The sequence below is a fragment of the Benincasa hispida genome, chromosome 11, assembly GCF_027475165.1.
Source record: "Benincasa hispida cultivar pf3 chromosome 11, pf3_genome.v1.1, whole genome shotgun sequence".
In the NCBI taxonomy this organism is placed as follows: domain Eukaryota; kingdom Viridiplantae; phylum Streptophyta; class Magnoliopsida; order Cucurbitales; family Cucurbitaceae; genus Benincasa; species Benincasa hispida.
The window spans coordinates 52,704,107-52,776,195 of record NC_143488.1 but is presented as its reverse complement, the minus strand read 5'-3'; the positions used below and the strand labels follow the sequence as shown (position 1 = coordinate 52,776,195).

General features: G+C 35.9%; 2 protein-coding genes across 4 annotated transcripts; one reads left to right on the top strand and one right to left on the bottom strand.

The window, feature by feature from the left end:
• The first annotated feature begins 1,752 nt into the window (after window positions 1–1,752).
• On the top strand, window positions 1,753–8,940 carry LOC120090252 (PH, RCC1 and FYVE domains-containing protein 1-like). 2 transcript variants are annotated; one of them, XM_090306626.1, is made up of 10 exons: window positions 1,753–1,929; window positions 2,132–2,349; window positions 2,464–2,550; window positions 3,135–3,224; window positions 3,627–3,713; window positions 3,818–3,919; window positions 4,808–6,883; window positions 7,018–7,164; window positions 7,522–7,967; window positions 8,235–8,940. In XM_090306626.1, exons 2-10 carry the CDS (start codon window positions 2,302–2,304, stop codon window positions 8,419–8,421), a joined length of 3,270 nt encoding a protein of 1,089 aa, XP_090162752.1. In that variant the 5' UTR covers window positions 1,753–1,929; window positions 2,132–2,301; the 3' UTR covers window positions 8,422–8,940. The 2 variants fall into 2 exon arrangements, with proteins under 2 accessions (XP_090162752.1, XP_038903739.1); XM_039047811.2 differs by having other exon boundaries at window positions 2,105–2,349.
• Window positions 8,941–28,547: 19,607 nt separating this feature from the next.
• Window positions 28,548–48,146, bottom strand: LOC120090524 (rhomboid-like protein 20). Of its 2 annotated transcripts, none has more exons than XM_039048242.2 (8): window positions 47,928–48,146; window positions 47,727–47,827; window positions 45,004–45,144; window positions 44,757–44,823; window positions 32,050–32,201; window positions 31,862–31,963; window positions 30,276–30,398; window positions 28,548–29,036 (listed from the first exon to the last, which is right to left on the bottom strand). In XM_039048242.2, exons 1-8 carry the CDS (start codon window positions 47,950–47,952, stop codon window positions 28,872–28,874), a joined length of 876 nt encoding a protein of 291 aa, XP_038904170.2. In that variant the 5' UTR covers window positions 47,953–48,146; the 3' UTR covers window positions 28,548–28,871. The 2 variants fall into 2 exon arrangements, with proteins under 2 accessions (XP_038904170.2, XP_038904172.1); XM_039048244.2 differs by having other exon boundaries at window positions 45,004–45,186; window positions 47,928–48,117.
• Between the last annotated feature and the right edge of the window lie 23,943 nt (window positions 48,147–72,089).

Genomic DNA, 72,089 nt, shown 5'->3' with positions numbered 1-72,089 from the left:
ATCAGTGAAACAACTACTTCATCAAATTATGTTGAAATTCTTGCAATTCATAAGGCAAGTCGAGAATGTGTATGACGAAGATCAAAAGCTCAACATATTCGTGGAGCATATGGTTTGTCTTCTAGTAAAAATATTTCAACGATATTATAGAAAGACAACACAACATGCATCGCTTAAATCAAAGGAGGATATATTAAAAGGAATAGAACAAAACACATTTCACCAAAGTTTTTCTACACTCATGATCTTGAAGAAAATGCCGACATTATAGTACAACAAATTTTTCGAAAAATAATCTGGCAAACTTATTTACAAAATCATTATCAATCGTAACATTTAAAATATTGGTGCATAACATTGAAATGCAACAACTCAGAGATAAGTGATGTTTCATGAGGGTGAGCAAATATATTGTATTATTTTAGGAGTATTAGATTATAAGAAATATGTACTTTTTTCCTTCACTAAGATTTTTTCATTGGTTTTTTCTTAGTAAGGTTTTAACGAGACATATTTCATATATAATGGGTATCTAAGGGAAATATTATAAATACTATAATATGGATATGGATGTTAAATAGATGCCTAGGCTTAGTGTCATAAACGACCATTTGTCACTTTCCCATCACCCTATGTGTCATTTTACATGTTGTCTATGTGTCTTCTAATTAGACATCCTTAATGTCCATGTAATTCCACTTTCTACTTGCTAAATTGTTTATAAATAGTGACCTTTGGTGGATTTTAAGATGACACACATTGGTGAAAAATTAATGTGCATTTTGTGATAAATCAAAGAGAGTTTCTATATTTTCCTATTTTCCATATATTTCCTATTTTGCAATTATATTATTATCATATTTACTTATTTTATTATATTTTATTTATTTATTATAATTATCATGATTTCTTTGTTATCGTGTTTTCGTAATGCCTCATTTTGCTCTTCGATTTCACAACATAATATATTTTTTCAAAATTTTTTTTTTTTTTAACGAAGATTGTCGCTTTTTAACATACTAATTCGTAACACGTGTGATTACATAAAATTTATACTTTATCTTAGCATATGAGAAAAGTTGGTTTTAAAAATTTTTAATTAATATATCAAATTGGTTTTCACATTGTTTAACTCGAATAGTTGTAACTATTAGAAGAGAAAAGATAAAATATGAATTTAACAAGTTTTAAAAGGCAAAAGTTGTGATTGTTTGTTCATACATACCTCTACTGTTAGATATTGGCATTTCATATCTAGGATCTAAATCATAACCATACATGAGATATACAACTTCAACATGAGCAGTTGTAATGTGATAAATGACAAGTATTCAAACATATCTCGTTAGATTGTGATTTTTCATATATAGACTCTATCACACCCAGACAAGAAAAGATATATCACTTAGACTCAAATAGTTGTAACAGAAAAATAACGTGACTATCTGTTTAAACGTGTCTCCACCTTTAGATTATGTTTCATATTTATGGTCTAGATTGCCCCCACATAAAAGAATACATCAACGTATGTATAATCACCTCAATCCGAATAGTTGTAATGGAGGAGAAAATAAGAATTATGAAAAGTTGTAAGGGCAAAAATACGTATACATATATATGTATGACATGAATTACATGGAACCAATATAATGTTTTCTTTGTTGGGTACTACAAAAATTTTGAAGTTGATGAATTAACGGCCAGAAAATACAATAGTTATAATCCAACGATTGTTAGTTATGTTGTTGTTTAATGGCTTCCATGACAACGCCACGACTTGAGAAACCACTTTTTCTTTTCTTTCCAAAGCGAAAAAATAGTGAAACGATTAATCCACATGCATTCTATTGCATTGCAAATTCTTCTTCCTTTGTTCTCCGATTTCTTTTCTCAATTCCATTTTCTGGTTTCCATTTCGCATGATTACAGGTAATAATAATATTACGTTTTTCCCCCGATTTTTCTCGTTTCCTTTTCCGGATTTCTTCTTTTGCATTTGCCGCCATTGATGGATTTGATCCGCCAGTTTTTGTTAAATTCTTATTTGATTGCATTTCTTGAGGTTTTCTGATGATCTATGAATGTTGATTTTCATTTGAATTAGTGATCGTGTTGTGGTTGTGGAAAATAGAGCTTTAAATCGCATTTTGATGAGAGGTCACAAGCGAAGGAAGCAGCACATGCATCTATGAAGAAGACTGGGGTACGCAGGTCGCCACCGCACTCCCTGATGCAATTGTCGCTTGTCGACATTGTTGTGCTTCTTCTTCATGCGGTTTCCCCACGATTTTCTCAGATGGAATGGCAGATCCTGCTAGTTATGGGAATCACGAGCGTGACTTTGAGCAAGTCAGTTTTTCTCTCATCAATTTCTCCCTTTCTTTATCTCTAGCCATGCTCTGTTTTTGTTCTTTCGTTTCTCCTAACAGCCATTTCCTTTGTTTGTTTTGTCATCTTCTCAAGGCACTTATCGCTTTGAAAAAAGGAACTCAGCTGATTAAGTATAGCCGAAAAGGAAAGCCCAAGCTCTGCCCATTCAGAATCTCTACCGTGAGTCATAATTTCCTTTGTTCAGACACAACATATTTATTGCTTAATTCCTTAGTAACGAGTTTGTTATTTTCTGGTGTTAATTACATGTATAATGCAATGTCTTGATATAATTTGTAATTCACTCGGTTCTATTATAAATGATGAACAACTAGATTTAATATAATTTTCAAAATCATGAACATATTTGTGGTTAGGCATTACACAAACTAGCTTCTCACTTTTTGGATTTCTTTTACTGGAACAATTTTTAGTTTTCAGAAATTACACCATAAGGTTGGTGTGTTCAGTACAAATTGTGAATAACTTTCCATGTACATTCCACAAATTTGTCTTCATTTCTCCAAAGATTTTCATTTGGTAACTTCATCAATAGTTGAAGATATGTATTTCAGATTTTGGGTCATAGCAGGCTCGACGTATCTGTGGCTACATATGACAGAGTTGATGGAGCATCGACAAAAATAACTAAACTAATACATTGCTGATCATTTTGTCGGTTTGATGGTCTTTTCCACAGGGATTATGATGTCATAGATTATGTACGACTTCAAAATTTTAATTTTACTACAACTAATTTTCAGGACGAAACCACGCTGATCTGGTATTCGCATGGAGAAGAAAGAACCTTGAAACTATCTAGTATCTCACGAATTATCCCAGGACAAAGAACTGTGAGTTAAAACTGCACCAAAAAAGCTAAGTAATAGAATATGTATTATAATGTAGGATCTTCTTGAGGCAAGGCTATATTCTTCTCTTGGAATATATATTGTATTTAAGTTATGTTTTATTTGGAATTTCATTTTTGTTAGAACCTTTTTCAGTTCTAGGCTTACAGAATTTTAGAATTGCGTTTAGTTTTATTATTATTAAATAAGGTTTTTTACTATATTTAGTTTTTTATTGTTTTCTCGTACCATTATTTAAGTTGTAACCTTAAATGGCTTCATCAACTTCTCCTCTTGTTCTATTATCTTTTGTCCATATTACTACAATTTACGTTTTAAACTTGAAAGTAATAATGATATTTCTTCTACATTTTTCCTCCTCTTTTCTTTTTTTTTCCTTTACAGGCCGTATTCAGAAGGTATTTGAGGCCTGAAAAAGATTACTTATCATTTTCATTGTTGTATAGAAACGGGGAACGGTCACTCGATTTGGTTAGTGAAACTCAAGGAAATATTCAAATTCCATCTTCCTATCTGTAGTATCACTGTTTGGAGAGTAATTTCAATGATTTTTATCTTCTGTATTCCGTTTATAGATCTGCAAGGACAAAGGTGAAGCTGAAGTTTGGTTTGTTGGCCTTAAGAATTTGATTTCTTCAAGACCACAACATGGACGTTCTAGGAGTGATTTTTCAGATGTGAGTTTTTTCATTGCATTCCCTCCTATAATGAGCATGGTCTTGTTGTTTTGTTTTTGTTTGTTTGTTTGGTTTTTTTTTTTTTTTTTTTCTTTTCTGCTTTTTACCTTGGCAGCTAGATTTATTGTTTTTTTTTTCATTATTCTTGCGTCAATGTTGAATTCACGTGAAAGACAGCATTAAGGAGCTGTGAAATTATTTAGGTTCATATAATAGCACAATGATTTCGCAGAGATAATCTTCATGCAGAAAGTTATGTGATACTTGCGGTATAGATGTATCTCAATGCACCATACCATGGATGATCCTCTAATGCGCTCAAGGATGAGTTCAATATTTTCCCATACTTTATCTGTATGTTTGGAGAGTTGAAAAGGGGTCTCTTTCCCATTCCATTTCTAGCCCATAAATTATGAATAAAAACTCATGAGCCATAGAATAGAAGTGTCTATTGAAACAAATCTACAATGTATTCTATTCCTTAGTATTATAATTGAAAATAGTGTCATAATTTTAGATTTAATTCGTAATTTGTAACTCATCGTTCTCAAAATCAAACTACTTTAAAACTATATACAGCCCTTACATTTCTGATCGTATATGAGTTGATCTTTAATTAATTAATTATTTATTTATTTATTTATTTATTATGATTATTATTATTATTATTATTCCAGTTATGGAGTAAGTATATGCTTAACCCAAGTTGTTGAATTTGATTTAGAATCCACCAAATTGGCCATGTATTTTTTTGCAATCTTGATTCCTTATTATATAACCATAGATCACCTAGGTTGGGCAGTTACACTTTTTAGCTATCATGTACCTAATTTTCTAAGCGACCCTATCAAAAAAAATTATAATTTACTATTGATAATTATTTTCAAGGTACAAGATGCTAGCGACTTCTTTCAAAGTAGTCGACCTTTTGGTGCAACTTTAGAATTTAGTAACAGCATAGCTCGTGGAAGGGATTCTATTGATTTAAATTCTCGCGAATCTTCTTTGCATCTGGCAAGTTCAGATGTTGGTTCGGAACGTGCAAATATGCAACTAAGAACAAGTGGTGGAGATGGTTTTCGCAGCAGTGTATCAAGCACTCCTAGTTGTTCAAGTGGAGGATCTGGACCAGATGATATAGAATCATTAGGTGATGTTTACGTATGGGGAGAGATTTGGTCTGATTTAGTTTTACCAGATGGAACTTCAAGTCCAATACCAGTTAAAAATGATGTGCTCACTCCAAAGCCATTGGAGACGAATGTTGTTCTTGACGTTCATCAGATTGCTTGTGGTGTCCGACATGTTGCTCTTGTAACGAGGCAAGGTGAGGTTTTCACTTGGGGTGAAGAATGTGGGGGACGGCTCGGTCATGGGATTGATAGAGACTTTAGTCGACCCCATCTTGTTGAGTTTCTAGCAGTTAGTAATGTAGACTTTGTAGCTTGTGGTGAGTATCATACATGTGCGGTAACCTCTTCGAATGATTTATTCACTTGGGGTGATGGTATCTTTAATTCTGGAATTCTTGGTCATGGTACTGATGTTAGTCACTGGATACCCAAGAGAGTTGTCGGTCCATTGGAAGGGCTTCAAGTTTTATCTGTTGCATGTGGCACGTGGCATTCAGCATTGGCAACTTCCAATGGAAAACTATACACATTTGGTGATGGAACATATGGTGTATTAGGCCATGGCGATAGGGAGAGCGTGGTATATCCAAGAGAGGTGCAACTATTGAGTGGACTTAGGACCATAAAAGTTGCTTGTGGAGTTTGGCATACTGCTGCTATTGTTGAGGTTATGAGTCAGACTGGTTCAAATATGTCATCTAGGAAGTTGTTCACATGGGGTGATGGTGATAAATATCGTTTGGGTCATGGAAACAAGGAAACTTATCTTCTTCCTACTTGTGTTTCTTCGCTCATAGACTACAATTTCCACCAGTTGGCTTGTGGACACAACATGACTGTGGCTCTTACCACATCAGGTCACGTGTTTACCATGGGTGGTACTGCATATGGTCAGCTAGGCAATCCAAGTTCAGATGGAGTTATTCCTTGCTTAGTGCAGGATAGATTAGTTGGTGAATTTGTTGAAGAAATTTCTTGTGGTGCATATCACACAGTTGTTCTAACATCAAGAAATGAAGTATTCTCTTGGGGCAGGGGTTCCAATGGAAGATTAGGACATGGAGATGTAGAGGACAGGAAGGCCCCTACACTCATAGAAGCTTTGAAGGACAGGCATGTTAAAAGTATATCTTGTGGGTCAAATTTTACTGCAAGTATATGTATTCATAAGTGGGTTAGTGGAGCAGATCAGTCAGTTTGCACGGGTTGCCGTCAGGCATTTGGTTTCACAAGGAAGAGGCACAATTGTTATAACTGTGGGCTGGTGCATTGTCATTCATGCAGCTCCAAGAAAGCTTTGAAAGCAGCACTGGCACCTACCCCAGGCAAACCACATCGTGTATGTGATTCTTGTTATGCAAAACTTAAAGCTGCTGAGGCTGGCAACAATTATGCTGTGAATAGAAAATTGACGGCCAATCGTCGTTCAACAGATTACAAGGAAAGATTTGATAGAGGGGACGTGAGACCCTCTCGCATTCTATTGTCCCCCACCACAGAACCTGTTAAATATCATGAGATTAAATCAGTAAGACCAGGGAGTAGACCAACTTCTCCTTCTATGGTCAGAGCTTCTCAGGTGCCATCTCTTCAACAACTGAAAGACATTGCATTTCCAAGTTCGTTGAGTGCTATTCAAAATGCTTTGAGGCCTGCAATTGCGACTCCGCCATCACCACCACCAATGGCCAATTCAAGACCTGCATCACCATATTCAAGGAGGCCAAGCCCTCCACGTTCAACTACTCCGGTATTTTCAAAGAGTGTTATTGACTCTCTTAAGAAATCAAATGAGACGTTGATTCAAGACAAATCAAAACTTCAAAGAGAGGTATTAACTTGTTTCCTTGTAAATCCATATTTTTGCTTGGTCACTGCAATATTCTTATGTTTTTTTTTAAAGAAACCTACACCCGAAGAAACTTGATTTCATTCATATAAATTACATCCTCCCTTGTTTATCAGGTTAAGAGTTTGAAGCAGAAATGTGATATTCAAGGTGCAGAAATTCAAACTTTGCAAAAGAATGCAACTGAAGCAGCTTCATTAGTTGAAAAAGAATCCTCCAAGTGCAAAATAGCAAAGAAATTAGTTACAACAATAACAGAGCAGGTAATCCAAGTATATTTGCATTTGAGTTGCTTCATTTTGTTCAATAGCTTGTTTAAATAAGTGGAACGAGTGGTTTTGATCTCATTGGTAGCCTCACCAAGTTTATTTGAAGGTTTGTGAAAAGTTGTCATTGTATTAGATAAATTAACAATCTTCTTAGCTCTTAATATATCAAATTATTAATTTTGTATCCTTCAGTTGGAAAAAGTCAAAATATGTTGTTTGCCCCGCAAGAGAATGAATCAGTTATCTTAAGTTTTTTCATGGCACAACCACATGAGATGTATTGCTAACCAATGATTCAAATATTAGTGATGCATGATGATTAATGTAAATTTCTTCCACTTTGTTTTTCAGTTGAAGGAAATGAAAGACAAACTGCCACCTGAGATATCGGATGGTGAAAATTTTAAATCCATGTATGCCCAAGCTGAAGCTTTCTTAAATATGGTTGAGACATCAAAAACTTCATCTTTGCCTACGGGTTATGAAAAAGCTAACAATCTAACTGCACTCAATAATGGATCTACTCCCTCATTTGATGATTCTTCAAAGAGGATAGAAGACAATTTAGATGCTTCAGGAAGGAAGGACTTAATGCAGGAGAATGTAAATAGTCTCCTCGAAAGTAAGAAAACTTCTGCAATTTCTCAGAGTTCCGAAAATGGCTCAAGATCTCCACTATCTTCAACAACACCAACTGAAGGCGAAAAGCAAGTTATTGAGCAGTTTGAACCTGGTGTTTATGCAACTTTGGTTGTGCTTTCAAATGGTACCAAGATTTTCAAACGCGTTAGATTCAGGTATGTAACTCTAAAAACAATTGCATTTGAAATATATCCCTCTCAGGTGCCTCTAGAACACGCTACAATATCTCATCTGTGAGCAACACATCGTTTAAATCTATATAGGTTTGGATATGTGAAAACCATTCTGCAATACATGTCATCTAATTATGTCTTGGTCATCATATTGGAAAAATGTGGGACATGAACTTGCACATTACTTTAATGCCATTTATTATCCTTGCTTGTTTCTGCTTCTTGGTTGAAAATGAGAATCCATTGCAGCAAGAGAAGGTTTGATGAGCAGCAAGCAGAAGATTGGTGGAGTAAAAACAAAGACAGACTTCTTAAAAGATACAACCCATCATCAAGCACAAGCAGCTCTACGCCAACGGGTTCGCCTAAAACTCCAGCTGTATCGACTACAGAGGAAAGCAATGAAGTTCCATTGGCTCCAAAATTGGATGTATAGTAATCCAAAGGATTGCTTTAGAATAGCAGCATCAGGTTTGTAATAGATCTTGATGAATCCGTAGATTTTATTAGCGACAGAAGCAAAGAAATTGAGAAGATTCAAGTCCAGAATAAGGCAAGGTAAACGTCACTTCCAAGTGCATTTTGAGCGCACAAAAGAAAACCACAGAGTGAACCGTTTCTCCATTCATTTACTCTTTATTCATTCATTTGATTTTCAGCATCTCCTTTTTGGATGCAACAACCACTTTCTTACAGTTTCTGATGATGTTATTAGAATAGAAAAAAAAAAAAAAAAAAAAAAAAAAAGGCTCTAATTTTAGTTTGTACTGATTCCTTGTGAAGCTCCATTTCGTATATCCTTAAAAAATTTTCAATGGGGTCATTATGGCCTTTCCCTTTTAATTTGATGAACTGCCATTTTTAAGCCCATTATTATAGCTTTAACTTCACTGTTCTGGAATGGATTGGAACTTCTTGGATTGCAATCCACAAACTGTAATTCAGAATGAAGTTTGAATTAAAGTTGATATATTTTATCCACACCAATATTATACTTGAAATTTAATTTAGAACAGATGTAATTGATATATTAATATTCCACTTCAAATGGATTTAGAATGAGTGGATATACTATTGATACACCAATAATAGATCTGAAATGGATTTTTACGATTTTTACGAATGTGATAAACATAAGAAAAATGCTATATTAATACAAACACAATCTAACCTATTGCTTAACAAATAACTAGAGCATACACATGAGCAATCTACACTATTAATGAGTGTAGCTAAGAAACTCATATGCATTTAGTTCAAAATCTCACAAAACCCATAAGTTAAAGCCCAGAAAACCTCTAAACTGGTATTTTGGGTCTAGTCGAGCATCAAATTTTGATCTCCAACACCAAAATCATCAATTACAAGCCAAAATCAAGTAAAACTCAACAACTTTGGCCAAAACCGAAATTAAAAGTCCCTAAAACCTCCCTACCACCCCCACACCCCCCAATTGTCCCGACACAATAGGATATTTGACCAACAAAATTAGGAAGCAAAACCTGCAACCAATTAGCTAGAATCTTCGTAATGCAATTATACAGAATATTACAACACAAAGTAGGCCGAAACTCCCCAAGTCTCTCCGTATTAGCCATGTTCGGGACCAACTTAATAGAGGTAGCATTCACCCCTGATGAAAGAAAAGTTAGCCCCCACGGCCCCACCACACCTCATTCGACCTAGGAGTCTTACTATTGGGATTTTTGTACGGATGACCTTTTTTCAATTGCGCATTTGATTTTTAACCCACCCCCTGCAAAAATATGTTTTATAACCTTCTGTTGACGTATATGGCCTTTTCCGCATTGAAGATGACCTCGCGTTCAGGCTGATATACCTAGCTCGACGTTGGATCGTTCCTAGCCCAATGACACTTCCAATTGCAAACTTCATATTTTAGCAGATGTTGCCATCAACTGTCACTCGCGATAGGGATGATTACGCGAGCCCGACTCATTTAGTGAAGCCTTAGCTTGATTCTCTAATGCAGTCGATGTTTAAATTTATTCATTGTTGAAGTTTAAAGCTTCTTCCAATTGCGATAGGGATACTCCACTTAGTCCGATGACACCTGTAAGGCCCTAAATCGAATTCAAAAAGATATCGCGACATGGGATTTTGAGCCCTATATAATAAGATACATTCAAATAATGATTGGTAACCCTTCACCTTCTAGTCGTGATAGGACCCAATCCAACCCGATCAAATCTACAATCTCTACCCCAATTCTAAGCAAAAGCATGATTTTAAGAAATTTGGAGAAAGCCAATTCAACCTTTTTCGTGGATTTCGATCATTGTAGAGGCAAACATTTGTAAGAAGCTCTTCTTCTACCCGCATCTTCCTGTTGTGTTAACCATCTCACGCATCCAAACAAATAAGTTGCGTTCTTCTCCCATTCTCGAAAAAATCACCTTTAAATTGAGATGCACATCCATCTATTTATAGAAGTAGGGCCCATGTAGATAATCAATCCCATTCAATAATCTATTAGTTGCTCATGTACGATCTATGTTTTTTGATGAAATGTAGGTAATACATGGCATCAATTTTGAAATATAGTCTAGAAGTAGATGATTTACCTGCACAAATTATAAATCTGTCTCACGTTAGGCAAGAGAATTAGGTTTTGAAGAAGAAGATTTTTGTAACACGGTTGGACATGTTTAGGCGAACTATATTTGGTCATTTCATAGATCTAGATGTGGTGTTCAATAGTCCGTTTGTGCATTACATTCTTAGAAGAGAGGTTTTTGATGATTGACCGGATGTTATGAGTTTTCTTATAAATATTTGGTCAAGTTTCACAGATAAGGAAGATGTGGTGTTCAATAGTCCGTTTGTGCATTACATTCTTAGAAGAGAGGTTTTTGATGATTGACCGGATGTTATGAGTTTTCTTATAAATGGCAAGGTTGTCACATTTTGTAAGGAAAACTTCCTACTAATTACTAGACTGTGGCCATCCCAGAATGTTGTTAAATACATTCCATTGAATCGAAGCACCAGTGTTCTATGAGACAAATACTTTAAAAACACAGAGACCATGTGTCCTACAGATATGGAAGCAGAATACGAAAGTTGGACTCTGAAAACGATGGAGGATGTTGTTAAGGTTACTTTTGTGTATTACTTCAAGGTCGCGATAGTTGGGAAGAATCGTGTGAACATGAAGTTGGATACCTATTTATTTGCAGCAGTTGAAGATCTCAACCATTTCAATCAATTAAGTTGGGGCGGGCTACTATTCGATAGAACCGTGAAAGTCTACAAATTGCATTAGTTAGGAAATTTGAACATTATAAGATGCATTGCTACGAAGAAACGGTATAGAGTTAAGTATAGTCTAACCAGTTTTGCGCCTGCTTTTTTGGTGCGTTGTCTATGTATTTCGGTTATTTGGTTTCTATTTTTATTGTATGTATAAGTGATTATGAATGTTGATGTAGGTGTGGTTATATGAGACCGTCCCGATGTTGGCTAGACTGGTTGCTAAGCGGTTGAGCTCTGAGGTAGTACTTAGAATGTTTAGGTGGACGTCCACTCGGTTAGTCCCAATGAAGAAACGAATCAAAGAGGTATTCGAGTCAACTGAGGTAACGTTGAAGTGTGTTATATAGTTATTTGGTTATGAGCGTCTATATTTAGACTTAGATGAACTAAATTTTGTTTGTCTCATTTGTTTTCTTTTTCTTTGTCTTCATAGTTGGACGTTGTGATTTCATTTCATGAGTCTGAATCGGAGCAAACCTTTTAGGAAGCGCTTGTACAAGAAAAACATGTGCACAATGTAGCTATTGATCTACTTTTTCATGGGTCATCAACTGATGACAACGTTCATGACATTTTAAATGAGAACCCGGGTGGATTCATGGTTGTTGTCTTTGAGGACCATACAGGGAGTGGATTCCATATAGATGAAAGAATCCAACAACTACCAAATGACATGGGCATTGACGGTGATTTTCGTCATAATACATCAAACTCGACTGATCATAGTGGATGTGCTTCATTACGAGATTACAATGAAATCGTACGGGAGTTAACGTTGGTCAAAGATCAAGTTGCGAGGTTGGATAATGAGTTAGATGTATGAAGCTTGATTTAACAAATGTGATATCATTGATTCGGGAAATCCATAAGGTAGAATGCCTGAACATAAGTGATGGTCTTGTATGTTAGTTTGGTGCGAGGTTGGATAGTGAGTTTAGTGTCACGAACATAAGTGATGATCAAGACGTCAGTCTATCCATGAGGATGAATGCCAGTCGCTTGATGTGTGTAATTTCGAATTAGATGACGGGAGTGAAGGACAAGAGGAAGTATTGGTTGCTTATAGTCAAGATGAGATTGTGACTTTAACACTAAATATCCAACCTTCTGATCATACTAATGACATGGTTCATAAGGTAGATGGTGACATCGTGAAGAAGGTGACAAAGATGTTGAACACCAGTGAAGAACCTATTGCTCATAAGGATGTTGTTGTAAAAAAAAAAACTTGATGGTGGTAATGACTGTTGGATTTTATGTCCAAAAACTCGTGGTTTGTAAACAATAAACTTATTATGTGATCAACAAATATGTTATTGAGGTTTTAGTTAATAAAGTTGTTATTTGCAACGGAAGTCTAAATCCTTTGAAAAATTCAGAGAGCTCAAGGCTGAAGTTGAATGCATTGGATAGACGGATTAAGACACTTTGATCGGATCGAGATGGGGAGTTTTTGGATTTGGGGTTCCAGGACTATTTGATAGAACATAGAATCATTTCTCAGCTCTCAGCACCAGGTACACCTCAGTAGAATAGTGTAGCGAAGTGGAAAAACAAAACCTTGTTGGACATGGTTCGTTCGATGATGAGTTACGCTTTCTTACCAAACTCGTTTTGGGGTTTTTCAGTGGAGACTGCAATATATATACTTAATTGTGTTCCTTCCAAGAGTGTTGCGAGAACACCTCTAGAGTTGTGGAACAGGCGTAAAACTAGTTTACATCACTTCCGTATATGGGGTTGCCAAACACATGTGCTTGATGTTGGGATTGGTATCCTAATTCTCCCGGAGTCTCGTTGTTTTGTAAAGATACACATTGTTCAATGAATAAAATAAATGTTATTTAATTCTGGCATTTCCTCATATCCAATAAACAAAGCTCCTTGGTTATCTTATGTGAACTTAAGCATGTATATGTGATATACAAGTAGATCATGCCTTAAGTGATAACCTAAATCGGTATGTAGTATAAGGATTAAGGTGGAATACCTGATCCTAGTGACACTAAGGATACGGCCTGCTTTGTAGAGGTTTGCAAGTGTTGTAAACTACTACAGATGGTAGATCCTAACCATTCATGTGGAGACGTGGAGCGGGGGTGTCATATACAAAAAGTTTGTATAAGACCTGGACCTCGAGATGACTAGACTCTGTATATAACGCCATTGATACTATAGACTTGCATCTCACCTAAACGACCATAGGTGACACGACCTCAACCCTAAGTGTTTTGGGAACTCCTGCCTTTAAGGGCGGTTTTTTAATTAGTATGGGTGAGAGTGGCCAGATTTCCAACTCAACATGCCTACCTTTTCGCAGACTTGTCTGATCTAGGAGTTGGGAACTCAATCCACAAAATGGAATTCACTCCTTTCCCGAAGTAGGGATAAGTAGAGAGATTGCTCCCTTAAGGGCTGATTCCGGGGCTTGAACATAGTGGCCACAGCTCCTCTTTGGAAGAGAAGACTCGATCATAGTAGGACTATGACTTATGTTCATTAGAAGGATCAGTGGTACTTAAAGAGACAGATGTAACTACAAGGACATAACGGCTATTGGCCCAATTGTACTTACGAGCGATTTGTGAAGGGTTGTTACACTGATGATTTGTTAAGATGGACACATAATATATCTGTGGTAAGGAGAGTTCAGCTGTCAATCTTTAGTGAAGTGTCCGGCAGTTAATGGATGGTGGATCCCATGACTAAAGAGTTTAGTCAGTTATTCACCTACCATTGGAGCTTCAAGCTACAGGTCTATGAGGTCCCTTTGGTAGCTCAATGGATTCAATTGAGGATCAGTTCTTGGTGTTGATTTGAAATATTCAAATTGATAAGAGGTATTTTGATTATATATGATATAATCGGTTTGATGTATGAGATGCATCAAGTGGAGGATTGATATAAATGAGATTTACATTAAGTACCATGGAATAGAGAAAGAACTATGGTTTATATGTTTCATGAGATGAAATATTAAAAATATAGGTTATAAATATAGTATGATAAGTTGGTTATCATTTATGTTTATAATAATATTAATTATTGGATAATTAATTCTTTTTCTTTTAAATAACCAAAGTAGTGGGTGGTTATTGGATCATGGTAACTGTGAGTTTAAAAGGAAAATGGTTTTCCTATTTTGAAAAGAATTATTTGCAAAACAGTTGAAAGAAGTTTTGAGTTTTTTCTCCGCGCAAAAGAAACTCACGAAGTCGTTAAGTAAATTCGGATTTACTAAACGATGACTGGGCGAGCTAAACGATCGTGCAGACTAGAGCTAAACGATCGTGCAGTATTTACTAAACGATCGCATAGTTTTGCTAGACGATCATTGGCCCAAGGTAAACAATCGTGTAGTGTCTGTAGGCGACAGACCGAGCTAAACGATAAGCTAAACGATCACATAGCTTTTGCTAGACGATCGCATAGCTTTATCTAAACGATTGGGCATCGACATATACAATAGGTCGCCATCTCTCACTTGCCCAGTCGTGTACACAATCAGTGTTTCCTCCTTTGTCTACCTCATACCAAGTTCGAACAGAGCCTACCCTCTGGATTCTCACACCAAGAATACTAAGGTCGCCTTGTTGGTTGTGTCAGACTCAACTCGATATCGTCGAGGTTTTCTGGAGGCCATTCGTGGTATTGTGGAGGTCGTTCGTGTTGCGGAAGAAATCGTGACCGAGGAGTTCGTTGAGAACGAGCGTGAAGTGTTCATACAATGTTCGTGCTGTGTTACGATTGTGTAGATCGAGTGCTCGTGGTTGCTATTGTTCGATCAGAGTCACACAATGGAGCGTGGAGATGCATCCTCATATTGTGCATAGAGTTTGATCTCTTTATGCATTTGTTGTTCATGCTGTAATTTCTTTGTATGAATTATATAATCGTTTGTTTGAAGTTGACTATAAATTGTTCATTCATGATTATGATTTGGAATAATCTTGTTCCGCTGCTCATGGAAATCTCAGATCTGATTTCCTTCACTTGAGGCTAATCAAAAGAAATTGGAACCACGGTCGATGTTGTGCCTCTTTGTACGCTACCCCAAAGGTACACGGGGGGGTTATTTTTATGATCCGTCAGAAAACAAAGTATTTATTTCTACGAACGCTACCTTCCTAGAGGAGGATCATGTTAAGGAGCACAATCCACGTAGTAAGGTCGTGTTATGTAAGCTTTCCAATAAAACTACTGAAACTTCAACAAGAGTTGTTTAAGGGTCTGCTTCATCAATAAGAGTAATTGATGATAGTTCATCTAGTTGGTCGGTTCCACTTCAAGAGTTGAAGAAGCCTCGACGCAGTGGGAGGGTTGCGAACCCATCTATTCGCCATATGGGTTTCACGGAAATCCTAGCTATGGTAGCCAATGGCGACGTTGAGGATCCGTTGTCTTATCAGAAGGCAACGGAAGATGGATCAAAGCAATGGATCTTGAGATGGAGTCGATGTACTTCAAATCAATATGAGATCTTGTAGATCAGCCTAATAAGGTAAGACCTATAGGTTACAAATGGATCTACAAAAGGAAACGAGGTGTTGATGGGAAGGTGCAAACCTTCAAGGCTCGACTTGTGGCGAAGGGTCATACCCAGGTGGAGGGAGTTGACTATGAGGAGACTTTCTTGCCTATTGCCATGTTGAAGTTGATCTGCATCCTCTTGTCCATTGCCACTTATTATGATTATGAGATTTGGCAAATAGAAGTCAAGATGGCCTTTCTGATTGGCAATCTTGAGGAGACCATTTATATGGTGCAGGGATTCATTGCCCAAGGTCAAAAGCAAAAAGTTTGCAAACTGAATCAGTCTATTTACAGTTGAAACAGGCATCTCGATCTTAGAACATTCGGTTTGATACTACGATCAAATCGTACGGCTTTGACCAAAATGTTGATGAGCCTTGTGTCTACAAGAAGATCATCATCAACAGTTCAATAGTTTTCCTAGTATTGTATGTAAACGATACCCTACTCATTAGGAATCATGTAGGACTACTGACTACAATTAAGAACTGGATAGCAACCCAATTCCAAATGAAACATTTGGGTATACAGATCTTTCGGGATTGTAAGAACAAAGTGCTAGCACTATCTCAGACATCGTACATTGATAAGATGTTGCTCAAGTACTCGATGCAGAACTCCAAAAGCGTCTTACTGCCATTCAAGCGGGAGTTACTTTGTCTAAGGAAATGTGCCCTAAGACACCTCAAGAGGTTGAGAAGATGAGACGAGTTCCATATGCATCTGTCGTTGGCAGTTTGATGTATGCGATGCTCTGTACTAAACCAGACATCTGCTATGTTGTGGAAATAGTCAATAGGTATCAATCTGACCCAGGCAAGGGTCACTGGAACGCAGTTAAGAACATCCTCAAGTATCTTCGTAGAACGAGGGACTACATGCTCGTGTATGGAACTAGGGATTTTATCCTTACTAGATACGGATTCTCATACTGATAAGAACTCTCAGAAGTCCACTTCAGGGTCAGTTTTTACTCTTAACGAAGGAGGAGTAGTATGGTGAATCACTAAGTAGGAGTGCATCATCGACTCCATGATGAAGGTCGAGTATGTAACGGCTTGTGAAGCTGCTAAGGAAGTCATCTAGCTCAGAAAGTTCCTGACAGATCTGGAAGTTGTTCCAGACATGTCTAGACCCATCACCCTCTATTGTGACAATAGTGGTGCTATGGCGAACTCCAAGGAGCCCGGAGTCATAGGCACAGCAAACACATAGAGCGGAAGTATCATCTCATCCGCGAGATAGTGAATCGAGGGGACGTGATAGTCACGAAGATCGCTTTGGAGCATAATGTTGTTGACCCGTTTGTTTGAAGGTCACCTTCAGAGCATGAGTCTACGGGACCGCCCACGGCTGGACTAGGGCAAGTAGGAGATATTTTTGTACAGGGTCTAGTGTCCTAGTTTATGATTTTGTATTAATTGTATGTATACCCCACTCGCTTTAGGACAAGTGGGGGATTGTTGGGGATTGTTGGGGATGATGCCCTAAACTCTCACATCTTGTAACGTGTAAACACAGTTTTGAACAAATGCTTGTGATGTATAATATATGATATTTTATTCACATTTTTGTCTATGAACATTGGATGTTTTATTTGTTTTACCACAAACCAATAAACTAAGATCCCTGATTGTCATTTGTAACTTAAGCATATATGTGGAGACATACAAGTGGATCATGTCTTAAGTGATAACCAAAATGGTCTATAGTATATGGATATAGGAGGGAAACCTTATCCTGGTAACGCTATGGATGTGGCCCGCTTTGTAGAATAGTTACAAGTGTTGTGACTTGCTACAGATGGTCTAATCCTAATCATTCATGTGGGGACATACGAGTGGAGGCGTCCTATACAAAGAGTTTGTATAAGATCAGATCACGAAGTGTTATAGTCTCATTATATAACGTCATTCATGACAAAGACTTCACTTCACTAGGATGACCATAAGTAACATGACCTCAATCCAGATCGCTGACTCAAACCTACCACTTTGGGGATTCGTCTGATTTTGGAGTTGGGAACTCAGCTATACAAGATGAAATTCACTCCTTCCTCGAAGCAGAGGTAAGTAGATAGATTGCTCCCTTAAGGGTTGATCCCAGGGCTTGAATGATGTGGCGCCACACACCTTCTCATGACCCGAGAGGTGTCCACACATAGTGAGACTATGTTGTATTGTTCATTAGAGGGATCAATAGTACTTAAGAAATTAGATGTAACTATAGGGGCAAAACAGTAAATTGACCCAGCTATACTTACAAGCATTTGTGAAGGGTTATCGTACTGTTGATTGGTTATATCCGATGAACACATAAATATATATATATGGTGAGAAGAGTGTAGCTGTTGGTCTTTAGTGGAATGCATGACAGTTAACGGATGGTGGATCTCGTGGCTAAAGAGTTTAGTCGGCTATTCATGTATCGTTGGAGCTTCAAGCCATAAGTCCATAAGGTCCCCTTGGTAGCTCAATGGATTCAAGTTGAGTATCAGTTTTTGGGTCAGTTTGAAGTGTTCAAATTGACAAGAGGGAGTTCTATTTTATATGATAAGATTGAACTAGTTAATTATATATGATATGATTGACATTACGTATGAGATACATTATTTGGAAGAAAATTGATATAAATATGATTTATATCTAGTGGAGGAGAAAAGACTATGGTTAATGTATTACATATGATGTGATATTAAACCATAGGTTAATGAATATAATATGATTATATTTATTATTTATTTTTGGACAATTATGGGATAATTGTGCCGGCATTTTCTCCGTAACCGTGTGATAGTAGAAGGTTTCTTGTAGTTTTCGTAACTGAAGAATAAAATGAAAATCGTTTTCATTTTGCAAGATATCGGTCATTCGCTCACGTTTGGTGTATATAGCCTATCACATAGCAAATCGAGAGCCTACACAATAGCTCAACATTTCTACACGATCTTATACATGCGCGCAGCTTACTAAACGTTCGCATAGGATTTGCTAAACAATCCTCTAGCTTTTTCCTAAACGATCATGCGCCCGAACATTTATTAAACAATCGTCTATACGATCGCGGCCTATTTACTAAACGATTGTGTATGGCATCCTAAACGATCAAGCATCATTTATACGATAGGCATCAGACTTCTCCCACTTGTTTGGTCGTTGTATACGATCTTCTCTTCTTCCTTCCCTCTGCCAAATCCAACAGAGCCTACACATCTTGGATTCTCACACCGATAATATATAAGGTTCTAAGTGGTGGTGTCCTCCCTGTTGCTGTGTTTGTGTGGATGTCATTCGTGGGTAAACGACCTTGATTTGGTGAATGACTGGGGTGGGCGTTCTCAGCGAGAGCGAGAGGAGCAGTTCGTTTGGAGAGAACAAGTTCTAAGGCGAAGAATTGTTCTTCAACTGGTACGTATTTCTTGTTCTCTTGTTGTTTAGTTTTGAATGCATGCCGGTAATTTGTTGAATATTACATATCTATTCTGTTTGATTGTGAATGCGTTAATTCTGTCACAATGAGTTTGGAACAATCTCGCTTCCGCTCAAAGGTACTCTTATATAAAAGATCCTTCAAGACAAAGGTCCCTTATGGGCTATTATTTTATAAATATAATCTCTTATTGAAATTCATTTTAATCTTATTAAAACGAACTAAAAGATTAACCTATTTCTAATCTCATTAGAAACATGTTTAAAATAAGTCTAAGTAAATTAATTTTAAACCATTTAAAGTTAAATTGGACCTACTTTTGCATGCAACTCTTTATTATAAATTTTAATTTTTATTTCATTATACTTATAACCATTATCAAATAATGAAAAATAAAATATATAATTGCATTCAAAGACATTGATTAAATATAACAATTATATTTATCTAAGTACTGTCATGCTCAATGAAAAATTTATTTTAATTGAAAAATATAATACTAATATCTAACAATTATTAAGCACACATATCCATCATGTCATCATATATTATAACAATTATAACCTAGTATGATGCATGAACATGCTCAATGTACTATACATCTAAAATAAATAACACTTATAATAAGATGCATGAGCATGCTAATTTAATCATGCATCCAAAAAATATAACAATTACATTTTGACATGATCCATGAACGTGTTTATCCTAAGGTGAGATTTTAAATCTAAATAGCATACTTTATGCACCATTTAAAAATAATTTAAATCATACATCTCATGCATAATTAAATTAACAAAATAGCAAAATTGACCAACTATTAGCATTGCTAAAAAATAAAATAAAATCTAAAACCCTAGATTTTAGAAAATCCTAAAAGAAAACGAAAAAAGACAAAAAAAAAAAAAAAATTGCTTCTGTTCAACGACGGTAGCAGATAAACCAGGCTCAAAACGAGAATCCAACTATTCAAAACGAGACCCTAGGTGACTTGTGAAGGATCTCATACCGAGAGTTCCATGAGTGTGTTTAGATCGCTCCGATCTCACCGTGACCGAAATACAAATATTATACATTCAACACATACAGTTATGCAAATACATCTCATTATCGGTATGCTTAGAACAAGATAAATAATAGGAAAAGAGTTCCATACCAGTTGAAGACTATCTTCGAACTTCAGAACCCCAACACAGCGGAACCCTCCAACAGATCTACCAACACCCGGCGGGAAAGTCGACTGCAACAGCACGATCAACGCGAACACGAACGCCGCAATGGGGACAAGACCACCATTAATGAGCCCTGGGTATTCTCGGAGTGAAAACCGAAAAGGTGGGCTTTGGTGAATTTGGTAGAGGATGGAAGACAAATGATCGTATAGACGATAAGCAAGTGGGATAGAAAACAGTGCTATCGTATAGCAGAAGTGTTTATCGCATAGAGGAGCTACACGATTGTGTAGGAAAAGCTAAACGATCATTTAGGAAAAAAGTATACGATCGTTTAGATAAATCATGAGGTAGACGATCGTTTAGACGGAGAAGCAACTATCGTATAGGCTCTCGGGCGATTGATTCACGAAATTTTTTTAGGCGGTCGAAGAAATATTGAATGCACACTTCAAAATGAAATCTCTTTTCATTTTTAACCCATCGGTTACCATAATCAACACCCATTACCCACGTCCGAATGTGGAAAAAAATTATTAATTATCATATAATTAATCAATTAATTAATTAATAAATATAACCATATTATATTTATATCCTATAGTTTGATATCACATATCTACTATAGTATTTTCTCCTCTACTTGATATAAATATATTTATATCTAATTTCCTCCATAATAATGTATCTCATACTTTTTCCAATTATATCATATATAATTAACTAGTCCAATTATATCATATATAATCGAACTTCCTCTTGTCAATTTGAACATTTCAAATTAACCCAAACATTGGTTCTCGACTTTATCCAAGCTACCTAGGGGACCTAATGGACCTGTGGCTCGAACCTCCAATGGTACTTGAATAGCTGAATGAACTCTTTAGTCACAAGATCCACCATCCGTTAACTGTCAGTGATTCCACTAAAGACCAACAGCTAAACTCTTCTTACCACAGATATATTTCTATGTCCATTGGATATAACCAATCATGAGTACGATGACCTTTCACAGATGCTCGTAAGTACAGCTGGGCCAATTTATCGTTTTGCCCTTGAAGTTACATCTCACTCCTTAAGTACCATTGATTCCTCTAATGAATAATACAACATAGTCCAACTATGTGTGAACACCTCTCGGGCCAAGAGAAGGTATGTGGTGCCACATCGCTCAAGCCCTGGAATCAACACTTAAGGGAGCCATCTATCTACTTACCCCCTGCCACAGGGAATGAGTAAATTCCATCTTGTGTAGCTGAGCTCCCAACTCCCAAATCAGACGAATCCCCAAAATGGTAGGTTTAAATCAGCGACCTGGCCACTCGTACCCATACAAATCAAAGGACCGCCCTCAATGGCAGGAGTTTCCAACTCACTCAGGATTGAGGTCATGTTACCTATAGTCATCCTAGTGAAGTGAAGTCTCTGTCATAAATGGTGTTATATAACGAGACGTTAACACTTCGTGGTCAGGTCTTATATAAACTCTTTGTATAGGACGCTCCCGCTCGCATGTCCCCAACATGAATGATCAGGACCAAACCATCTGTGACAAGTCACAACACTTGTGACCATTCCACAAAGCGGGCCACATCCGTAGCGTTACTAAGATAAGGTTTCCCTCCTATATTCATATACTACAGACTATTTTGGTTATCACTCAATACATGATCCACTTGTTTCTCACCACATACATGCTTGAGTCACATACAGATAACCAGGAATTTTATGTTTATTGGTTTGTGATAAAGCAAATAAAACAAGTAACTGAGCAAAAATACAAGATGTGAAGTAAATATCATATATTAACAACACAAGTGTTCATACATACTGTTTACAAACTATAGGACACGAGAATTTAGGGCATCAATCCCAACAACCTGAACCTACTAACCAAATTTTAGCACGATCCAATGGTTAAAACTCCAGTTATCGACAAATTGTAAAAGTTGTCTCTGAAAAACCGAACTGCACTATATTGTTTCTCTCTATTTTTGCTTGTTTTGCCTTTGTTTTCCCGGGTTCTTTTCATAGCAACTTTTTGCCACAAAAGATGTGTATTTATAAACTCGATTTATAATTAAAAAAAATATCCATAAACACTGGGTTTTACATTGATCTTATCAACTAAAACTATAAATCTAAATGTCAAAAACCTTAATAGTCACCCCATAAACCACAATTAAAATCACATACATCTCATGCATATATTTTAAAAGCAACCCACCATTCTATTCTGATTCTTTTTTATATATAAAAAAATAAAAATCAAAATTGTACAAATTGGGCTCTGAAACCAATTAAAGGGATCGAATCCCAAGTGGAAGCGTGTGATCGCCTTCGAATTTTGTTTTCATCGAATCCCAAGTGGAAGCGTGTGATCGCCTTCGAATTTTGTTTTCAATTTTACATCAACAAAATACGATATAAAAATAACAATATAATTGATAAAAAAAAACAAAAAAAAAATTAGCATACATTTAAGAGAAGAAAAAAGGGAAGAGCTAAAACTTACCTGTGTAGATTCTCAAATTCTTCACAATTCCCTCCACGTCTTCTTCAAACGTCTCTTCAATGATCAAAGGACGCCACCATAAGTGAAACCTTGTTATTCTCTAGGATCCCAAGAATTAGATGTGTGGTCTCCATGACTTGGAAGAGGAAGAAGAGGTAATAGAGAAAAGAAGAGAGCTTTTGAGAGAAGTAGTAGGAAAATAGGATTCAGAATACCCAATTCAACTGTGTGACAAACATGGGCCATGAAGACCTATTTATATAGAGAATGGGGGGTCTTCTTCTAGTCTTTCCTATTCCTACTCTAGTTCTAATTTAATTAAATAAATTTTATTTAACTATTAGTCCAATATTAAATAACCATATATATTAAATCCAATTTAATATATAAAATTAATTAATTAATTAATAAACATGACATGTTTATTTATCTCTACTTCTCAAAAATTAATTAATTAACTATTAATTAATCAATTAAATGACTATATTAAATCATATTTAATATAGAATTGATCAACATATAATTATCACATATTTATATGTATACATCTCTTTAATATTTAAATCTTATTTAAATATTTTTCTCTCTTAACTATAGATCACATCTACAATTAACCATATTATATTAATCTCATTAATATGCAATTGATTTGAACAATTCAAACTATTCCTCTTCTATATCCTTTAGTGAGCTAACAGGGGAACCTTATCGACTTATAGATTAGAAGCTCCAATGACATAAGATAAGTTAATTAAATTAGTCAATTTTCATTAACTACTAGTCACTCTACCAAAGATCGATAGCTACATTCTTCACAATGTAGATTAATTTTTGTGTCCATGAATATAACCAATTAACAGTGAGTTAATCCTTCACAAATTGCTCATAACTATAGCTAGATCAAAATACTGTTTTACCCTTGTAGTTACATCTAACTCTTTAAATATCATCGATCCCTCTAATGAACAAACAGTTTATAGTCCAACTATAAATTAACACCTCTCGGGCCAGTGAGAGGTTAAGGCCTCAATTTCAAGACCCAGAATAAGCTATTAAGTGAGCAATTTATCTATTTTCCCTAAGGTCGGTAAATGAGTGAATTTCATCTTGTGTAGTTGTGTTCCCAGCTCCTTACTCCGAAAAGTTCCCAAAATGGTAGGTTTGTTGAGTCGGCTAACAAGGCCACTCTTACCCATACAAATCAAAAGATTGCCCTCATAGATAGGAGTTCACAACTCACTCAGGATTAAGGTCAAGTCACCTATGGTCATCTTAGTGAAATGTAAGTCTCTTTTAGCAACTATATTATATAGAGAGACTATTCATTTCACAGTCCAATCTTATACAAACTTTTTGTATAGAATACCCCCGCTCGCATGTCTTCATATGAAAGATCAGGATCATATCATTTGTAGCACTTTGCAACAATTGTAACATCTACAAAGCAGGTCGTATTCGTAGTATCGCAAGGATAAAGTACCCAGCCTTATCCATCTACTACAAACCATTTAGGTTATTACTTAAACATGATCCACCTGTATGTCTCTACATACATGTTTAAGTTTCATAAAATAACATTGAATCTTAGTTTATTGGATTGAATTAATGAAGTCTAAACATTAATAAAATACCTCTTATTTTATTAGATATATAATGTCTTTACAAACTACAAAATACACTCGATTTAAAACATTAACTCCAACAAACCTGTCATAACGAGAGCTTTGGCATCGTTTATGAAAACACATTTGTTTTTCGTAAAGCTCATATTCAGTCCTTAGTCACACAACTGACTGATGCTAACAAGATAGGCAATGAGTCCTTCAACCAACATTACATCTTACCTTCTGCACATCAAGGCCTTTATGATCATCTTGCCATTTGAGAAAAAGAGTATGATAAGAAGGATCTGTACACTCAATTCCTGCAGTATCATAATCGGTCTTTGCATACACATCATATTCAGAAATATCACATGATGAGATGTCCGAGGAGATGTTACTAACAAGCACTTTGACATCATCCTCTGAGTTGTTATCTTCATATCAGTATCGAACAAAGTTCATATATATCCTTTGCTTTGTCTCTTAAGAAAAGTGGGGCATTCAGCCTGTATATGACCAAATCCAAGTTCTTTTCCTTGTCCGAAAGTAGATTGCTTGACTTGTCAGATTTTCTTTTACTATTTTGAGATCTGAATTGATTGGGAGGAGTATAACCATCAGACTTGTTACTATTATAAAATTCAGACATCTTATCGAAACGTTTTAGCACACGGTTAAACTGTTTTGAAAGCAAAGCAATTGATTCAGTAAGAGGATCTTCTGACTTTCTATTGTCACTCACCAACTCTTCTTTAAACACATATTGAAGGGCAATTCCCTATTTTTCTTTTCGACTTTCCCATCCAAGGACAACTCAGAAGTGAGTAAAGAGCCAAATAATTCGTCTACTCTCAACTTTGTTATATTTTGAGCTTCCTCATTGGTTGTGACTTTCATGTAAAATCTCTTAGGTAGAGATCTCAATACCTTCTTGACAAGTTTTTCTTCTAAAATCTTCTATCCCAAAGCAAATGACTCATTTGCAATATCTAGCAAATGTATATTGAATTCAGTAATGAATTCTTCTTCATGTATTCTAAGATGCTCAAACTTTGGTGTCATCAACTGCAGCCTGGACATCTTTACTTTAGACGTTCCCTTATGAGCAAAAAACAATATGCCTCATGCCTCCTTAGCTAAGTCACAAGTATTAATTAATCTAAATATGTTGCGATCTACATCATGGAATATAACATTCAAGGCATGAGAACTTTCCAAAGAGGCTTCATTTTTTTCTCCAAACCACTGAAACTTTGACTTAAAATTTTCTTTCTATCATTAGTTTTGATGGTAGGATGAGTCCATCTGGATACAACAACCTTCCAAGTTTTGCTATCAATCGACTTCAGAAAGGTAGTCATTCGAGCTTTTCAGTAAGAATAGTTTGTTCCATCAGAACAGCTGGATGAATGATAAAGCCTCCTTCCTTGATTCCTTCCATGATCGAAGCACCTGAGATAAAGGTGACTTGCTCTGAATCCAATTGAAAAAGCACTAAGGTGACTCGCCACTCGATATACGGATGTTAAACAAAAAACACTGACAATAACTATAACAACAAAAATACCAATAAGAAGTAAACAAGTAAAGGCACACAACAGTCGGTAACCCAGTTCAATGGTAAACACCTACATCTAGAGGGCAGAAAGCACAAGAAAGATAATCCACTAATATTAAAGAGTAAGCAATTTGCAATGTATTACTTATCTGTAATACATCAACTACTATAGTACTTCACGTAGAGTTTAACTCACACTGCACCTAGGCTCCCCCTAGATGTGAGACTCCCTCTCAACTAAATTTAGGCTCCCCTAAGTATGTTAATATGAGTGTGTGAGACTCCTCTCAACTTGATTATCTTTCTCTTGGATCTGAACTCCCTTCACCAACAACTCTTAGGTTCCCTAAGATAGAGAACTCCTTCTCTATAGCTGAGTCTTATGTTCCTCTTAGGACTTAGAATCTCTTCTTTTGCAGCAATGGCTTATGCTTATGCTCCCCCTAATACCTTGAAACTCTTCAAAGTATTGCACTTAATGGATGAAGAACATACACAGTGGAATAGTGAGCAAACCAGCAAGATCGTGATATAAAATAGTTTGGTCGAAGTACAGAAAAACGTCTTGCTGAATAACCCTAAATGGTTTGCAGCACTCACTTTAAATAAACGAATTCAATAAAGGAAATAAATCCTCATTTGAAATAAAAATTCGTGCTTCAAAAAGGAACATATCTAACTAAATATCACGGTCGAGTATTTCCAGATATGGAAAATATTTTGCTGGAAAATACTCTAATGTCACAACTGGATGTTAATACTTTATTTAAAACATTTGCAGAACCAAAAATTATAAAACCAACAAATCAAATCTCCAACAAATACGAATGGTCTATATTTTATTTTTCATAATAACATTTTGGTTAAAATCAACAAGTGTATACACAATATGTTTGTATACACTACATATACTGTCTATATCGTAAAAATTGAAAAATGTGACAGCATTATGATGAAAATAAGTTTTGGAAATAAATCTCGTATATATACTATGCACTGTATTCAGATACGATGACCAATGGTATATAATATATCCTCCTATGTATTGTATATAAGAGCTTATATTTTGTATATAGAAGTACCAAGAAACTCAAGAAGATTGTAAAAACCAAAATTTTAGGAATGTAGGAAATACTTGGGAAATCAATCGAAAAGATCGAAGGTAAGAAATGGAATGCCGATGCATATTCTTTCAAACTGGAGAAAAGAAAATATTCGATTCCTAATTTTTAGGAATCCAAAGACGTATGAAGTAAAGAATATGGATTTAAATGAAAATCAATATTTAATTGTTAAATCAAATGAAAATATACGGCTAATGAGGGAAATAATTAAACGATTAATCGTTAATTTATTGAGGAGAGACGAAGTGTCTCAAGATTAAATTGGTCTATAAAATTAGCTAAATTCTATATATAAAAATATTCAAATCTCTTGACATTTTGTAATAAATAGTTATAGAGTAGGCTATTCGACTAATAATTCCCAAAATTAACAATTTCAATTCGCAAGTTTTCTTTCTTTGTGATTGAGATTCAAACATATTTCTATCTCAAGTGAATTACGATCAACAAAATAATAAAATATTTTAAATACTTATTTATTTATTATTATTATTTTAAAGTAATATTAGAATTTTTTTTCCAACTGACAAAAACTCTTACCCCTTTTAGTGATTAGGTTTTCTTTACGACATTAAAAAAATCTTTCTATTCCAACTAAATTGTGATTGACAAAATAATATAATAATTTTAATATTTATTTATTTATTTTATTAAACAATATTCAAAAGTAAAATAAAATAATATTTGAAGCACAATTTTAATATATTAAGAATTCTTCAAAATCTCCACTCATCTCGAACTAAACTTTGACTAATAAAATAATAAATTAACATGGATTTTGTAAGGAAAATTTTCAATAATAAAAAATAAGGAAAATTGTCTATACAGAATAGCAAAATTTTAATCTTCTTCAATAGAAGCTGATAGAAGTATATTAGTGAGACTCAAGTGTCTATCAAAAATCTATCAATATCTATCAGTATTTTTTTTTTTACTATTTCTATAAACAGTTTGACATTTTCTGTGATCTATTGGCACAAATTTTTCTTTATTTAATTTTAAAATATACAAATCCACTTATCATTAAACAAAATTTGAACAACAAATTTAATTATTAAGTCTTATTTTACCTGTGATTAAAATTTAGATATCTATATATCCCAACTTAATTGGGATTTAACGACAATAAAACAATTCAATATTATTCATTTATTAAATAAAACAATATTGGAATTGATAAGTAATACATGTACGTATAGTTTAAAGAAAAGATCAGGACAAAATTGAAGGATTGCGAGGGAGTGAAGAAAACATTTTATATACACAAAAATAAAAGAGAATTTGAATTATTAGCTTTCTAAATGAACAGTTAGAACAAAGTGAGTTAATCAGGATTAGCCGCCAATAAAACTTCTGTAAGAATATGCAATTTTTATAGATTGATATCACAGAACAAGAGAATTCTGCATATTCCATTTCTACCAGCTTATCTTAATACGTACAAACTAAGCAATGTTGTGTAATCAAACATCAAGTAACATGAAAATTTGATAGCTACAGTAGAGGAACAAAAAGGAAACCTGAAAAGAGTTAACAAAAACAGCCTGGTGAGTTCCTCCAACCATCAAAACTCAGTTGTCAGCAAGTTTCATCAACCCTGGATTCTCAATTTGGTCGTTCTCGGACCTGGGGACATCATCAAAGTTTTCATATACCCATAAAAAAATTCTTGAAATTAGTGCGATTGTGATTCAAGAAGTATGTTCGTTGCAATGTTAACGTCGTTTCTAGCCTGCACAAGGGCCTGTCTAGCAGAGTTTCTGTCGAACCCCATCGAAACAAGTGTAGCAATGGAGTCTTCTGGTGGTTCTGTAGCAGTTGGCACAGAAGGGTAGTTCCTCTGAAATAGCACGAGAAAAACAATCCAGTTTAGAGGCCAAAGCATCAACTTACATGTCCGGTATCACCGATACAGTCACTAATTACAACTATAATGATTGAATAACAGTCACTAATGACAACTATAATGATTATTCAACGGATTATGCCAATATTAGCAATGCCCACAATTTGATAATCTAAGAAGCACGGATATGGATACAAGACACGGATACAACACGATACCAACATGGCGACAAGTCATTTTTAAAAAATTTAGGACAGATACAGCAAGGACACATTTATTAAAACATACATTTTTTAAATTATATATCATTTTTAAACCTGAAGAAAATTCAAGGTTAATGAGTTTATTCATTTCTATATTAAAAAAATTAATTTGATGTGCTTTCAAATTTTATTATTCTTGTCATATATATATTTTTGTTTTTTTAATATCCGTGAATGTCCAGGCCAGTTAATTGTCATATATGTATTGACTTAGTATATGTAAAAAGTGTTTGATTCATGTATACCAAATGTTGGTCCTATTTTGAATTTGTACAACTAGTGTCTAACACATCTGATACGTGTCCAAAAAGTGTCAGAGTGTCCAAGTGTCCGACATGTGTCAGACACGAACACGGTAGCCAAACTTAAGTGTCCGTGCTTCTTAGCTTATAATCATCAGGGCACAATAAGTTCTCATACTTAAAACCTAATACGTCAAATTTTCTTCTTCAAATCGTTTAGCTTATCAAAGTATGTTTAAAGAAACTAACACTAAATAGAAGCATTTGCCAAATGTACTAACCTCAAAGTTAATGAGTTTATTCATTTCTATGTTTAAAAAATTATTTTGATGTATTTTGCTCTCAAATTTTATTATTCTTTTCATATATGTTTTTTTTTCTTTTGATATCCGTGAGTGTCTGGACCAGCTGATTGTCATATATGTATTGACTTAGTATATGTAAAAAGTGTGTGATTCATGTATATCAAATATTGGTCCTATTTTGAATTTGGACAACTAGTGTCTAACACATCTATTGTACTAACAAGTGTTCAATACGTGTCCAACAAGTGTCGGAGTGTCCAAGTGTCCGACACGAACATGATAGCCAAATTTAAGTGTCCATGCTTCTTAGCTGATAATCATCAGGGCACAGTAAGTTCTCATGCTTAAAACCTAATAAGTCAAATTTTCTTCCTTTAGCTTATCAAAGTATGTTTAAAGAAAGCATTCGCCAAATGTACTAACCTCAACCTGGCGGCTCATGAAAGATGGCATGTTTCCTCTAACATCTCTATTTGGGGCTGCTGGAGGATTCCCCACAGATGGCAAAGAAAGTCTTGAAAAAAATGAACTGATGAACTCTGGTAACTGTAAAAGCCGGAGATTAAGAATAATGTATTTTTTAGAGAACTAGAAAATACCTTGATTGAAAAGTAAGAAAACCTACATCAATCTGACTCGATGAAAAATAATAAATAAAAGAATGAAATCGTCACATAAAACATCAAATTTGAACATCAGAATATAATAAAAGATTTTGAAAAGGACTCATGTAGATATAAGTTTGTCGTTGATATAATGAAACTTGTAGAAGTAATCAAATAAGTTGAGGACGGAAGAGAAACCCATCGTTTTTTTTTCTTTTCTTTTTTTTTTTCTTTTTGCAGATAAAAAGCACCTTCTTTCCTACACTATAAAAAGGATAGATGAAGCAAAGCCAAACCACTGGTTGCATCATCAACCAGAGTATTGAACATAAGACACAATTTTAAAGCAGAAGCATCTAAGTGTAGTGTACCAATTCCAGTCTTTTTTTTTTTTTTTTAATTAAATGGAAACGACAATTAGAGACTAATGTTTCTAATACAATGAGAGACATAAGATCATACGAAGATAGAAGTCTAGAAGTCAAAAAGATCAGCATATGCACCCAAATATCTCAACTAGGTTTACACACCCATAAAACCATCATCATATCCTAATACAAGATACAACTAATGAAGAAGAATATAGGACGTCATAATGACATTAGTATCAAAATACATAATTACTTTGGACAAATGAAAACGTTCCAATTTAAACATTGGTACCTCCATTCAAAATTTTAAGAATGGAAGCATTATTGTTGGAAGACATAACCTGATGGCTGATGGTAAGCCAGCTAATCAAAAACTCAATTCAAGATTTTTAACTTATAAATTGAGCATAAAGAATCTTGTATATGCATGCAGCGAAATGGCACCAGAGCAAAACAACGCATCAAATAATCACTTTCCATCCTCTAAAATAGTATAAGTTGTGATTATCAGAAAAGAAGAAGACAAGAAGACAGGCTATAAACCACCTAACCTGAGTTTAATTTCCACAGTTTGAACAGATACCAAAAGCCAAAACATTTTTTTGAAAAGAAATAATAATCTTCATTATATAGACCAATGCTCCAAAATACAACACATTCAAATAAAAAGACAAATAGAAGAGACACACAACTTATGAAGTATACAAGTCAAATAAGACAGAGCCTAGGAAGCTAAGAGACTAAATGAACTGAACCAAAACAAAACAAACCAACAAAGTGAGAGGACAAACCAAAAAACTGATAAGATTGCACAGAGTTAGACCAAAAAGCTCTGAAAACGTCCTTATAACAGGGAAACGAGACCCAAGGAAAATGGGACTTTAAGAATCTCTGACAGACAAAAGTATCAACCCAAACATCCATAGAAGTGCTATTGGCTCTGAACACCATTATAGATCTAAAATAATAGAATTATAATTCCAGAGAGAGAAAACTAAGGAACCAATGTGTTTAAGCAAAATTTGAATTAAACCTTGGCCTTGCGGATGCCAAATACATTCAAACGATATAAGGAACCAGCAAGAATTCCACATATCCCTGGTAAGATAGATCTTCTCCACGAGGACAGAAGGAGCTGCAACACCAACAATAAAACTAGCTTACGCAGCTAAAGAAAGTAAAGCAGATATCCCAAAAAGTATAAATCAAACAGTCCTTAACCTGAAGACCAGCCAGATATATGAAAGACTTGTCAGAGAAACGAAGTCCAAATACACGGAACCGAGTTGAAACAGGAATATCAAAGAAGAAGGGTACAAAGGAAGCAAATAAAAGACCATAAGGTCCAGAAGTGACTAGATTCGCTGCAGGATCTGCTCAGAAAGAAATAAAAATAAGTATTAACCAAGTGAAAATCATAAGAACCTAAATCCTGATGGTAAAATAAGATTCTAATGCTAAAATCTGAAAAGGAAAAAGAAACTGAGAATCGTTCAAATTTATTCTGAATCTAAGATACAACAGAAATGAACTCCAATGTTAACAGGACATACAGTCAAAAACAAATCTCATATTGCACACATAATGACCAAGCTCAGGCATCTGACCACCAATCTTCTATAGTTGTTTTTCATCCAGAATTCCCACAGGAAATTCCTGACAAACTGACGTCTGATGAGAAAGTGATGAGATAGTTAAAATCAGATAACTATACGAATATCTTATCCTGGGCTTGTTCATCTGTTCCTTGTGTACTGTTAATTTGTGAAACTGTCCCATCAATAAATGGAAATAGGTTCATATCTTGGCCGGCACATGCTCTCAATTGTTAATACCTTTTTATTTAAAGGTAATTTACTGTGTAGGATGTTTTAGAATATGAAGAAATTCTGTTTCTTCTTACCCTCTTTTTCTAATCATTGTCATGTATTTGTCATAACCGGCCCCCATTCCTATATTTTGTGTGTTTCACATCCGTCTAATCTCAACCTCATCCCAGCAATATCAATTCCACTCCCAAACCCAACCTTAATCCTTAACATTTTAAATCATTATTATGGATTTCACGTCTCCATCCTTGTCTTGGCTCTAACCCCAGCTCCATTTTTATAAATCATTTTTAAATATTTTAGAATGTACTCTATAATACTTCTTTCATTTAGACCCTAACTCTAATGCAACCCCAACTTTTCTTTTCAATTATAACTATATAATTTTATTGTGTATTCTACATTGCCCCAATCCTGAATTTTTCTAATTATTATGTATTTGGAAAATTAGTGAAACTAACCTAAAAACCAAAAACTTCATAAAAAATTGCAAGCTTCCTAAAAAGTGGTTTTTTGACCCTTTTGAGGGGTGAAATTATCCTTTTACCCTTGGGTTACAAAAATATCAAATCCTCAAAAAAAATTCTCCCTCCTCTATAATCTATATCTTCTTCTCCCTCTCCCATTCCAACTTCGATCTACCACATTTTCTTTTTCTTCTTCCTCTCTCTCTCACCTCTATCTTCTTCTTCCCTTTTCTCATCTCTATCTTCTCCTTCTACTTCTCTCATCCAAATCGTTGACAATGTAAAAGTAAAACATTGTATAATCCAAATTGGGGGTCAAAACGATTGTTTCTAGGTTGAATGATCGGAAAAGTGGTCTTCTAGCATGTAGATCTCGAAAAGTTACACAAAATCAAAAAACACCTACACCCAATTTGGTCAACTGAGCTCAAAATTATGGTCTTTCAAAACTTAAGAACATATCGACTTTTGGGGGCATTAAAAGTCAAAATGGTTTAAAATTTTGTTCAATTAATAAGCATGAATGGAAACAACACGAAAAAATGTATGAAAATGAGTGGTCATTTAGCTAAAACAAACCTGCATCGAAAATAAGATCTTAGAGTGCATGTGATTGCACACTACAATCCTAGGATCAAATGCTTTTAAATTGTGTTCAGTATATAAGCATGGTTGGAAAGAACAAGAAAACACTTATGAAAACGAGTCATCAATTAGCTAAAACAAACTTGTACCTATGGAAACATGACCAAAATACGAACTTAACATGTGTTGAATTGCACACTACAACTCGGAATCGTAGGGTGCAATCGAGTTAAGTTCGTATTTCGGTCATGTCTCCCTCAATACAAGTTCGTTTTAGCTAACTGACCACATGTTTTCATACGTTTTTTTCATGTACTTTCCAAACATGCTTATAAATTGAGAAAAATTTTAAAGCATCTTGACTCTTAATGCCCCAAAAGCCAAAATGATTTAAATTTATTATTAATATTTTTTGTTATCGAAACAACCTTCATTGAGAAAAAATAAAAGAATACAAGTGAATACAAAAAACCAAGCCTACAGAAAGGAACTCCCCTAGAAAAGAGGACTCCAGCTATGCAAAATACCTACAGAACAATTACAAAAGGTCTTCGAAATCGAAGTCCAAAGAGAAACATGATCCTTGTCCTGAAGAGGAAAATGGAGGCGATTATATCACTAGTCTCTGTAAATTTGTATGTAATATAGTTGCATTAAAAAGGGTGAAACAAGAGAACGACACGTGTACAAACCCAAATAGGATTAGAGAACGAGTCCACGTAGGATGCTACGTGGGATACAATCGGGGATGTATTTGCTTGGATTTGACTCAAATAGGTGGGGATTTGGTAAGCTACCAAAATAAAGAAAAGAAACCGTGCCGATTTGAGGACGTGAACGTGATGGTAGGGATCATCCACGTGGAGGAAAGTGGTCCCCTGCGGGAGTGGGGGGAATTAAAATACAAGTGTCGCGAGCAGTAATTCAATGCGGCAATCCTCACGCCTTCGATGTGTGAGCACCCAACCCAATATTCCTTATTCTAAAAATTAAAATATAATTTTTTAAACAAGGGAAAATAATAAATTAATTGTAGATATAAGTGCGACCATCCTAGAGCCAGGGAGTCAAGGCCAAGCCGTGTTTTGCCCTTGCAAGAGAGAGAATACTGACTGGGCCTCTCATTCCCCTGCCCCTAGGGTGTTTTTGTTTACTCTTTTCTCAATTAGGTCATTCCATTGAAAATTTATTGAAATTTATTAACAAATACTTGATATTATCATTGAAAAAAGTCTTTCAATCATTTTTAGATTTTCTTTCCTTTTATAATTAGTTCCCTTGGTTGGAATTTTCTCTTGTATTATATTGTTTTTAATGAGAAATACCACCTTCATTGAGAAAAAATAAAGAATACAAGAACATACAAAAAATCCAGCCCAAAAAAGGAAGAGCCTCCTCTATAAAAAGGACTCTAGCTATGTAAAATAACACTTGTAGAATAGTTACGAAAGACCTTTAAGATCGAAGTTCACAGAGAAACATGATAACAAACAAGAGATCAAATCTCACTAGGATCCCTCTCTATCCCTCTAAGAACCCTATTGTTACGCTCAACCCACAAAAACCACAAAATAGCGCACACCCCCACAAATCAAAGAAAGCAACCCTTCCCCCCACTCGACGGTTTGAGAAGAGACTCCTCAATCCAAATACCAACCAACGTCTCTATGCCACACACCCAAAATGGAAAACATCTGAAAAAAATAATCCCAAACAAAGCTGTCAAAATCACAACGCCAAAGAATATAGTTTGGGTCTTCCTTAACCTTCCGACAAAGAATGCAACATAAAGGACCAACCAATAAGTGAAGCTTCCTCTTTAAGTCGATCCATCTTGTTAGCCTGGCAGTCAAGAACTTGTCAAGCAAAGAACCTTGCCGTCCTAGGGATCTTAATCCTCCAAAGAAAGATTCGTACGAGAACCCTTCCAAAGGATCAGGTTTCCATAACCTCACATCTCTTCTCCCACACCTAAATTGGTTCTCTTCTATTATATTTACCCATTATTAAGTCCTTTTTGGAGTAATAAGAGAATTATTATTTCTCCAAATATAACATGGTATCAAAGCCAGGTTGGTTCAGGAGATCCTGTGTTCAAACCTCTGCAATGTTATTTCCTCCCCAATTAATCTTAATTTCCACTTGTTGGGTCTTCTTCTCAAACAAACAAGTGAGGGGTAGTGTTAGATGATATAATTAAAGGAGTGGTCCTCAAGTAAAGAAAGAAAAGAAGCCAAGTCCATCACTTCCATATTGGACAAAGAATGATGGAAGTCGAAAGAGGAGGAATAGAAGCTCCTTGACCAAACTAAGAAGTCGGACACACAAGCTTTGAAGGAAGACAAGTGATACAAACAAGGAAACAAGTAACAAAGGGGTCTCTCTCCCACCTAATGATCTTCTTAGAAGTAAGTGTCCTTCCCCTCCTCCACCACATAATGGACCAAGGAAACAAAAGAAGAGAGCTCCTTATAAATATCCTTCCACAAATTCTAATGAGTGCCTTTAACCCTATTCGACAACCACTCAAAAGAATGGAGGCCATGTTTACTAGCAATGGTTCTATGCCAAAAGGAGTTGGGCTCAAAGGATAAACACCACAACCATTTGGCCAACACTATGTTATGAAGCCTTAAATTTCCAGTTTCTAACCCCCATGGTGATCGACCTCTCAATAATCTCCCACCTAACAAAGTTCAATCCCTTCCCTTTCTCTTCATCCTTTCCTCCCCAGATGAAATTGTGCATCATTTTCTCTAAAATCTTACAAACCTCGGAGGAGGCTCTGAAAAGGGAGAAGTAAATACGGATGCTACTCAAAGCAAATCTAATCGAGGTAAGTCTACCAACTTTAGAAAAGAAGTCTTTCTTCCAAGAGGCTAATATTCTTCTAACTTTATCCGCCACTAGATCCCAAAAGGATAAAGACTTGAGGTTACTCCCACGAGAAACACCAAGGTAGGAGGAGAGAAGACACCCAACTTCACTGTTATAATTCTATAATTAGGATTTTCCATTCTTGTAAATATTTTGTGATATTTTCCTTTTCTATGCTTTGTACACTTGTATATATTCATATCTTTGGTGAATGAATAAAGCCTTCTGATTCTTTCTCAAACCTAAGAGTTTTACATGGTATCAGAGCTCTCTAAATAAACTTAGGGTTTTTGTGAACCTTAGGGTTTGAGAATTTAGAACCCATTTGTGATACGTTTAGGGTTTTATGGAGAGGTGAGTTTACTCACAATCGCCATCTTCGGTTCGTTCGCCGTCGTTAGTCGCCGCCGTTGGAAGAAAAAAAAGGTTGTTTTTTCGACACCGCCCATTCCAAACAGAAGCCCAGCCGCCGATCTACAAAACCCCCAAAGTCCGGTTGCCATCTGACCAGCGCGTGAGGCTCACGCGAGCCTGTTCCAGCCTGCTGTCCGTCCATGTGCCGGCGCGTGTAGGCGCGTGCGCCGCCGTTTTTCGTTCGTCTTCAGTGAGGTTTCCTCAGTATTGTTGGCTTTTCTTGGTGGTGTGTTTGTTTGGGATATATAAATATACTCGTTTCTTGTGTAGACATCTCTTCGGTAAATTAGGGTTTGATTCTTTGCTGTCCGGTGTCTACTTTTTGAGGTAATGGCTGATAAGAAACCATAATGTTTGAGATTGTTCCTATGGTGTCAAAAGTAACTGAACACAAGTTGAATGGATCCAACTACTATTCATGGAGATCAAATCCAGGAGGTGTTGTTTGTTATTATTGTCATAAACCTGGCCATACGAAACGTGAATGCAGAAGATTGCTGAATAAGGGTCAGAGGATGCCATCACCCTCTGCACATGTCGCCTCTACTCCTGATAATCTTGACAAATCAATTACGATTTCTGCAGGGGAGTTTGCTAAATTTCAGTAGTATCAAGAGTCATTGAGGGCATCATCTTCTACTCCCATTACGACCATCGTAGAGACAGGTAACATTTTTAAATGCCTTCTTTCCTCCACGTCAAAATGGATCATTGACTCTGGCGCTACAGACCATATGTCAGGTAACCCCAGTTTATTCTCTACCCTTTGTACATCTACCTCTTCACCTAATGTCACTATAGCTGATGGAACCTCCACTCCTATTTTAGGATCAGGAACCATCCATCTCACTGAATCAATTTCTTTGTCATCAGTTTTAAATTTACCAAATTTCTCGTTTAATTTGATTTCGATCAGTAAACTCACTCGTGATCTTCATTGTTGTCTCCTTTTTTCCTGGTTATTACTTATTTCAGGATCTTACGACAAAACAGACTATTGGTAAAGGGCGGGAAGTTGGAGGTCTTTTCATCTTTGAACCACAAAACACCTACGGCCCTCACATGCTCTAGCATGTCGTCTCCCTTTGAACAGCATTGTCGTTTGGGTCATCCATCTATCTCTGTGTTGAAGAGTCTTCGTCCACAACTTCAACATTTGTCTTCTTTCGATTGTGAGTCATGTCAGTTTGCTAAATTTCATCGTTTGAGTTCGTATCCTCGAGTCAATAAACGAGCTAGTGCTCCTTTTGAATTAGTCCATTCTGATGTTTGGGGTCCCTGTCCTATTGAGTCCAAAGGAGGGTTTAGGTATTTTGTTACATTTGTCGATGACTATTCTCGTGTTACGTGGTTATATTTAATGAAAAGTCGTTCTGAGTTACTTTCTCATTTTCATAACTTCCATGCCGAAATTCAAACTCAGTTTAGTGGTATTCTTAAAATCCTACAGGGAGTGATAATGCTAAGGAATATTTCTCTCATACACTCAAGTCTTATTTAGATGCCCATGGCATTCTTCATCAATCTTCTTGTGTTGATACTCCATCTCAAAATGGGTTGTAGAACGAAAGAATCGTCATCTCCTTGAGACAGCCAGAGCTTTGATGTTTCAAATGCATGTTCCAAAATCCTTTTGGGCTGATGCTGTTTCCACAGCTTGTTTCTTAATAAATCGCATGCCCTCTTCCATTCTTAAGGGTGAGATACCTTTTCGTACTTTATGCCCCAAGCAACATTTGTTACCCATTCAACCCAGAATATTTGGTTGTACTTGCTTTGTTCGGGATTTTCGGCCTCAGCAAAGTTGGATCCAAAGTCCTTAAAATGTATTTTCCTTGGTTATTCCCGTGTCCAAAAGGGGTATCGGTGTTATTTTCCTAGTCTTAATAAATATTTAGTCTCTCCTGATATCACATTTTTTGAACATACCCCATTTTTCTCATCACCGTCTTTCTCTTCGAATAAGAGTCAGAGGGAGCATAAAGAATTAGAGGATGATTTCCTTGTCTACACAGTTATTTCTCCTTCCGATCCTCTTCCTAATTCATCTTTTCTTGTGGCTACCTCTACTCTTCCTGATTCATCTCTTCCTCCCATCGTTAAGGTCTATACTCGACGACAACCTCCTCCAATTCCATGCCCTGTACCAGAGTCTTCTTCGTCATTGGATCCACAAACGGGTGATGATCTTCCTATTGCTCTTCGTAAAGGTAAACGTACTTGTGCTCATCCTATTTCCTCTTTTGTTTCATATAACCATTTGTCACCTTCCACATGTTCATTCATTGCATCCTTAGAGTCTATATCCATCCCGAAAACTGTTCATGAGGCTTTGTCTCATCCTGGTTGGTGTGCCGCAATGGTGGAGGAGAAGACTGCCTTAGATGATAATTGTACTTGGGATTTAGTTTCTCTCCCTGCAAGAAAGAAGGTTATTGATTGCAAATGGGTGTTTGCAGTTAAAGTCAATCCTGATGGTTCTGTTGCTCGGTTAAAAGCGCGCCTCGTAGCGAAAGGTTACGCACAAACTTATGGCGTTGACTATGCTGATACTTTTTCTCCTGTAGCAAAAATGGCATCTGTGAGGTTCTTTATTTCATTAGCTTCAATCAATCATTGGCCTTTACATCAGCTTGATATTAAAAATGCATTTCTTCATGGTGATCTTCAAGAAGAGGTGTATATGGAACAACCACCAGGGTTTGTTGCTTAGGAGGAGAATGAAACGGTGTGTCGCCTTCGTAAATCCTTGTATGGATTAAAGTAGAGCCCACGAGCTTGGTTTGGTAAATTTAGTTAGGTGATTGAAAGCTTTGGAATGCGGAAGAGTAGGTCAAATCATTCAGTCTTTTTTAAGAGATCTGAGGGTGGTGTCATCTTGTTAGTTGTATACGTGGATGATATTGTGATTACTGGTGATGTGCTTCAGGTATCCAGTCTCTAAAGACCTTTCTTCATAGTCAATTCCATACAAAAGATTTGGGCATGTTGAAATATTTCTTAGGAATTGAGGTAATAAGAAGCAAGAAAGGAATTTTATTATCACAGAAAAAATATGTACTTGTTGACTGAAACAGGAAAACTAGGGGCTAAGCCATGTAGTACCCCAATGATGCCCAACTTACAGCTCACAAAAGATGGAGAATTGCTAAAGGATCCTAAAAGATATAGGAGGTTAGTCGGAAAACTTAATTACCTTACAGTAACTCGACCCGACATAGCCTATTCAGTAAGTATTGTGAGTCAGTACATGTCATGCCCTACAGTTGATCATTGGACTGCATTGGAACAGATTCTTTGTTATTTGAAGGCTACTCCCGAGCGTGGTTTATTATATAAGGATTATGGTCATATGAATATTGAATGTTTCTCAAACGTTGATTGGCAGGATCTAAAGAAGACAGAAAATCAACCTCAGGGTATTATGTTTTTGTTGGTGGTAATTTGATTTCTTGGAAGAGTAAGAAGCAAAATGTGGTGTCACGTTCAAGTGCAGAATCAGAATATAGAGCAATGGCACAAACTGTGTGTGAATTGATTTGGATATATGAACTTCTTGTTGAGTTGGGATTTGAAATCACCACACCGATAAAGTTATGGTGTGATAATCAAGCAGCACTTCATATTGCGTCTAATCCAGTATTTCATGAAGGGACTAAACATATTGAAGTTGATTGCCATTTTGTACGTGAGAAAATTCAATAAGGGTTGGTATCTACAGGATATGTGAAGACTGGAGAACAATTAGGAGATATCTTCACGAAAGCATTGGATGGAAGACATATAGATTATCTATGTAACAAGTTTGGCATGATTAACATATATGTTCCAACTTGAGGGGGAGTGTTATAATTATATAATTAGGATTTTCCATTCTTGTAAATATTTTGTGATATTTTCCTTTTGTGATATTTTTCTTTTCTATGCTTTGTACACTTGTATATATTCATATCTTTGGTGAATGAATAAAGCATTCTAATTCTTTCTCAAACCTAAGAGTTTTACATTCACAAACCACCAACTCATTCCACCTTATAAGTTTATCCACCATATGTCCCCAAAAGGCTAATCTTCTTCTAACTTTATCCACCATAAGGTCCCAAAAGGTTAAAGCCTCGAGATTACTCTGAAGAAAAAAACCAAGGTAGGAGGAAGGAAGACACCCGACTTCACAACCCACCAACTCAGTTCACCTTCTAAGTTTCTCATCAACACAATTGAGTCCCATGATACTACACTTACTTCTATTGATCCTCAACCCAAACATAGCTTCAAAGAAGGCAAGAATATGATTCAAAATCAAGAATGGATTCTCATTTCAAGAATAGAAGAACATCATATCACAGTTAATTGAAGGTGGGAAAGGGCCATCCTATCCTTCCCCACCTTCAAAGGGTTCAAGGATATTGCCTTCAACACATTTAAATACTTCAAGTTAGGACATACACCACTAAGAGGAACAGGAAGGGGGAGAGGAGGTCTCCCTCTCTAAGACCTCTTATAGCCACCAGTTTACCCTTAGGACTCCTATACATTCCTCAAACAAGCCCACACCCACATCTGCCATTTATAATCAAGTGATCATAGATTTTTTTTCAAAATCAATCTCAAAATCATGCCTTGCTTTCTAATTCAGTAGTCCTCAATCACTTTATCAGCAATAAATGCTTGATCCAAAATCTGTCTCCTAGCTATAAAAGCCCCTTGCATATTTGAAATAGTCAACAAAAGCACCTTTTTTAACCTATTAGCCAACACTTTCAGTACTAGAACTGACATAGAATCCCATTCTTTAGGTACTAAGAACCTGCCAAGAGAATGAGTGAGATCATCACCTAGTGTAGACCAAGTAAAGTTTTCATTAGATAAAGCCAACTCCAATAGCACAAGTTCACCAATGAGACTATTAAAAATCTTCAAGAGGTTAAGAGATCTTAGGAGGAGCTCTGGGAGTTGGTTAGGCGTCCATTAACCAGGCTGTTCATAAAGCTTGATCTCATTCTTTTGGAATTGGGTCTATACTTGTAATTATGTTTTGTATGCTCTAGTACATTCTTCCATTTTTTTTATGGAAACTCAGTTTCTTATGAAAAAAAAAAAAAAAAAGAAATATACCATCGCTTCCTTCTCAATAAAAATTATGGTTCAATTTTTTCTTATTACTTTTTTTCTTTTGATAAAAAGACAAACTTTCATTGAGAAAAATGAAGGAATATACAAGAGTATACAAAAAAACAATCCGACAAAAGGTGTCCACGACTAGCTACAAGAACAAAGTCCAATCCAAAAGAATTGCACCATGTTGAAAATTGCAAGAAAAATCAATTAATGAACACCCGTAAAATCACATTAAACCTCACCACCTCCCACACCTCCACAACTTCTCCAACCTCCTAAAAGTTTTACTATTCCTCCGAAGCCACGCTCCATGCAAAATAGCACAAAATAAAGCTTGCCATAAAATTCTTCTTTTCTCACAAAAGGGAGAATTCATAAGGATATTCATAAGGATCTCCATCTAGAAATACAATCCCTATTAAGCATCACCACCACACCAAACACCCTAAAAAGCAAACTGGCAACCCCATAAAAGATGACCAAGATCCATCTAAAAACGACAAAACAACTAAGGCCACAAGACAAAGGCAAACAATCGCTAAATACAATCCTACGTGTTCACTCTACCATGTAAGACTTGCCAAGCAATGAACTTACAATTTCATGTAACTTTCACTTTCTAAAGAGGGGGAAAAAGTGTGGCCCTTGGCAAGGCTCGAACATAGACCCAATCCTCTTTATACCGTGATACAAGCTATCAAACTTCATCTCATCTTAGCCAAGATATCTACCAGACGACCATTACAAACATTCTCGATGGTTGGAAATATCCTTCTATAAGAAGACATTGCTAGTACCTGAATTTATATATGCACTATTTAAGCAAAAAGCCCTGGAAGATAAGATCTCCTCCATCTCCTCAATAATGCTCAAATGAGCTACAAAAACCAATATGCCAAAAGATGAAAACATGCCCTCTCCTCTCTCCTCTTAATATGGGTTTTCCCTAACTAACAAAATTCCTATAGGTCCCACACAATCATATGCACTCACACCAATGTATAACAATTCTCATTCCCTATTACATCATTTTTCCCACCTCTTTCTCTTTCTTATTTCTTTGAGTATCTACCTTAGTAGTTTGGGGTCTAGCACTACCCGCCCCCAAAGAGCCACCTTGTCCTTAAGGTGGAAGTCTGAAAATTTTTGTGTTATCACCTACCCAATCTCCCAAGTCATTGGTGAAGTACCATTCCATTGGACTAGCACCTCTAAATCACCATCATTAATACTACTGTCTTGTACTCTCCTTAAATCTAAGCCTCTTGGAGGATAGCCTACTTGAGAAAAACACAGCCCACAGCCGCTTGAAGTTGTTCCTTTCTTTTGTTTGATGATAAATCATAGCTTAATAACCTTGTAAACCATTTCTAATATTCTTCGACCACCACACATTGCTCCAATAAAAAGTTGAGGCTCTTTTGGTCAGTTTTGATTCGTGAGTGTCCAGACTAGCTTACGTGCACCTCAACTAATCTCACTGAACAACCCAGCTGACCCTACAACATTTGGGTAGCTCTTTTAGTCAACTTGAGCTACAAATTGCCTCTAGAGTAAGTAAGGGAACCATTTCTAGATTGCCAATACAATAGTAATCAATTCTCTCTCCATGGTATTCCAAGCAACACATTTCTAGATTGCTCATTGTCTGAATTGATTTTCCCGTGCTCGATATAATCCCATAACTTGACAAAAATCAAGTCTAACCAATAGGAAATGGTAAGAAAATTAACAGAGAAAAAAAAAAGTTAACAAAACATAAACCAAAAATAAATAAATAAATAAATAAAAATAAAACAAAACACATACACATATACACACACGTGTTAAAAGAATCAGCCCCAATCACAGGAATTCTAAAAAGAGGGTAGTTACAAGAGAGCTTCAACTACGGCTATACTTGAAAAGGATCAATTCTAGCTTTGTACAATCATGTCCTTGAGTTCCAAAAAAAACTTCAAGTCATGCAACCAAAAGAAAGACATTAAAATACACCAAACCCCAAATCTCATCCACTTCCTATTTCAACCCATGAAGGCTCTCCTAAAAGAACAGCACAAAAGCCAGGTTGCCCCAACATTTCTCCCCGAAATGGAGGATCAAAGATCACATCTTCGATCATACCTATGCCCAGGGTAGGAACGAAAAGTTTTCTGGACCAGCTCATAAAACACCAATTGAGGCCAAAGACAAAGGGATTCGGTGGATAAAATCCAAGGTGTTAACTCTTCCTAATGCCTCCAAGAAGGAAAAAAATGGAATTTCATTTAAATTTTCCACTTCAAAGTTTACAGAATAGATGAGTAGAATCTCATCAAAAGAAAAAAAAATGAGTAGAGAGAAAGGAACTACATGGTTATACAAACACTTGCCAATCAAAAATCCCAGAAATATCAAGAGACCATGCACGATTGTCACTAAGCCCAATTAACTCCCCAGCAAGTGAACGACCTGCTACGGAGGACGTCCGGTCCTATTTAACAAATATTAGGGGAGAAAGTAACGAAAGGAGGACAGTTCAAAGCAAAAAAATGAATAGGAAAGGGATGGACAACAAAAAAATAAAACAATAATTAAGCATGAGCTTAAAATTATGCTAGCTGCCAAGCATTCTAGTATATTAAACGAAAATGCATACCTTTAAGTAATGCTATCGCAAGGACCTCAAAAAGTAAGGAGGTTATTATAGAGAACAAAATAAAGACCTGTATCACAATGGAATATTAATATAAGTCTATTTAAGGAAAAAAAACACATATCACTAAGGAAAAAGAACAATTAGGGTTTTGTTCGGATCCATTCATTTTAAAGATCATGATTGGTAGATTCATTATGACATATGTTTTAATAAGATCCTGCAGCATGAATTAAATATAAAAACTTACCGAGTATTTGTTGGAACCTATCTGCCTTTCAAATACTCTGAAGTAATATAGCAGAAACAGTCCAAACATCAATTCGGGAGTAGATGAAAACGCAAAAACTGACATTACTAGCTTCCAAAATCGGAGCTTCACAATCACATCCTGCCATAAGGATGACAATTAACTGGTCAAAAAGTGTCCTCCCTACCAGGCAAATTAAGGGGTAATCTCAGTTATGGAAAAGGGATAAAATAAGTCAAATATAAGTCCTAAATAATAGGAATATATCAACAAAGATGGAATAGAAGCAATCATAATGATAATAATAATATTTCTACAAGTGGATCCTTTACCACAGCTCATTCGACCTCATCCCTTCCAAACTTCTAAAAAAAATCTTCCCGTCACTTTGACTATTAAATTCACGTCAGGATGTTTTAAAGAATATCATAAAATACTAGTTCCTGTACAGAGAACCACCCATTTGACTTTCTTCCCTCACATATCCCCCTAGGTCTGATTTAGAAATTGCATCTCTCCCTCCCACGATATATATTTATTTGGGAATATCAATTTATACCCCTATACTTTGAGGGTTGTATCAATTAAAACCCTAAACTAATAATTCTATTAATTTAAACCCTAAACTTTCATGTGTATATCAATCTATACCCTCCATTACATTCTCTTTAGATACACATCATTTGAAACTTATAATTTTAGAAATTAAATCCCTAACTATCATAAGTGAACCAATTTAGACTTTCAGTAAGGATTCCTTTAAAAACCATCCATGTATCAATTCTGATCATTCATCCTTTGTTAATCCAACATTTGAAGAAGATTACACATGTAGAATTCATGCATGAATGATTTTCAAAGATAATCTTAATAAATGCTCTAAATTGATTCACTTTTAGTAATTTAGGAGTTTAATTGCAATTATAAGTCTCACATGATGTGTTTTGAATAATATCTAAAGGAGGGTGTATATTGATACACTTACAAAACTTCAAAATTTAAATTAATACAATTATTAGTTTAAGGTTGTAATTGATACAACCCCAAAGTTTAGGGTATAAATTGATTCTTTTCCCCTATTTGTGTTTAAACGAATAACCAAACTTACATTGAGATTAAAGGAAAGAATACAAATGAAAAAAAGGTCCAACAAAAGGAGCAAAGTTATAGGTAGAGACTCCAACCAAGCAAAAAGAAAGACCAAAAGAAGAAATACAAAAGCCGTAAACACCAAAGCCCATGGAGATACATGGAAGTCAATAAGAGACCAAACATAGTCCGAAAAGAATTGTTGATGAGGAATAAAATTCCTTGATGCATGAAATTACAAAAGAATTGTTGTCTAACAAAAATCCTTAATTTCTCTCCAACCAAATTTCTCATAAGATGAAAGCACTGCCTCCATGTCCACTAAGTAATTAATTAGCATTCTCCTTTAGAGTATAAAAGGTCCTTCATACATTAAAAATGTTTGAAAAGGTAAAGAAATAATTTTTTGCTGAATTGACATGAAACAAAAGATGCATTGGACACCTCTTCTAAATTCTTTTTTGACCAGACGCTCTGCCAAGACCATTTCTAACATTATAATTTTAAACAGCAAAGATCTTATTGGAAGTTCCCTTGAAGCATAAAGCACCAACGCTCTATTGTCTTGAACTATTCTTGATTGCTCCATATTTAACCAAGCTATCAGCCTTGAATAATCGTATATTTCCTCTTCTAGTAAGCTCCTTTCCAGAAGAAACTTCAGCTTCTTGTCTCCAAATCCTGAAAATCCTTGATCCAACCTCCAATATTTACAGCAACGCATAATAACATGGAAAAGCCAAAGGCCCATTCAAAAGCTGCCCATCCACCCAACAATCCTCTCAAATTTCAATTTTATTGTTGTCCCATCATCTTAATTTCAAAAACCTCTAAAAACTAGTTCTCTTTTTCTTTCAAAACAACCTGCTTCTTCCATCCCATATCTGTTGACAGTAACTTCATGGAAAATTTCCTAACTTCGTGCAAACAGAAACCTCAAAACTATTTTTCCAATGACAATACATTCCCCTTTCTAATATTCCAGGCCCCACCCTTTTCGATGGGACATGATGTATTATCTCATCACAACATCTCATTAGATGACTTGATTAGGAACTGATTGTGCCACAGTCTTCTTTTCAGAAATTAAAACTAATCCTTACGTAAATAATACTAAAATCATTATACATACCAGGCTCCCGAAATGCTAGAGAACGTGCATTACTCTCGATAGGGGCACCTATTTGTTAGATAGGCTATTCACATGCCGCGCAACCAACCATGATGCAATTTCTAATACCCTTTCCTCATCCAGCAACAAAGAAATTACTTAAAGAGAGATATAAAACCAACTAGAACCTAAATGGCAGGTGGCCACTATAATTCAGAACCAAAAGTGCAGAGATCGATTTACCTAAACTAAGTCTTTACATACATGGGGAAAAGAGGATACCCACTTTCAATTACCTAACAATCAACACGGCCGGTTCGATCTATAATCTTGGGATTGAAAAGTAGCTGCCAGTCAACAAATTACAAAAATATGCGGCACGATATATCGCGGAATCGATAATCAAACACTGAACCAAACAATAAGGCTCATCTTAACCGAAAAAACCAACGTAGTCTAGTCCCGAAGAAAACCCAAAAACGGAGCCACCAAAATCAACCCACAATTAGTCGAAGGGAAGTACCTGATAGGACAAGCCAAGCTTAATTGAACGGCCTTGGATCCCAAAGAAAATGGTGAAAAGAGCGGAGGCGATGATGAAGGTCCGGGTGACGGGGGCATTGTCTGCGGAAACAAAGGTAGAAGAAAATGGATCAAAGTTGAAAGAAGAAATTCATGTGTGGTTAAGCATTAGAAGAGAAGAGAGAAGTTGAAGAGAACGCACTGAAACCAGACGGGCCGCCGTTCATCGTCTTCAGAGAGGAAGCAACGATCCTCTCAGACGGTCACAAGCTTCTCTATTTGATTTTGATTTTGATTGTTGTCTGTTGGGAACTTTGGACTTCAATTTGATCTCTTTTCATTTTTCCCCTTACGGTTGGAAAATACTATTTTTCTGATCGCCTAAATTATAATCATAGTATTAAATTTTTTCGAAATTTTCATCCTACTTTAACTTTTTATGGATTAGATATCTCCATATCAACCCGAGGATTGAATCTATACTTTTATTATATCATAGAAAAATTTACGGAATATAATAATTAAGCAACAAAATATTATTAATGTAAATATAATATAAATAATAAATATGTAAACTTGATTAAAATAAAAAATATATATTTATTTACTAATTTAAATTTATTTTTTGAATTTTTGGTTTTTATAATTTTTTCAAAAGTATCCATCAAAATTGAAATTTTATCGATATTTTTGTAAAATTAAGAACTCGATGTTTTTGTCGACATGGACATTTTAAACTCTAATTATAATAACCCCAAACTTTCTATATGTTTTAAAATAATAATAATAATAGTATAAGTTCAATTGACATATTTAGGTATGTGGTTCGAATCACTAAACTTAATTATACTAAAAAAAATACTCTCAACTTTTAAAAATATAGTCGGAGTTTGAAAGTTTCAATTATGTCTTAAACTTTAAAGAGTGTTTGTTTCAAAGGTTGGGATTGGATGGGTTAGGCATCCTAAGCTCAATCCTTGTTTGAGACATGGATTTAGGAATCATGGGTTTCTTACATCTTTTCCCATGGGTTACTTTTTTTTTTTTCCTAATTTAATTTAAGAAGTACGTCGTCCAACCTTTGGACACCACTAATTTAATCTAGGAAGTATCGCGACTAACTCTGGCAGCCACTTCTGGCGAACACTGCCGACCAACTTCAGCACCACCTCCGGTGACCGTCACCGACCAACTCCGGCTGCCACCTCCGTTGACCGACACTGGCCAACTCCAGTCACCACCTCTTGCAACTGTCATTGGCCAACTCCTGCCGCCACCTTGACGATCAGCACCGGCCAACTCTGGCTGCCACCTTGTCGGCCAACCTCCAGTCGCCACTGGCCAACTTCGACCACCATCGACCAACATCTGGCAACCCCCTCCCTTCTACACTGGCAAAATTTCGGCTAACAACTCTGTTGGCCATCCTCCGACTACCACCTCTGGCAATCGCCACCAACCAACCTTGAAAAACATTAATAGATATACTTTTAGTATATAACAAACTAGACAAATTTGTATATAAAAATACTTTTAAGAAAGAATTGCAATACATGTATTTTTTTTTTAATGAGTTTTTATCAAAAGTGTTTAATTTAAAATGAATTTTTTAAAGGTATGTTTTTCTAAGTTATTCCAAAACACGCCAATAGACTATAATGGTATATTTATATTTATTTAAGTTATATGCGTATGATTATATATGCTTGAAAGTTCTAATTTAATTTAATAACATTTTAATTTTTTTTGTTGGTCAATTTAACGAAGACTTAGAATCATTTTCTAAACGTAAAGATTTAAAATGTTTAAAACAACTTAGCAACCAAATAAAAAACTAAAACTCAAAATTTTTTATTTTTCATTCCTCAAACATAATTTAATAAGAAAAAAAAGTATATTTTTTCAATCATTGAATTTAATATTAAAATACTAGTTTATTTCAATTTTAAATCAGCCTATTATGATTAAAAAAAAAAAAATTGATCATTTTCAAATTAGTTAAAGTGACAAAAATCTATGAAATTTGATTTCAAAATCTAATAAGATTAAAATAAAATAAAATATCAAATTAGTAAAATAATAGATTAAATAAAATTATATTTTTAGTTAAAATCTCTATTTCAAAATTTTTTTAAAAAAATATTATTCTAAATTTTTTAGTTTATTTTAAACTTAACTATGTCAAAATAATTAAGATGACAAATTTAAACTAATCTAAAATCTAACCATGATTAAATACAATAAAATATTTCACAAACTAAATATTTATAAATCTGTACTTTATTTTTAGGCTTTTAAGTCTACACTTGAACACAAGCTTCTTAAACCCTGACTTCCAAAGCCTACACTCCAAACACAGATTTAAATCCAGGTTTAACATTCTCACGTTTAAGATTCCAAACCTACGTACCAAATGCCCCCTAAAGAAAAGTTAATATATATATATATATGTACTTATTGTTATTGATAGGGAGATCTACCTTTAGCATCTCGTTTAAAAATTGCCATAGAATTTTTACCTTTAGCATCTCGTTTAAAAATTGCCATAGAATTTTTAAAACTTGCACTAATGTCTTTAACCATTGAAAAAATGAAAAGGTTAAAAATGCTATAAACGTTATTAAAGGGAAATAGTCTATATACATTTCACCTCCATTTTTCTCTCTCTCCCTTTTCTACCTCAAGTTATGCCTTAACCTTATTTATTTTCACTCTCTTCTTCCGTACTTATTTGTAATGATGAAGACTTTTTGATCATTTTTTGATTCAAATTAACTTTTTTTTTTTGTGATTAATTAAAAAAGTTACCCACAATTGAATATGATATTTCTTTGTTGGTCTTTTTTGTATTTTGTGATTCATTGTTTTGCTAAGTTTTAAATGGAGTTTTTGATTTTGGGACTTTATAAGATTTTGAGGAATTTTATATTTTAACTTACAGTTTTAGATTTTATTTAGTTGGTGAGAAAATTGGTATAAGAATTGGATAAATGAGGGAAAAATGAGATTCTATATGAAAAACAATGAGGGTATATATAAGTTGTTTTCAATTTGTTTCTTTCTCAACTCAAGATAATTTTAAAGAAATTGATTATGCTAACAATAAGAAAATATTATTTCTTTTACACAATGTTAAAAATATAAATGCAACCATTAAAAGTTCATGAATATTAAAAAAAATAATACCGATAGTTTTCGTTCATATAATAAAGTTAAGAATATTGTCTAACTTGTTTAAAAAGTTCAAGGATATTATTGAAATTGTTGAAAATTAAAAGGTTTTGAAACAAAGTACTAATAATTTCCATTCAAAACTAACAGTAACGTTTTTTATGATTTTTTTTTTTTTAAGTTTAAGAGTATTATTAAAACTTTTGAAAGTTTAAGAATATTTTTTAAACAAAATACAAAGTTTATGGTACTTTTTATACTTCAGCCTTTCTATTTCTTGGGAGTCCTCCATGCGAATAAAACACATTACCACCCCATTTTTGTTTTAGTAGGATTTTCCTTTTAATATACTAGATTTTTTTTAGTGTACGATACGTGTAATATAAGAGTGTGTTTGGAATACCTTTTCAAGTATTTAATTAAAAAAAAAAGTTTAGTGTTCGGTAATCACCCAAAATGAATTTTGGAACAGTGAGTTTAAAAAAAAAGTTGGTTTAGGATAAACACTTGAAATCAACTTTTAGAAAAATGACTATTGAGTATTTAATGATTAATCACACACTAATTTATATAATTTTTAAAATTACCAAAACGTCCCAAAAGTCATCTATCTCTTCCACTATGTTATTGATAGACTGAAAAAAGGGTGTCGTAAACCTTTCTCCGCCAATCAAATATCAAACTATACTACTACTACAACAAAGGCGTAGTAATAGTGGCAAGTTCGAGTCAATCTGCAAAGAAGTGTGAGAATACGTTTCGTTAAGCTAATTCTCTAGTTAGCGGTGAACGGGAAGGTATATGTGAAATAGAGTGATATTGTACATGAAAATAAAAATAAAACGAGTAAATGTAATCTCAAATTGGAGATTCTAGTCCTAGTAGAAAGAAAGGATTATGATACAATTTCGATCATTGAGTTCTCTTTCCTAGCACACATTCAATTTTTGCACAATGACTTGTTCGACATAATTAGCTCATTGACACTATAGGCAACCAACTCATCAAATTAAACCTAGCAAGCGTCAAATTTATTAATTAAAGCTTAAGCGCTAATTAATATAAATGCTTTAGTCTTATTGGGTTTGATAGCAGCCATCTAGAACTAACTCATTTTTATTAAGATTAAGGGTTCCATTGTGTGATTAAGTCAATGGAATAGCCTAATTCATTAACTACGTTATCCTTCAACCTAGATTAAGCATACATTTTAAGGTCTATGGTTAGTTTATATTCCTTATCATGCATATATTTTAAATCTTTGCTACTCGTGATTTAAGCTAAACAAATAAGAAAGACACACAAGCTACAAATCTTAGCTAAGACATACATTCAAGGGGGAGGGGGCGTCAATCCATTCAAGAACATACATCTAATTAATATAAGATTCAAAGAAACAAAAATCAAAGTGCAATAAATAGTCAAGGGGAGTCTCACAAATTTACATAAGTTCCTTACTCCTAAATACTAGAAAAAGCCACTTACCTCTACGATCCATAGACAAGATGAAGAGGTAGAGCTCCAATATTCAGTTACAACCCAAAATTACAATAAAATCTAATATAAAATAGTTAGAAATATGGAGAGAAATGAGAATTTTGAGAGAACTTCTCGGCCTCCATGGTTTCTAACCTGATAAACCCTGAGAAAAGGAAGAGGATATATATAAAAATTTGCGAAGGCGACGCGATGCTGGACCCTAATTGGCCTCTGTGATCAATGCCTTGTCATGATGCCAACTCGCATCTATGCCTCTCGTCAATGTCCAAAGCGTCGTGACGCTGCTGTACTTCATCACCTTAGCATGCCTTCTGCAATTTGCTCTAGACCTCATTAGGGGTATTTTTGTCCTTTTACGTCCTTTAAAGCTTCAGGTGCTCAATATCATTCCTAACCTCAAAATTAACCTTGAATGGCCTGCAAAGCTCCGAAATGCATGATTTGCTCGAGTTCCTACAAAAAGAGATAATTAAGAATATTAAACATAATAAGTAAGTGAGATTAGAAGTATAAAATTAGCTCTTTTTTAGAGCTAACAGTTATTGTGGCTACCACCGCCCTTCATTGGCCAACTCAGCTGGCCTCCACTAGCATCCTAAAAGAGTAGATGATACTCATAGCGAAAAGTATCAGTATCCCTATTTTCATTTTACAGAACATATGAACATTCAAAGGACGGAGACATAAACATTTATTCTAATTAAGCATGCATTTACGAAATTGGGGAGGAAATAATGGATGAAGAGTATTCACCCTTGAAGACAAAATTCTTCACGTTCCCTTGAAGTTACAAACTCGGCAAACTCTTCGAACAATGTCACAAACGGGCCAGAAAAACACAGCAACAGGTGTCCAAATTCCAGACACTACCACACGAAAACCTCGATATTCTCGAAGGGTAGAGAATTAATAAGAGTTTGTGGGCTACAAGTATTAATTTTGGAAGGGTTGAAGATATTGATTTTGAGAGAACAATCCACACTAAGAATTTTTTCTGTTCTATGTATTAGAGAATGTAAGAAGAAGATTATTCATATTGAACTTCTCTTCCCTTCCCATTTCCATACGTTAAATAAAGGAGAGAATGATAGGGGGAGTTATCAAATAACTCCCTCCCTAATAACTGAATTATTTAATCGAAAAACTGATTTTTGTAGTTATATATATATATATATATATATATATATATTAAACCATATGTTATATTTAATATAACATATACCTATAGTTTATATTATATCACATATAATATAACCTATAGTTTAATATTCTCTCACTTAACCAATAGTATTTAATATGAATCAAATTCATATTAATTTTAACCTATAGGTTTTATGTGAATCACATTCATATAATTAATATTTGAACCATATTAAAATATTTATTTTCTCTTAAATAAAACTTTATGTATATAATGTATCATACACATTATATTAATTATATCTCATATAATTAATTTTATATTAATTATATCTTATACAATTAATTCCCTTTATTAATTTGAACAATTCAAATTAATCCAAATCAATTTGATCTTCACTAATCCCAATTGAGCTAATGAGAGGACCTTATAGACCTATAGTTGAAGCTCCAATGATTCCTGATTAATTAATTAAACTCTTTAATTGAATTAATCAACTTCTATTAACTGTCAGTCATTCCACTAAAGACCGACAACTGCACTTCTCGCACTATAAATATATTTCTATGTCTATTGGCTATAACCAATCAACAGTAAGTTGACCATTTACAAATTGCTCGTAAGTACAACTTGACCAAAATTACCATTTTGCCCCTATAGTTACATCTAACTCCTTAAGTACCACTGATCCCTCTAATGAACAATAAGTTATAGTCCAACTATAGCCAAACTCTCTCACGCTATGAGAGGGTATGGCGCCGTAGGGAAAAAGTGAAATTCATCTTATGACGTTGCATTCCTAATTCCCTAATCAGACAAATCCCTAAAATGGTAAGCATATTGAGTTGACGAAACTAGTCACTCTCACTTATGCAGATCAAAGAACCACCTTCATAGGCAGAAGTTCATAACTCACTTAGGATTCATATCAAGTTGCCTATGGTCATCCTAATGAAATGTAAGTCTTTTCTAGCAACGGTCTTATATAGAGAGACTATTCATTTTGTGGTTCAGTCTTATACAAACTCTTTGTACAAAATACCCCGCTCACATGTCTCCACATGAATGATCAGGATCAGATCATTTGTAGCACTTTATAACAATTATAACAACTATAAAGCAGGTCGTATTTGTAGTGTCACCAGGATAAGGTACCCACCTTATCCATCTACTACAAACCGTTTAGGTTATCACTTAAACATGATCCACCTGTATGTCTCCACACACATGTTTAATTTATAGAAGATAACCTTAGATATTAGTTTATTAATTTTTGTGGGCTAATGCAACTAAATGTCAAATAAAATACCTATTATTTTATTACATAAGTAAATTGTTTGTACAATACAATTATAAACTACAAGACCACTAGAAGACCATGAGATTTAGGGCATCAGCCCCAACAATCTCTCACTTATCCTAAAGCTAGTGGGATGTACATCATAAAAGTCAAAAGCACAACAGTACACAAAAACAAGAACCTAGGCCATACAATACGTACCTAGTAAAATCTCTCACTTTCCCTAGGCTAGATGGGGCCTATCTCATAGACCCTGACTCTCCAGGTACCCTCAAACACCTTAGTCGTGAGGGTATTTTTAAATGGATCAGTAATGTTGTGTTCCGAAGCAATCTTCATGATGATCACGTCCCCTCGATGCACAATCTCCCGAATCGGGTGATACTTGCGCACAATTTCTCTTTCATTTTCTTCTTAGCACTTAATATAAACACTTTCTCTATTCACCTTGATGTTAACCTATGCAAATACCTTCCTAAGAGAATGTGCACCCAGGGCACTATGAGGCCGTGCATGAATCTCACCTTGTGAACTTTTAGGGAGAATGTGGGTGAAAAATGACATATCACATACATATTTTTACTCCCACTAAATGTTTTGCAAAAATGGGTTTATTAACTTAGAAACATCTAACTAATTAATTTTAACTAAATCCTTTGTTAATTTGCTTAAAATAATATTTATATTGAATATTTTAACAATATGTGATTTCATTTATTAAACTCTTTAATAAATTCAATCATTCATTGCATGCTTATAAAATATTTGCCCAATTTACCTTCTAAGTCAGTTCCCTGGTAGAGGTGTTCTATTTTCGTCAGCTTAAATACTTAAGCCTAGATAGAACGCTCCTAAGAATGGTCAATTATTTAATAAATTTAATCTTTTACAGAATTCCTTTTAATCCTATTAAATCAAATTAAAAGTTTAACCTATTTCTAATCTCATTAGAAAACCTTTTAACATAAGTCTAGGTGAATTAATTTTAAACCATTTAAAATCAAGTTAGACCTATGTTTGCATACAACTCTTTATTATAGATTTTAATCTATTCCATGAAGTATATAAAAATTATATTTTAATGTCATATTAAAACTTATAATTTGCATCTAATGACGTTGATCAAATATAACGATTATATTTATTTAAGTAGTGTCATGCTCAATGCAAAGTTCATTTTCGTTGAAAAATATAACACTTATATTTGTCATCCATGAAAATTAAACATACATATTCATCATTCCACCATACAATATAATATTTATAACATCGTATGATGCATGAACATGCTTAATGAAACATACATCAAAATAATATAACACTTATGATGCATGAGCATGTTAATAAAATCATGCAATTATAAATAATATAAACATTTATATTAAATATGACACATGAAAATGTTTATCCTAAGGTGAGATTTTAAATATGTCGAGTATGGAGACAACAGTGACTCGGAGAAAGATGTTAAAGTACTCGTTAGTAATATCTCATTTGACATCCCGTCATGTGAGGTTTCTGAGTATGATGTGTATGTAAAAAATGTTCATGACACTGCCAATCATGGGTCTACAGATCCTTCTTATCAAGCTTTATTTATAAAATGGAAAAATGATCAGAAGGCTCTTGATGTGCAGAACAAACGAATTGAGACCTTAATTGTTGACAATCACAGGCTTATGTCTACGATTGTAGAGTAGAAGCTTGAACTTTCACAGGTTAAAGCTGAAAAAGACATTATGAGCAAGAATGTAAGATTGTTGAACACTGGTACTGAGACTCTTGAGAAAATCCTAACAAAAGGAAAGGCAACAGGTGATAATGCTAGGCTTGGTTTTTTAGAAGGTAACATTTCTTTCTTCAATTAACTGGTTCCTACTACTCGACCTTCTTCATTTCTTTCTTCAATTACAACTTAATTTCAACTCTAATGACTCTAAATAAATTACAGATTCTTGAGCACACATGTAAGCTCATCGTGTTGGTAATGATGCCCTAAAGTCTCGTGTCCTGTAGTTTGTAAACACAGTTTGTACGAACGCTTATGATGTATAATATATGATATTTCTTCACTACTTGACTTTGCACATTGGATGTTTTATTGGCTTTACCACAAACCAATAAACTAAAATCCCTGGTTGTCTTTATGTAACTTAAGCATGTGTGTGGTGACATACAAGTGGATCATTTCTTAAATGATAACTAAAATGGTCTGTAGAATATGGATATAGGAGGGAAAACTTATCTTAGTAACGCTACAGATGCAGTCTGCTTTGTGGAATAGTTGCAAGTGTTTTGACTTGCTACAGATGGTCTGATCTTGATCATTCGTGTGGGGACATACGAGCAGGGGCATCCTATACAAAGAGTTTGTATAAGACCTGACCATGAAGTGTTAATGTCTCATTATATAACGTCGTTCATGACAGAGACTTCACTTTACTAGGATGACCATAGGTAATAAGATCTTCATCCTAAGTGAGTTGAGAACTCCTGCCATTGAGGGCGGTCTTTTGATTTGCATGAGTGCGAGTGGCCAGGTCACTGACTCAAACCTACAACTTTGGGGATTCGTCTGATTTGGGAGCTGAGAACTTAGCTACACAAGATGAAATTCACTCCTTCCCCGAAGTAGGGGTAAGTAGATAGATTGCTCCCTTAAGGGCTGATCCCGGGGCTTGAACGATGTGGCGTCACATATCTTCTCATGGCTCGAGAGGTGTCCACACATAGTAGGACTATGTTGTATTATTCATTAGAGGGATAAGTGGTACATAAGGAGTAAGATGTAACTACAGGGGCAAAATGGTAAATTGGCCCAGCTGTACTTACAAGCATTTATGAAGGGTCATCGTACTGATAATTGGTTATATCTGATGGACATAGAAATATATCTATGGTAAGAAGAGTTCAGTTTTTGGTCTTTAGTGGAATGCCTGGCAATTAACAGATGGTGAATCTCGTGGCTAAAAAGTTTAATCGGCTATTCACATACTGTTGGAGCTTCGAGCCATAGGTCCATAAGGTCCCCTTGGTAGCTTGATTCAAGTTGAAATCAGTTTTTGGGTCAGCTTGAAATGTTCAAATTGACAAGAGGGAGTTTGATTATATATGATATGATTGAACTAGTTAATTATATATGATATAATTGACTTTATGTATGAGATACATTAATTTGGAGGAAATTGGATATAAATATGATTTATATCTAGTGGTGGAGAAAATACTATGGTTGATATATGATATTAAACTATAGGTTACTAAATATAATATGATTATATTTTTTATTTATTAATTGGACAGTTAGGATAACTAGCCACCATTCTCTCCGTAACCATACGTTTGTGGGAAGTTCCATTCTGTTTTCGTAACTGAAGAATAAAATGAAAATTGTTTTCATTTTGCAAAGAACACGATTAATAGCTCATGAAGTTTTTGCATCCTATCGCTTAGTGAATTGAGAGCCTATACGATAGCTCACTTTTACTAGACGATCGCTTACACGCCGTGCACATCTACTAAATGATCGCCTACCCTTTCCTAAACGATTGCTTAACGTCAAGATTTTACTAAACGATCATATATATGATCACTTATCTTTTCCTACACGATCGTGTATCTCACCTAAACGATCAAGCATCTTTGTCTATACGATAGACTTGCCTCTCTCCCACTTGCTTGATTGTTGTATACGACATATTTTCTTCCTCCCCTCTACCAAATCCGAACAAAGCCCACTCTTTGGATTCTCACTCCGAGAATACTAAGGGTTCCAAGTGTTGATATCATCCCCATCTTTTTCTGTTCGTGTGGAGTCCATTCGTGGTAGACGATTAGGTGTTGCTAAACGATAGCTTGCCGTTCCAGCGAGAGTGGAAGCGTCTGTTCGTGGAGAGAGCGAGTTTTCTACTGAAGAGAGTCTTTAACTGGTAAGTTCTCTTGTTCTTGTGTTGTTTTATCTGAAAGCATGCCGATAATTTAGTAGTTTGATGCATATCTGTATGTGTGAAAGTAAATGTGGTAATTCTGTCACAATGTTTTTAGAAAGATCCGCTTCCGCTTAGAGGTACTCTTGTATAATAGTTCCTTCAATTGGTATCAGAGCCAAGTTCCTGATATTCCAAATTCATTGATGCAAATAATTGCATTTACATTCTCGGTGGGTAAAAGCATGTCTACTCTATGTTTTAAGCGTCAATTCTTTTGTGGATGTGTGGATTAATGGAGTTTTCTGGGACGAAACCTCGGTTTGTTAAATTCTTTTACATTTCAAGTTAATTGTAAAGGCCCCTGCGTTTTTGGGCATTATTAACTGCTATCGAGTCTATATTCAAAGTTAGTTTGAGTCTGTGAGTCGTTCGTGAAGAAGCTTCATAGCAAGGGTTGCTGTTCTTTGAGGATGAAGATGACCAAGCGTTGGTCGGGTTGTGTAGACGACTAGGTAGATTACCGCCGAGTATTGGATACTCGAGAGCTATTTTACGCGTGTGCACTAGACGATCGTATAGCTCAGCAAGCTTCATCACTTAGTTACTGACTATACGATCGCGGAATAAATCGTTTACCTTTCGCGTGTTAAGCGATCGTCTAGACGATCGGGCTTCACAGTTTCATTGTCGTCTAAGCGATCGTTTAGCATCCGCGTGTTATCATCTAGTGTGTTACACGATCGTTTACTTGGAGGCGTTTACTAAACGATGGGAGCTTCGCCCGGCAGTTTAAGACCCAGTTTGCTTGTGAATTGATTTGCTCTGTGGAAAAATGTAAAAGATTGAATTTTTCATTCTGGTTTAAGAGGTGGTTCATCCCAATCCATTAATCTGTGTTAATATGCATGAGATATATGTTTTAATTATATGTCATATGGTATGTACATATAGAAAAATCCCACCTTAGGTTATGCATTGATCATGCATCATTTCTTTATTATAAGTGTTATGATTTAGAGAAGCATGATTTAAATTACGTAAGAGCATGCCCATGCATCATATAATATAAGAGTTATATTTATGCATGCATAAAGCATTGACATGCATCATCTTTATATTATAATTGTTATAGTATAAGGGTATATGGAAAACATGTGTGCTTGGTTGTTACTAGTATATAAAAGTTATGTATAGTAATGACCGGACGTTGCATGAAGCATGACACATAGGTTAATTTATAAGCATTATAAATACCTAGTTGTGTGGCAATGTGTGTTTTAGTTGTTTCTTTTGTAAATATTATAAAATGAAATTAGAACTAAAATCAATAAGAAATACATTCATGCCAACTTAGGCTTAATTCACGGTTTTAAAATGTTTAAAACTTGGATGAGATAGACCTAGGATCACAGTTCTAATTTGATTAGCAACCTTAGACTTTAATCTTTTAGTCAGTTTAATAAAATTAAATTGACTAATAACATGTTAAAGTGTAGCAAATCTATCTATAAGGGACCTTTTGTCCATGGTGGGTTCTGTCTAGGCTGGGGTATTTAAAGTGATGAAAACGGAACATCCCTACCTGGGAACCTATCTAAAAAGGTGAATTAGATAGATTTGATGTATGCATGCAAGGTTAAGGATAATCCATTAAAGAGTTCAATGTGACTACTTAAACTTGTTTTATTTCAAAGACAAAAGTTGTTTTTGAGCGGACTTAAAAAATGACTTAGACTAAAATCAGTAGCCGAATTGTCTAGGTTAATGAACCCCTAGGTAGAACATTCAGTGGAGGTATTTGGGGCATTTGATGCTTAATTTAAATCTCTCGTGTTTCTCCCTTTTAGTTCACACCGTAAGATCTACTCTCACCCTCGTGGCACCTTGGGAGTGTCCCGTTAAAGGATGGTGTTTCGATAGATCAATATCAAGGTGGATGGAGAGAACGTTCATAGTAAGTGGGAGCGGAAAGTGCGACAGCATATCCCACGGTTTCTCTCGTTAGGTTGAATAAAGTTTCTGCACATCGGCTCAAGACACCCTGGGATTGTCCCTCTATAGGATGGAAGTTTTGCGCATTTCTTTATTTGATCTTCTGTAAGAGGATAATGTTACTTTGTCTCTTGTTCTAATCTGTTTCTTCCCTAAAGTGGGCTCATTAGGGCGGGACTCTAGGGCTGAAAACGAGGGGTCACACTTATGCAAAATTGTTAAAAGTTAACAATTCTAGACCAAATATATGGTGGCTGTTAGGTTGAGTTCCAAAAGTTGGTTCTGCCTAATGGTTGAGAATGTCTCATCCCAGTGAAGGGACATCTGATTACCCCACCAGTGACGTTTACCCCGCCTCACTAGGGCATTGCAAAATAGAAGTCTTAATTATTTAGGGTACTTGGTAACTGTTTTGCTAAAACTACTTGGTTAAAATGTGGTTTAGCAAAGTCTTATAAAAGTTTGTTCGTTTTTCAGCAACGGTTTTAAAAATGTCTACATCCACGATTGCTTTGTTAAGCGCCGAAAAACCTACTAGCGACAACTATTCGAGTTGGAAACATATGATCACGACGATACTCATCATCGAGGATCTGATGTTTGCCTTTACGGAGGTCTGTCCTTCTATTTTAGCTCTAAACGCCGCTCAAAATGTTCAGGAGGCTTACGAGCGATAGACACAGGCAAATCAGAAGGCCCGAGCCTATATCTTGGCCAATCTGACTGACGTGTTGGCCAAGAAGCATAAGCCCATGGTCTTAGTGCATGAGATCATGGAGTCCCTACGGGGGATGTTCAGACAACCGTCTGGACCGCTCAAGCATGAGGCTGTGAAATACATCTTCAACTCCAAAATGGAGGAAGGCACCTTTGTTCGTGAACATGTGTTTAATATAATGGTCCACTTTAACATGGTGGATATGAATGGGTCTAGAATCGATGAGGGCAGTCAGGTTAGCATAATCCTGCATTCATTGTCGGAGAGCTTCTTCCACTTTGTAATGTGATTCTTAACAAAGTGAAATATACTCTTACAACTCTCCTCAACGAGTTGTAGACATACCAATCTTTACTAAAAAGTAAGGAGAGGAAAAGAGGTGAGGCAAATGTTTCTTCGTCTTCTAGAACGTTCGATCAAGGTTCGACCTCAGGGACGAAGTCTGCATCTTCCACTTCTAACTTTGGAATGGGGAAGAAGAAGAAGTGTGGTAAGGGGAAACGGAAAACGCCTGCTAACCCGCCACCTGTCGCCCCAAGAAGGCATCCGTCGCCGGTTGAAAAAGAAAAATGTTTCAACTGCAACCAGGACGGACACTGGAAGAGGAATTGTTCTCGGTGGCTGAAGGAAAGGAAGGCAGCCAAGGCTAAGGCCAAGGCAGACAAAGGTAAATGTGATTTTCTTGTGTTAGAAATTTGCTTAGGGGAGAATGATGATTCTGCTTGGATAATTTATTCGGACGCTACGAATCACGTTTGTTCTTTTTTTTTTAGGGGATTAGATCCCAGCAACAGCTGGAGGCTGATGAGATGATGATGCGATTAGACATCGGGCACGTCGTCTCAGCTGTGGTAATGCGAATTTGCCACAGCCCCGCTTTTATCACAATACAATGTGATCGACAAATCCTTATTTGGAACAACTTCCAAATCTGAAAGGAACTTCCTCAGCAAAACAGCCTTCTTAGCTGTTTCACAAGCCGCTACGTATTCGGCTTCCATAGTGGAGTCCGCGATGTATCCTTGCTTGATGCTTCGCCAGACTATAGCCCCTCTATTCAAAGTAAACACTGACCTCGATGTCGATTTGCGAGAATCTCGATCGGTCTGAAAGTCAGAGTCCGTGTATCCTGTAAGGATCAGATCCTTATCTTCATACATGAACATATAGTCCCTCGTTCTCTAAAGATACTTAAGGTCATCTTGACCGCCGTTTAGTGATCAAATCCTAGATTGGACTGATACCGACTGACAATCCCTACTATATAGCAAATGTCGGGTTTAGTACACAAAATTGCATACATCAAGCTTCCTACAGCAGAAGTATAGGGAATCCGTCTCATCTACTCAACTTCTTGAGGTGTCTTAGGATATTGATCCTTAGACAAAATGATTCCATGCATGAAGGGTAACAGACTCCTCTTGGAATCCTGCATCCTATACCTGATCAATATTTGATCAATGTACGATGCCTAAGATAGGGCTAACTGTTTGTTCTTACGATCCCGAATAATCTAGATCTTGAGAACATACTGTGCCTCACCCAAATCTTTCATTTGAAACTGGGCAACTAGCCAACTCTTAACGTCGGTCAGATACCTTACATCATTCCCAATAAGTAGAATATCATCCATATACAGTACTAGAAAAGCTACTGAGTTATTGATGATCTTCTTGTAAACACAAGGCTCATCAACGTCCTGATCAAAGCCAAACGACTTGAGAGTAGTGTCAAATCTGATGTTTCAAGATCTAGATGCTTGTTTCAGCCCATAAATGGACCTATTAAGCTTGCAAACTCTATGTTCTTGATCTGGAACTAGGAATCCTTCTGGTTGAGTCATATAGATGGTCTCCTCAAGATTATCACTAAGAAAGGCAGTCTTGACGTCCATTTGCCATATTTCATAATCATAAAATGTGGCTATGGACAGGAGAATCCAGATAGACTTCAACATGACAACAGGTGAGAACGTTTCCTCATAGTCAACTCCCTTAACTTGGGTATAACCCTTTGCCACGAGTCTAGCCTTAAATGTTTGCACCTTTCAATCTACACCTCTCATTCGCTTAAAGATCCACTTACACCCATAAGGTCTTACCCCATCAGGTGGATCAACAAGCTCCCAGATGTTATTGAAGTACATAGACTCCATTTCCTAGTTCATGGCCTTAACCCATTCATCTTTGTCAACATCCTCCATTGCTTTCTTAAAAGACAAAGGATCCCAGACCCCATTATTCGTAATGACGTTATGGGCTTCAGTCAAACCCATGTACCGATCCGGTGGGTTCATAACCCTCCTACTACGTCAAGGCAGTCTCAACTCTTGAGCTGGTTGACTAGACGTTCCGACCTCAACAACTCTTGTTGTTCTGTCGACCTGTTCAACTCTTGTTGAACCCTCAGCAGTCTCAGTCTCACTAGAGATCTCACGTAAAACGAGCTTACTTCATGGCTTATGATCTCTCATGTGATCTTCTTCCAAGAAGATAGTATTAGTGGAAATAAACACTTTGTTCTCACTCGGATCATAGAAATATCCTCCTCTCGTTTCCTTGGGGTAGCCTACAAAGAGGCAAACCTTCGAACATGGTTCCAACTTCTTTGGGTTAGTCGCTAGCACATGTGTCGGACAGCTATAAATCCTGAAGTGGTGTAAACTACCTTTATGGCCTCTCCATAACTCAAAAGGTGTTTCAGAAACACTTTTTGAGGAAACATTGTTCAGGATATAATATGCAGTCTGTAGTGCATAACCCCAAAACGAGTCTAGAAGATGAAAATAACTCATCATAAACCGAACCATGTCCAATAAGGTACTGCTTCTCCTTTCTGATACACCATTCTGCTGAAGTGTACTAAGGGCCGAGAGTTGGGACTCAATCCCATGTTCTATCATATAGTTCTGGAATTGGAGGTCCATATACTCTCCACCATGATCAGATTGTAGTGTTTTTATCTTCTTACCTAACAAGTTTTCAACTTCAGCCTTATATTCCTTGAACTTGTTAAGGGCTTCAGACTTACGTTGCATTAAGAAGAGATACCCAAACTTTGAATAATCATCTATAAAAGAGATGAAATATTCATACCCACCTCGAGCTCTAACATTCATCAGACCACAGAGGTCTGAATGTACAAGCTCCAAGGCTTCCTTGGCTCTGTAACCTTTTCTAGTAAAAAGTCGTTTGGTCATCTTGCCTTTGAGGCATGATTCACTTACCGGCAAGGATTTGTCTTCTAAACTCTTTAGAAGTCTACTTTGCACCAACTTCTCAATCCTATTGAGGTTGATGTGACCTAACCTAAGATGCCAAAGATGGGCGTTTTCCTTTGGAGAAACCTTTGGTCTTTTAGCTGTTGTTGCTGTACTGAACATTTTAGTGTTAAACAAGGCTTTTATGACTAACGACCTTAATACATATAAGTTATTTTCCATTGAACCATAACCAATCTCTATTCCATTCTTGAAAATAAACACTTTATTTTCAGAAAAAGAGATGGTATAGCCTTGTTCAATGAGACAAGAAACCGAGATGAAGTTCTTCTTAATATGAGGAACTACAAATTCATTATCCAGTAACAGATAACGTTTCTTGTCAACAAATAACTTCAGCCTACCTATAGCAACAGCTGAAACAATCTCATCAGTTTTGACTCGAAGAGTCATCTCTCTTTGTGGCAACGTTTGCCAGGAACTGAATCTTTGGTAAGAGAAACTGACATGATTGGTAGCACCTGAATCGAGGATCCAGGCAGAATCATCATTCTCTACCAGACATGTCTCCAAGACCAATAAATCATATTTACTGTCTTGTCTTCTCTTTTGGAGAGTAGTGGGATGGAGGTTATTTGCCACAAAATTCATTTCACCCGATTCTTTCCACTATAAATAATCGATCATTTTAAAAGCTTTAAACGAAAATACAAACGAGTTGCTAAAAAAGAAAAATACACTGACCTAAGTTAGGCTTTAAGCAAACACCCATTGTAAAACAAAACAACATCCAATAAGGTAAGAGAAAAATTAACATGAACCCCGTATGACATCTAGTTTCGCAATGACGCTTCAAAGGTTTAGGACAAAAGCCGCCGAAGGGAGGTCAATTATCCCTCCTCTGAATTGAGAAGTTCTCAACCAGTCATTAATACCATAACAATTCTTGTTCCTATAACGACAAGCCATCATTGATTTGGCTAAGAGATCGTTAACTTACTTAACAATCTCCCGTAAGTATGACCCGCTATTTTAAGCTTTAAAGGTCCATCCCAAAAGGCCAATTCGAAGGGAACAAATCCAATTGGGACAAAACCTAAAGCGACTCTATCCATTTCTAGAGTTCACCTTGATATTGACCAACTACACAAAACCCATCCAAAGGGGGGCGCTCCGAAGGCAACACGAGGGAGTACAGAATGATCTCACGGTGTGAACCAATGACAGAGACCATAGACGTGTTGACACACACCCTTCACCCATTTACTATAAACACTCTCTCCGTTCACCTTGATATTGACTCATGCAAACACCATCCGAAAGGGGATGCATCCTGGGCACCACGAGGCCATGAATCTCACGGTGTGAACATACAGGGAGAAATATGAGTAGAATCATAGACATATCTGATACACCTCTTTCCCCGCTGAGTATTTTATAACCTAGGGTTTAGCTTACTTAGAAAAAATACGACTAAGGATTTTAACTAAGTGACTTTTAGGTTTTCCCAAGAGTAACTTTTACCTTGGATAGTTTAAACAACATTTGATCATCATCCATTAAACTCTTTAATGGAATCTTTGACCAAATCGTCGCAAGCTTGTTGAAAATCTATCTCACTCATCTTTCCAGGTAGGTTCCCAGGTAGGGGTGTTACGTTTTCGTCAACTTAAGAACCCCAGCCTAGCTAGAACCCGCCTTAGACAAAAGGTCCCTTATGAATAGGTTTACAACAAATTTAATCTTTTATTCAACCAATTTAATCCTATTAAACTGATTTTAAAAGATTAATCCAGGTTGCTAAACTCTTTAGAACCACTTGAATTTAGGTTTATCTCAATCTAATTTTAAAATCCTTTTAAAAAACTTAAGTTCACCCTAAGTCCGCATGCAACTCTAAATTATTGATTTTAGGTCTAATTTTTTTTATAACACTTATAAACGGAAACATCCACAATGCTAACACATACAAGGCATTCATAACGCTTATAAACAGCCTAAGTGTCATGCTCAATGCATTGTCAATTCATTGCTACTTCTTTTATATAACACTTATACAAAACCGCAATGAAACAAGGAAAACATGCTTCCATTCACTCTTAGACTATAACACTTATAATAAAAGGATGATGCATGATAATACTCACTGCATGCAAAATATAACTCTTATATTTCATAATGCATGCTCATGCTTTCAAGTAATTTTTCATGCTTGATTATAACATTTATAATACATGATGCATGAATAATTGCACAACCTAAGGTGGGTTTTAACTATATGACAAACACTTTGGCATATAAGTACCATACATCACATGTATAAACAACCAATGCTAATGAACAAGGTAAAATTGCCTTAAAAAACACAAAAATAAAGCCAATTATTACTAAGCACCCCGTGATCGTCTACACGATAAAATAAACTCTTTGCTCTATCGCTTATCAATGCTTCCAAAGCTAAACGATCGTTTAGCATTTACTATGCGATCGTCTAGAAAAATCTAAACGGTCGTTTAGCTATTACTATACGATCGTGTACCTTTACTAAGCGATGAAGCCTGAAGTACACGATTGCTTAGCGCGCTCCGCACAACGCCCCCCTTCCGTGATCGTTTAAACGACTACGATGCCGCAAAGCACCATCGCCTAAGAGATCGCTTAGCTAACGCCTCCATATCGCATACGTGTGATCGCATAGATAGTAACTAAGTGATGAAGCTTGCTAACTACGATTGTCTAGCGCGCGCCTTCTATTAAATGACGAGCATCACATGCTCCCTTTACGATCATTTACCTCCAGCGCCTACGTGATCCCGTAACCAACGCTAAGCAATAGAATAAACGATTTACCCCATCGCTTAGCATTAGTTAAACGATCGTTTAGAAAATACTATACGATCATCTAGAAAAATCTAAACGATCGTTTAGTTAAATCTCAATGATCGTTTACCTGAGGCTACATGATCCGACCAACGCTTGGTCTTCTTCTTCGTTGAGAACCGCACGCCATGCGCTGAAGATTCATCACAAACGACTCGACGAACTCAAACATGCAGAAAATGGTTAACCACAAATAAAGAAACCCAATGTGACTGAAAAATGCATTCAATTCAGATCTGTAATTTGGAATATCAGAGAACCTGGCTCTGATACCAATTGAAGGAAATTAGATTCGAGATTTCCATGAGCAGCAGAAATAAGATAATTCCAAATCACAATCATGAATGAACATTACATTTACAGTCGACTTCAAACAAGTGGTTATACAATTCATACAGAAATTACAACATGAAAATATCAAATGAATAAAGAGAGAAACTCTACAAAGATTTGAAGATGCTTCTTCACGCTCCGTTGCGCACGACTGCTCGAACAATAGCAACCTCGAACGCTCGATCTACATGACCGCAATACAGTATGAACTCTTCACACTCATCTTCACTGATCACCTCGATCATGAACTCCTCCGCAACAGCGCGAATGACCTTCAGAAAACCTTGACGGTGTCGAGTTGAGTATGACACCACCAACAAGGCTACCTTGGTATTCTCGGTGTGAGAATCCAGAGGGTGGGCTCTATTCGGACTTGGTATGAGGCAGACGAAAGAGAAAACACCAATCGTGTACACGACTAGGAAAGTGGGAGATTGCGAAGACCTATCATATAGGTCGATGCCCAATCGTTTAGATAAAGCTAAGCGATCGTCTAGCAAAAGCTATGTGATCATTAAGCTCATCTCTTAGCTCAGTTTGTTGCCTACAGACACTACTTGATCGTTTACTTAGGGCAAACGATCGTCTAGCAAAACTATGCAATCGTTTAGTAAATATTACACGATCGTTTAGCTCGCCACTGTACGATCGTTTAGCTCGCCACTGTACAATCGTTTAGCTCGCCACTGCACGATCGTTTAGCTCACCCAGTCGTCATTTAGTAAATCCGTATTTACTTGACAACTACGTGAGTTTTTTTTGCGCGAGAGAGAAAACTTAAAAAACTTTTTACGAAAACTTCATCGTTTGTAAATCATCCTAAAATTAGGAAAACCATTTTCCTTTTAAACTCACGGTTACGATGAATCCAATAACCACCCACTCAATTGGTTATTAAAGAAAAAGAATTAATTATCCAATAATTAATATTATTATAAATATAAATGATAACCAACTTATCATACTATATTTATAACCTATTGTTTAAATATTTCATCTCATGAAACATATAAACCATAGTTCTTTTTCTATTCCATGGTACTTAATGTAAATCTCATTTACATCAATCCTTCACTAGATGTATCTCATACATCAAACCGATTATATCATATATAATCAAAATACCTCTTGCAAATTTGAACATTTCAAATCAACACCAAAAACTGATCCTCAACTGAATCCATTGAGATACCAAGGGGACCTTATGGACCTGTAGCTCGAACTCCAACGGTATGTGAATAACTGACTAAACTATTTAGTCACGGGATCCACCATCCGTTAACGCCAGACACTCCACTAAAGACCGACAGTTGAACTCTCTTTACCATGATATATTATGTGTCCATCTTAACCAATCAGCAGTGCGACAACCTTTCACAGATCACTTTTAAGTATAGTTGGGCCAATAATCTTTATGCCCTTGTAGTTGCATCTATCTCCTTAAGTACCACTGATCCCTCTAATGAACATAAATCATAGTCCCACTATGACTGAGTCTTCTCTTCCAAAGAGAAGCTATGGCCACTATGTTCAAGCCTTGGAATCAGCCTTTAAGTGAGCAATCTCTCTACTTATCCCTACTTTGGGAAATGAGTGAATTCCATCTTGTGGATTGAGTTCCCAGCTCCCATATCAGACAAATCCCTAAAAAGGTAGGCATGTTGAGTTGGCAATCTAACCACTCTCACCCATACTAATCAAAGGGAAAGGCAAGAGTTCCTAAAACACTTAGGATTGAGGTTGTGTCACCTATGGTCGTTTAGGTGAGATGCAAGTCTCTAGTATCAACAACATTATATACAGAGTCTAGTCATCTCGTGGTCCAGGTCTTATACTAATTCTTTGTATAGGACACACCCACTCGCACGTCTCCACGTGAATGGTCAGAATCTACAATCTATAGTAGTTTACAACACTTGCAAACCTGTACAAAGCGGACCGCATCTGTAGTGTCACCAGGATCAAGTATCACACCTTAATCCTTATACTATAGACCTATTTTGGTTATCACTTAAGGCATGATCCACTTGTATATCACATATACATGCTTCAGTTCACATAAGATAACCAAAGAGCTTTGTTTGTTAGATATGAGTAAATGCTAGAATTAAATAACACTTATTTTATTCATTAAACAATATGTATCTTTACAAAACAACGAGATTTTGGAAGAATTAGGACATCAATCCCAACAACTTCAACAAGAATTGATGAAAGGTCTACTTCATCAGCAAGAGTTTTTGGTGATAGTTCATCTAGTAGGTCGGTTCCACCTCAAGAGTTGAGGGAACCTCGACGTAGTGGGAGGGTTGCGAATGCACCCGTTCGCTATCTGGGTTTCAAAGAAATCCTAGCTATGGTAGCAGATGGCGATGTTAAGGATTCATTGTCTTATCAGAAGGCAATGGAGGATATAGATCAGGATGAATAGGTCAAAGCCATGGGTCTCAAGATGGAGTTGATGTACTTCAACTCAGTATGGGATCTTGTAAACCAGCCTGATGGGGTAAGACCTATAGGTTGTAAATGGATCTACAAGTGCAAACCAGCTGCTGATGGGAAGGTGCAAACCTTCAAGGCTCGACTTGTGGCAAAGGGTTATACATTCCATTTTATCAATAATAGTGACTTATTGAATTTGCATCTTATTATGAAAATCCAATAAACGCATCATTGGCTATAGTCTGAATGCTGTAACTTTATGTAATGACATAAACAGGATCAAGTTGACAGTATATAGCCTAAATGGTCTGATAAATATATGGATGAAATTGAGTATCTCATCTTGGTACACTCTGTAGTTGTTACAAGAAGTTGTAAGGTGCTACAAATGATTTGATCCACACAAGTCGAGCCTTGAAGGTCTGTACCTTCTCATCAGCACCCCGTTTGCACTTATAGATCCATTTACAACCTATAGGGCGAAACCCATCAAGATGATCTACAAGATCCCATATTGAGTTGAAGTACATCGACTCCATCTCGAGATCCATGGCCTTGACCCATTCATCCCGATCAACATCCTCTATTGCCTTCTTATAAGACAACAGATTCTCAATGTCGCCATCTCCTACATAACAAGGATTTTCGTGAAACCCAGATAGCGAACAGGTGAGTTCGCAACCCTCCTACTACGTCGAGGTTCCCTCAACTCTTGAGGTGGAACCGACCTACTGGATGACTCTCATCAACAACTCTTGTTGATGTAGCAGGCTCTTTAACAACTCTTGTTGAAGTTTCAGTAGTTTCATTGGAAAGCTCACGTAACACGACTTTGCTTCGTGGACTGTGCTCCCTTATATGATCCTCCTCCAAGAAAGTAGCGTTTGTTGAAACAAGCACCCTATTTTTCGTTGGATCATAAAAATAACCCCTCGTATACCTTTGGGGTAGCCTACAAAGAGGCACAACCTCGACCGTGGTTCCAACTTCTTGGGATTAGCCTCAAGCACATGTGAAGGGCAACCCCAAATGTGAAAATGATGTAAACTAGCTTTATGCCCATTCCACAACTCCAGAAGTGTTCTTGCAACACTCTTGGAGGGAACACAATTGAGTATGTAGACCGCAATCTCCACTGCGAAATCCCAAAACGAGTCCAGTAAGAAAGCGTAACTCATCATCGAACGAACCATGTCTAACAAGGTCTTATTTCTCCTCTCCGCTACACCATTCTGCTGAGGTGTACTCGGTGGTGAGAGTTGGGAAACGATTCCATGTTCTATCAAATAGTCCTGGAATGCGGAGTCCAAAAACTCTCCACCTTGATCTGATCAAAGTGTTTTAATCCGTCTATCCAATGCATTTTCAACTTCAACCTTGAACTCTTTGAACTTTTCAAAGGATTTATACTTTCATTGCAAAAGATAAACATACCCGTACCTGGAGTAATCATCAGTAAAACTGATAAAATACTCATAGCCACCTCGGGCTCGCACATTCATAGGACCACAAAGGTTAAAATGTACTAACTCAAGAGGCTCTTTGGCTCTAAAACCTTTTCTAGTAAAATATCGTTTAATCATCTTACCCTCAAGGTAAGATTCGCATACAGGTAAAGAATTTTCTTCTAACTCACTTAGAAGTCCATTCTTCACCAATCTCGCAATCCTATTGAGATTGATGTGCCCTAAATATAGATGCCAAAGGTGGGCATTTTCTTTTGGAGAAATTCGTTGAC

What these genes read in the sequence shown, in the direction of transcription:
- LOC120090252 (XM_090306626.1), top strand. Translation starts at nt 2,302, where the DNA reads ATGGCAGATCCTGCTAGTTATGGGAATCACGAGCGTGACTTTGAGCAA. An exon ending in GCCCATTCAGAATCTCTACC is followed by an intron (nt 2,551 to 3,134) that starts GTGAGTCATAAT and finishes ACTAATTTTCAG; the next exon opens with GACGAAACCACGCTGATCTG. An exon ending in TTATCCCAGGACAAAGAACT is followed by an intron (nt 3,225 to 3,626) that starts GTGAGTTAAAAC and finishes TTTCCTTTACAG; the next exon opens with GCCGTATTCAGAAGGTATTT.
- LOC120090524 (XM_039048242.2), bottom strand. Translation starts at nt 47,952, where the DNA reads ATGAACGGCGGCCCGTCTGGTTTCA. An exon ending in CGGCGGCCCGTCTGGTTTCA is followed by an intron (nt 47,828 to 47,927) that starts GTGCGTTCTCTT and finishes TTGTTTCCGCAG; the next exon opens with ACAATGCCCCCGTCACCCGG. An exon ending in TCATGAGCCGCCAGGTTGAG is followed by an intron (nt 29,037 to 30,275) that starts GTTAGTACATTT and finishes GTGCTATTTCAG; the next exon opens with AGGAACTACCCTTCTGTGCC.